This window comes from Bubalus kerabau, chromosome 3, assembly GCF_029407905.1.
Source record: "Bubalus kerabau isolate K-KA32 ecotype Philippines breed swamp buffalo chromosome 3, PCC_UOA_SB_1v2, whole genome shotgun sequence".
Taxonomy (NCBI): Eukaryota; Metazoa; Chordata; class Mammalia; order Artiodactyla; family Bovidae; genus Bubalus; species Bubalus kerabau.
Window position 1 is genome coordinate 16,360,960 of NC_073626.1, and position 72,089 is coordinate 16,433,048.

Here is a 72,089-nt window from a genome sequence, read left to right on the forward strand (position 1 = left end):
GTCTCATGATGGAGTGAAACAGGTAGATTAACATCTGGATACCCATTTTAAATTTAGTTTTGGCTTATATTGACAGTGATTTGTGATGAATAACTAGGCCTCCTTTGATCTTATTTTTCCTCATCTGTAAAATAATTCTTATTGTCATCAACACTAATTATAAAATCATTTAAAATAGTCCCAGTTTAGCACAAAGATGTTCTTAGAAACTGTCTGCTAGTTCACATGGCCATAGGGCCTTTGTAGATGGACTAAGAATCTTAAGGGGAGATTATCATGGGTTATCTGGGGCGATGGGAGATAAAATCACAAAGATCCTTATGAGTAAAAAAAGTAGGGACGTAGGAGATGTGATAGAAGAAAGCAATGGCACCCCACTCTAGTACTCTTGCCTGGAAGATCCCATGGACGGAGGAGCCTGGTGGGCTGCAGTCCACGGGGTCGCGAAGAGTTGGACACTACTGAGTGACTTCACTTTCACTTTTCACTTTCATGCTTTGGAGAAGGAAATGGAAATCCACTCCAGTGTTCTTGCCTGGAGAATCCCAGGGATGGGGGAGCCTGGTGGGCTGCCGTCTATGGGGTCGCACAGAGTTGGACATGACTGAAGCGACTTAGCAGCAGTATCAGGAGGTGTGGTGACAGAGGCAAAGTGAGTGGCGCGGCATGAGAAAGATCTGACCGTATACTGCTTGCTGGATTTGAGGGTGGAAGGGGCCATGAGCCAAGGAACACAGGCAACTTCTAGAAGCTGGAAAAGGCAAGGAAATAGCTTCTTCTCTAGAGTTTCCAGAAAAAATAAAGCCCTGCCAACACCTTGATTTTTAACCCAGTGAGACCTGTTTTGAACTACTGGCCTCCAAAAATGTTAATATAATAAATTGGTGTTCTTTCAAGTCATTATATTTGTTGTAATTTGTTATGGCAGAATTAGGAAACTAATACACTACTTCATTAGATTATTATGATGATTTAAAAACTTAATTGATAATGAGAAAGTGCTTTGTAAACTGAGTTCCTATAAATGTTAATTATTATTAATAAAATTAAAATGGGTTCCAACAACTCTAATTAGAAGGATGAGGTCTGTTTCAAACAAAATCTGGATTAGAAATGGGCTAGTGGGTCTTTGCCATTTTCATCAACTTTAATAGGGTTCCTCTCAAAGTGAATTAACAGAACCATTTAAAGCAGCCCCTCTGGGACCAATCTGAAATTAATTTTTCAGCTTGATCTCTGCAACAGTCTCTAAACCATAAATTAAAAGGAAGCAATAATTCTTCTCTGAGGAGTGGAACTGCCTTAGTTAGAAGTCTATTGGTATAGCACACAAATAGCCTTAGAAAAAAACAATCTTTGGTTGAAAACCTTCAAGTAAAAGAAAAAGACTTTAAATATGTCACAGCCCATTGTACTGTAACCCTAATAATAAATTGCTTGTTTTTAAAAAATTTGTAGCCTGCAAATGCATAGAGGAAACATTTTTTGATGGTACTGTGACAGAGGAGCCTGGTGGGCTACAGTCCATGGGGTTGCAAAGAGTAGTACACGACTGAATTACTGAGCACGTGTGCATGCTTCACCATTATTCCAGATACTTTTGTCACATTAAAAATAATTCACTCACATGTCCTCAGATTTTTTTGTCTTTGCTCTTTCAAAAGCATATTGATTGTTGAAATTGAAACAGATTTGTTCACTATAAACATAACCTTGGTTTCAAACAGATTCTGATAAATCTGTCCAGACCAGGACAGAGGGAAAAACATACTAGGAAGAATATGGCTGGGGGACATTGTAAGGCTTTTTACTCTAGGATTTCCCTCTGAACTTTGAGAAAATGTTCCTTGTGATTTAATTCCTATACAGAATTATTTTTATTTAACAATTAAGTAACAAAAACCTTCCTGGAAACTTTGTGCCACTAGACTTCTGGGGATTGTAGTCTGCTGCAAAAACAGAGAGGCTTAAATGATGCTAGGATGAACATGAAATCCTGCCTTCCGGGAGTTGAGTGCCAGGGAAATAAGGCTTTATTTGTAAAGAGTTCTCTTTGAGCCCACACTTGGGTGCAGCAGGGACTTCAGCAGCACAATTTGAAGAGAACAGAAAAGGAGCAGAATTTTGATTCGCTCTAGTTTGGTATGTTAGTATTAATATAACTAAATATGAATTGGGGTTTTGCGTTTGTTCCTCTAGTCCTGGACTGCATCAGCAGCTGCAGAAGTAGACTGGTACCTGCCACTTCCAGGCATTTGACCTTCCTCATCCATGTCCTTGGACACCTTCTCTCTGGAAGAACACAGTTCACGGTGACTGCTGGCTTAGTCCTGTTCTACTGAAAAGCCATCACACCTTCCAGCGCCCAGGAGTAGCATCCCTGTTGCCCTGCAGCAGCTTCCTCTTCTGTAGAGCTGCCCTTTGCATGGAGCCTAGTATGCACCCAGGGAATAGTGCTCTGTGTATTCAGACTTCACCCCACAAAGCCTTTACTTCCCCTTCATACTGTGAAGTGTCCAAGATAGTCCATGTTTGTTCTGTCCCCTTCCTCTTTCTTCTTAAGCCATCGCAGAAGCTTTGCCTCTCCATCATGCCCTGAGTTTGGAGGACATTGCTCCCATGTTTCCATTATTGATGGGGGCTAGTGACAGGGCCGTGCTGTCTGATGCTGCCGTTGTGTCCGCCGACTGACTCTGAACCTGACAAGATCAGATCTCTTAGGCAAGGGTTTTTCACCTACCTAGTCTTCTTCCTTTTTCCAGGTGGCTACTACACACTGACTCAGCTGCTCATTTCGGCCAGCTATTTATTTATGTTCACAAGTACTTTTTATCCTAATTATTCTACATTTCTAGGTCAAGAAATGTGGCTATGCCCACTTACAACAGTGCCCGTCTCACTTTCTAGATTTTGGTATTTGGCTTAGAGTAAAACTCCTGCCAAAAGTTTGTGTTCTGTATAGGGCATCTCTGATGGCTCAGAAAGTAAAGAATCTGCCTGCAGTGTAGGAGACCTGGGTTCGATCCCTGGATCAAGAAGATTCCCTGGAGAAGGGCATGACCACCCACTCCAGTATTCTTGTCTGGAGACTCCCAGGAACAGAGGAGCCTGGTGGGCTGTAGTTCATGGGGTCACAAAGAGTTGTGACTCTTTATGAGTCATGACTGGGTGACTCAGCACACATAGCTGATTCAGGCAGTAACTTCCGTCCATTGAAAGGTCCATTTTCTTACTGTGTCTCTCCCTTTTTTGCCCAGTGTGGGTCTTAGCACTGATTCCACCTTTTACCAGAATCTCTTATATTTCTGCTCCATTGAGCTTCACAACTTCAATATGAGACTGATGATGTAATTTGTTTTATGGATTTTTATGTGAAATAGGAAGGAAGGAAGGGAAAAAAGAAAGGATGGATCACATGACCCTGCCACCTACACCAGTTCAAAGAATAATGGAAATCTCCTGTACTGCTCTTCCTTAGACTTTGGATTCAGTAGTTCTAGGGGGAGGTCAGAGGTTTTGCATTTCTGGTGAACTCCAAGTGACACCTATCTGCTGTTCCTTTGACTACATTTCAAAGGAAATGGCTCTCAATTCGATATGAGTGATTAACCTTTTGATTCTTAAAATTTAAATAAATAATTGATTCTTGTAATTTTTCGGTTCTTGTTGAAATTACAGCAGTAAATTTGCAATCAGTTTTGGAATGCTTAGGAGAATTTGAAATTTGCTGTATTTGTAAGTTTAATTTATTTAAACCTTAAAGATTTGTTCAGAACATGGAAAGATTTTGCTCATTAAGATCATAAATTTGCCCAATCAGTCCTAAGAAGTAGGGCATTTTAATTTATAAATGGAGTTTTAAAATTTGAAGGGGATTTAATGAACTAAGTCTTTAAATGAGACCGGTTGTTTATTTATCTAAGTTTTTAAATGAGAACGTAACATGAGTTTATCAAACACTAATCAAAGTTGCCTCCACAGTTGTCCTAGTTTATGTAACATTTACTAGGTTTGTGAATGGAGGAGAAGATTTGCAGGTTGAATTTAAAGCAAATTATGTTGTTGTTTTTTCTTTTACTTAACAAAAATAAATCTAAAACACAAATAATTCCAAATAGCTTGGCCCTTGTATGAAACTCACCTCGGTGCTACTGACAAGTTGTCCAGTTCTGGCACCTGTCTTTGAAAATGCCTAATTTCCTCTGCGTTGCCAGGGCTGCCTTTTTGATCATTGCCCCACCTTGGGTGGACATCTGAGAGCATTATCTACCATTACTCAGGGCACCCAGCTCACTCCTGAGTAGGTGGGGCTTTGAAATTGATGCCTGGGGGCTCTCCCTTCAGGTCTGTCTGGAAGCTTCCACCACCTGATCTCTCCCTCTCTGCCCATCTTCACCCTCACCCCTCACAGTTTCCCCATAGACTCCTCTTTTAAACTCTTTTCCCTTCCTCCTTCCTCCCACCACATCCCATGCAGGCAGAGACCTACATCCTTTGGTCCTCAGTCCTTTGGCCCAGGTTCAGTTCCATCTGGTTTTCCATTGTGGAGAGAGCAGGGGATTAAGATCCATGAAGACAAGGAATGGGATTGAGGAAGGAAAGACATCTACAAGACATTAAAAATTTAAGCAGATCTTTTATTAAGCTAAACATATTCTTTGACTCTTCTCTGTGAATTGAGTTGCATCACAAAAATAATCCCCTTCCAAGCTTGATATTGACCTTGATTTCAAATCAGGGAGCCTGAGTAGAGACCTTGGGAAATAGATGGGGTGGAGTATGTCACCTTGCAGCATCTACGTGGAGAACCCTTATCTTGCATTCGAATAGAATCAGTCATGATTCTGCCTTACATTTCGTTTCTACATGTCAGTTGCTGTGTCCTCTGACCTATCCCTCCCTATCAAGAAGATCTCTTGATTAAGCCTGTTTTTGAGACTGTGTTTTTTTTTAAGAACAGTTTAAGATTCACAGAAAATTTAGAATACACAGAGATTCTCCATATACCCCCTGCCCCCACATATGCCCAGCCTCCTCTGTTATTAACATCCCCCACACTTGGTGAACCTGTCCATCATTATCACTCAGAGTTCATAGTTTAGGGTTCACTCTTGATAGTGTGCATTTTATAGGTTTGGACCAGTGTATGATGGAACATATACTTTATTATGGTATCATGTAGGGTATTTTCACTACCCTGTAAATCGCTTTCCACCCTCTCAAACCCAAGCATTTACTAATCTTCGTACTGTCTCCATAGTTCTGCCTTTTTCAGAATCTCACTGAGTTGGAATCGTATAGTATTGAGCCATTTCAGATTGATTTCTTCCACTTAGTAATATGCATTTAAATTTCCTTTATGTCTTCATGTGACCTTTTAAAGAATATAGCCGAATAGGAGCCTCTTCTTAACCCCAGGCGACTGTGTTCTAAAATCAACATGCTCACTTAAGCCTCATATCTGTGATGCTCACTAAGTTGAGGCCCTCCTCCCCACTTCTTCAGCCTCTGCCTCACTTTCTGGTTTCCTGGTTTGCCTTTCAATTTCCTGCTGGAACCAGAGCTCTGCTCTGGACCTTATAGTGATTAGTGGCTTATCTTTGAAAGCCTCAGCTTGATGGACCATGTCTTGGAAATCCCGAGAGTTGGAGACTCCACATCTGCTTCTACCCAATTAACCTACTAGATTGGAGACATACGATCTGCCTGCTTTGCTCGTAGACTTGTGGTCTTATGTTCCCAGTGCCTGGGCGGTACATCCTGGATGTATGTATCAGCCTTGATTGAAACTCAGAGTCCTTCATCTCCTTGAACTTTATTATTTCAACTGCTGGTTTTACCCCTGGGGGCAAGTCATGCCTCCTGGTTCGTTTCCCCCGCTCTAGGCCCTTGCATCCCCTGCTGTCATCAGTCTTCCTGCTGCCCTGCTTGTGCTCCCAGCATGCAGAGAGCTCACGTGAGTTATAGCCTCGCACATCCGCAGTTCAATTATAATTGATGTTCACAGGCATGTCCCTAAGTTACTACAGGAGCTAAAGGTGCCTTCTAAATCATCAAGGAAAGGATAAATTATGTTCGGTAGAATTTTATCGTTCCCACATTTTCATTCTTTAAAACCTGAGAATTCACATAGGAAATATGGTTAGCTCTGTATTAATCAGATCCATCAACAGTCCATTCCTGAATAGCTTGAAATTTACAACCTTAGGAAAGATCTAGGTGATTGAATATTTAATTCCTTATCCAGGTATTTGACATCATGTACACAAATTTCAGGCAGAGTGTAGTATAGAGGGAAGGTCATTTCTAGCACAGGAGCCCTCAGATCCTTGGCCTTTCACGCCAGCCATCTCTACTGCCCGTTCTCTGGTTTCAGTCATTGACCTCTAAATGACCTTCAGTCATTGACTGCCTTATGAGTCAGTTCCTTTCATTTTTTGAAGAGGTCAGCACATGGTTCATCATCGTCTCTCTCAAGTGTTGTCTCCTTGATAATCCTGAGAAATAAAATATTTACCTTGTGGCAGCCAGAAGTGCTCACTAAATATTCCATGTGTTACCTTACACTTGGTACAGGCAGTGGGGCATATGACTGGTTTTATCTGATGACACGATGAGTGGAAATATGAGTGTCACCTCTGAGCTGAAGCATTTAAGAGCTAATGTGCCATCTCCATTTTCCTCTCTTCTCTTTTGGCAGAAGAGGGAAAAGTCCTTTTAGTGATGACAGATGTCTCAGATTGAGATGCAGAGTCAAAACGGGAAAGCTGTTCGGCTCTCTCAAGTCACTCAGTGGAGGGAGCAGCCTTGGAGAGTCCTTGAAATACAGTTTTGCATGCAATCTTAATGTGCAAATTTGTTACCACTGGAACACTGGGATTACTTGTTATTGCAGTGTAGCCTCGCCTCTGCATGTAGCTGATGCTTTCAGGACGCGGAACTCTCAATTCCTTGACCTCTTTTCCTCCACTGATCTTGGTTCTCATCTTAGCTCAGCCATCTATTCCCTTGCTTATATCCTGGTTGCCACCAATAATTGCATCCTCACATAAGCTAAATCTTAAGTATCATACTCTCCAAACACAATCCTGTGTATTTCCAACTTATTTGTTTTGCTATCCCAACTCCAGTAAGGCCTCAAGACCCTAGTTTCTGTAATTCCTCAACCCACGTGGATCCTCATTTCCTTCATTCCTTAGTCTTTATTCCATAGGTCCAGCACTGTAACAATTCCTGTGGACATGCTCTCAGTTACTTTGTCCTTTCTCCCTTCTTAGCACTTAGCGTTCAACCCAGGTTAAATGTGACTTTCTTGAAACCCAGTCGTGTTTGTGTGTACAGACAAGTGGATATAGTTAGAGAAAAATATGAATAGTTCTCACTGGATTATAATTACTATTTACTTATTCCTGTCCCATTTCCTGGGCTTCCCAGGGGCTCAGTGGTAAAGAATCTGCCTGCCAATGCAGGAGATGCACTTTCAATCCCTGGTTCAGGAAGATCTTCTGGAGGAGGAAATGGCAGTCTACCCCAGTGTCTTTGCCAGGGTAATATCATGGACAGAGGAGCCTAGCAGGGTACAGTCCATGGGGTTTCAAAGAATCGAACAGGACTGAGCTCACACGCCTGCATTCTACTTCCCACGCCCTTTCACTCCCATGATATCTTTGATGAACATGTCATATCTTCTCTCTCCTCTATTTCCCATCACTTCTTCCCCTTTTACATTCTCAGAGGATGAGAATGCTTCTTATTTTATTGCTTAAAATGAGCAATCTGGAAAGCACTTTCACATACTTTCACTACCAAATCTACCAGCTAATTTGCATCTTTGTCCGTCTCTTCTGCTTTCCCAACTGCTACTTAAGATGAAGTATCCTTGATCCTGAAGACCATCCCATTATTACACAATGGATCCTGTTCTCTATTCCTACTCAAGGTTCTTCATTCTGTAGTTGTCTCTCTTTTCCCCTGCACTGTGAAGGTCCTCTTTTTACTAAATCATCAACACAACATGATGCTCTGGTATCTCTTATCTTAGAAGAAGGAACTCCATGTTATATTCCTGAAGTTATCTAACCATTTCTGTGCTCAACTTATAAAGGCAGTGTTCTGCATGTCCTCTTCTCCCACTTCCTCCTGAACTCGCTCCAGAGAAAGTTTTAGAACTTCCAAATGTACAAGTGAGTTTCAAAGAGGCAGAGGAACCAGACCAAATTGCCAACATTCGTTGGGTCATGGAGAAAGCAAGTGAATTTCACAAAGACATCTAATTCTGCTTCATTGACAATGCTAAAACCTTTGACTGTGTGGATCACAACCAACTCTGAAAAATTCTTAAAGAGATGGGAATTCCAGACCACCTTATCTGCCTCCTGAGAAACGTGTGTGCAGGTCAAGAAACAACAGAATGAAACATGAAGCAACTAACTGAATTCAAGTTGGGAAAGGAGTATGTCAAGGCTGTATATTGTCACCCTGCTTATTTAACTTATACGCAGAGCACATCATGCGAAATGCCGGGCTGGATGAATCACAGGTTGGAATCTAGATTTCCTGGAGAAATATCAACAACCTCAGATATGTAGATGATAACCACTCTAATAGCAGAACGTGAAGAGGAACCAAAGAGGTCCTTGATGAGGATAAAAAAGAGTCAAAAGCTGGCTTGAAACTCAACATTCAAAAAATTAGTCATGGCATCTGATCTCATCACTTCATGGTGAATAGAAGGAGAAAAAGTGGAAGCAGTAACAGATTTTGTTTTCTTGGACTCCAAAACCACTGCAGACAGTGAATACAGCCATGAAATTAAAAGACACTTGCTCCTTGAAAGGAGCGCTGTGACAAACTTAGCATATTAAAAGCAGAGCCATCACTTTGCTGACAAAGGTGTGTGTAGTCAAAGCTATGGTTTTTCCCATACTTAATGTATGGATGTGAAAGTTGACCCATGAAGAAGGCCGAGCAACAAAGAATTGATGCTTTTGAATTGTGCTGCTGGAGAAGACTCTCGAGAATCCCTTGGACCACAAGGAGATCAAACTAGTCAATCCTAAAGGAAATCAAGCCTGAATATTCACTGGGAGGACTGATGCTGAAGCCTCAATGGCCACCTGATGCGAACAGTCCACTCATTGGAGAAGACCATGATGCTGGGAAAGATTGAAAGGGAAAAAGAGAAAGGGGTGGCAGAAGATGAAATGGTTAGATAGCATCACTGACTCAGTGGACATGAATTTGAGCAAACTTTGCAAGATAGTGGAGGACAGAGGAGCCTGGGGTGCTACAGTCCATGAGGTCACAAAGAGTCAGATACAACTTAGTGAGTGAACAACAGCGAATTAGTTCTTGTCAATATCTCTCCCAACCTCCACATTACCAAGTCCAAAGACCAACTTTCCGTTTTCATCTTAATCTATCATTTGACATAGACATGTCATCCACATTGAAATGCTCTTTCTCTTGCATTCCCAAACATCACTTTCTTCGTTCCTTCTATGTCACTTTCATTCCCTTCTTATCTTATAGACCTTGTGTCATGTTGTCATGACATGGGGGCTTCAAATAAAATTTACACACTGACTATTCTGTCTCCATCCCAAACCTGATATTCAAACTCCAGTGAAAAAAGTGAAGTCGCTCAGTCATGTTTGACTCTTTGTGATCCCATGGACTGTAGCCTACCAGACTCCTCCATCCATGGGATTTTCCAGGCAAGAGTACTGGAGTGGACTGCCATTTCCTTCTCCAGGGGATCTTCCTGACCCAGGAATCGAACTTGGGTCCCCTGCATTGTGGGCAGGTGCTTTATCATCTAAGCCACCAGGGAAGCCTCCTTCAAACTCCAGAGTAGATGCACAGCTATGGACAAAGTTCACTTAACACAAAATACTACAGTCCATGGGGTCACAAAGAGTTGGACACGACTGAGCGATGAACACACAGCACAAGTACTGCTGGAAACTATTTTGCTTTTCATTCCCTAAATTGAAGTTCAGGAAGACAGCTGTTACCATGCAAGATATAAAGTGAGTCCCTGAAATATTTCAGTTTTTCTATTTGAATTTTTAAAGCATTTGAATATGCTAAGAGATGGAGAGAGATCAATTGTACTCGTGTTTGTGTGTGCTAAGTCACTTCAGTCATGTCTGACTCTTATAGACCTTATGGACTGCAGCCTGCCAGGCTCCTCTCTCCATGGAATTCTCCAAGCAAGAATCCAGGAGTGGATTGCCATGTCCTCCTCCAGGGGATCTTCCAACCCAAGGATCAAACCCATGTCTTGTACATTTCCTGCACTGGCAGATGGGTTCTATACCACTAGTGCCACCTGGGAAGCCCCGTTTATACCCATAATTAATTACGAAAGTTAAGATTGAGCTTAGGTGAAAACATTTCATTTCTTACGTCAGAGATTAAGTTAAAAGATTAAGTTAACTTTTTATATGCTAAATGCTAAATGCCTTTTATATGCTAAATGCTAAATGCCTTTTCATTTCTCTCTCTGCACATAGATATGGTTCTCATAATTCTTTCTCTGTTTTTGCCAGACTTTCCCCACAGCTCTAGAGGAATGCGGACAAAGAATGTAAAATACATGAGTCAGTAATTTTGAGACAGATTACAATTTAAGTAATCCAATTATTAAGGCTGGATACAGTACAGTAGGCTTAAAACTTAGGCTACATTCAATATAAATTTTGAGAAATTTATATTGCTGCCTACTCTCCAATATTTAAATTTTATTTATTGACTTTCCATTGAGAAACTTGTCTGATCAGAGAAAATCATTCAAAATTGTAACTGCCCCCAAAATTGAGGAATATGGTCGATAATTGTCCAGAATCTTGGAGGTATTAATACTGACCAGATTTAGATGGGCTCTTGCAACATAGTGGGAGGAACCCTGGCTAGAAATACTAGTACTTGCCACCAAGGAGTTGTTTTGAATGAGTCACTTCTATATGGGCTTCTGCTGCCTCATACAAAAAATAATGTGGAATTAGTGGTTTGTAAGGGTCCTTTTCGGAGAAGGCGATGGCACTCCACTCCAGTACTCTCGCATGGAGAATCCCACAGACAGAGGAGCCTGATAGGCTGCAGCCCATGGGGTCGCAAAGAGTCGGACACGACTGAGCGACTTCCCTTTCACTTTTCACTTTCATGCACTGGAGAAGGAAATAGCAACCCACTCCAGTGTTCTTGCTTGGAGAATCCCAGGGACGGGGGAGCCTGGGGGGCTGCAGTCTATTGGGTCACACACAGTTGGACATGACTGAAGTGACTTAGCAGCAGCAGCAAGGGTCCTTTTAGGTAATTACATCTTTGTTGTTGTTATTTAGTTGCTCAATCACATTCAACTCTTTGCAACTCCATGGACTGTAGCCTGCCAAGCTCCTCTGTCCATGGAATTTCCTAGGCAAGAACGCTGGAGTGGGTTGCTATTTCCTACTTCAGGGGATCTTCCTGACCCAGGGATCAAACCGAGTCTCCTGCATTAGTAGGTGGATTCTTTACCACTGAGCCACCTGGGAAGCCCAGGTACGTCTCACAAACTGTCTTTTTTCCCCTATATCTTTTCATAGATGAATGGGATTGAATGGGAACTTACGCCTTCTTTTTTTCGCAGGCTTGTGCCTGTGACTTCCCCTACTTTTTTTTTTAATGTAAACTTTTGTATTAGGTATTGGGGTGTAGCTGATTTACAGTGTTGTGGTAACTTCAGGTGAACAGCGAAGGGAGTCAGCCATACAAATACATGTATCCATTCTCCCCCAAACTCCCCTCCCATCCAGGCTGATAGAAGGCAAACCCTGTTCTTATGTTCTCTGCAGGGGAGTCCACTTTTTCTCTGTCTAGTATCCCTCTGGTTTTCTTAGGGTGTACATACATTGTTTTGAAAAATTCTTCCCCTCCCTCCCCAGTCCTGCAGTTCCCTTGGTTCTTCCTTGTGCTTAAATAATCCATCTCCTTTTTCATAATGATTATGAAATCAAGCTGCTCCAACCTTAAGAGACTTTTCTCCTGATTATGCATGATTGGTCCCAGAGACACGCATGTGACCAAACTGGGCCATCAACATTTTTCCTATAATTGTTCAAACTAAAGATGGGGGAAAAAGGCATTTCCTTACTAGTGATGAAGGGAAATAGGAAGCAGGTGGCTTCACATTCTATTGTCTCTTGCTACGTGGAGAAAGTTGGTCCGAGAGGGTGATATGACACAATGAGAAGCCAAGGCAAGAGATGAAAGAGATGGCCTTGGTGGTTTTCGAGGCTGTGGCCAGCTGAATCACCCAGCTTCCTGCAGTTACATGAGCCTTCCAATAAATTCCAGTTTTTGCTCAAGTTAGTTTGAGTTTAGGTGTCTGTCTGTTGCAACCAAGATGAATTACTGACTTAATTTTATACCCAATCAGATGTGAAAATATGTGGTTGGAGAAGCAGCCACTTCTTTCTTCTTCCTTTTCTCTACTCTCCCACACACCTTTTTAAGCTATCAAAATAATTGAGGGCATATACAAGGATTCTGGTATGAATTAGTATCAATCACATTAAGAAATGGCTTACTATTATTCTTATTCATTCTGAGCCTTCTGTCCCTTCTGCTGGTAATAGTCCTTGGCTCCCTGGCCCCAGGAATGAGGACTTGACCCAGGATGCCATAGTTGTGTTATTTTATGGCTCTGGGCACAGTGATACCAAGATATGAACACATAAGCAAAACCAGATCAGTGAGGGTATTTTTCTGGATTTTTTCAAATTGGACCTGAAAAGATGCCATTAGACTTTCGGGCCACAGAATTGCTATCATGTGAGTCTGATGTGTCCTTGGCTATGTTTTCCAAAGAAAGGATTGAAAAACTATCTTCAGGGGGAGAGAGTTAAGCCAATTGGCAGAGAAAGACAGAAATGTTGGAAAGGAAGACTCTTGATGCTGTTGTGCCTCTGGTCCCAGTTATTGCCAGCTAGAGCCCCATCATCAGAGTGGGGTTCTTGAGAAGCAGATGCTGAGGTGGGTTTTGACACACTGGCTGTTTTTAGGAATCAATGGCTGTAGATCGTACCTTGTGGGGAGGGGATCATGTTATCTTGCGGGAGAGGAGTTTTTGCATTGTTTCAGTGAAGGGGAGAATGCCAGCTCTTAATAGGGGTATGTGGGCCACATTTGTAGGCTCCAAAATTGCAGAGGCCTCTGGGGTTCAAGAATTGGGGTGGACCTTTTCTCAGGTGATCCCCATCCCGAGTGACAAGGTCACATTGTCACAACCAGGTCCTGATCTTTTATATTATGGACTGTATCAGCTGGGTATCCTCCTCTAGAGTTTTGTTGTCTTGACTTTAAGCCAGAATCTAGTCCAGTTTTTTTCTTCCTTCTGTTGGTGGAAATGATCTCTTAGTGAGGGACTTCAGAGGCCCTCTGGCTTTCACACTTGGTTTCCATCATCTGTTAATTACCTGTATCTTTACTAACAACTTCTAGAAGAGTTTCAAAGGCGGTCGCAGGATCAGCAGCATCAGTATAACCTTGGAATGTGTTAAAAAAATATAAATTCTTTAGGCCCATGAAGACCTTCTTAATCAGAAAAGTTGTACTAGAACTCCGAAAACTATGTATTACCAAGAAAGTTATTTTGCTTCATGGTAGTTTGGGAATCACGGTTTTAGAATGTCGGTATAACTTAGCAGTAGCCATTGGAAAACACTGTGCCTTTGGTTACAAGGTCCTAACAACTCTGAAATACTGATGCATCATACCAACTAGTATGTTCCCTTCTACAGATATGCCATTCCTGTTCAACACTTCTGCAACTTTTATTATTTTTTTTTTAAGTTTATGGTGTTATTTATGGCTGCCCTGGGTCTTCATTGCTGCATGTGTACTTTCTCTGGTTGTGTCAGATGGGAGCTGCTCTCTAGTTACAAGGCGTATGCTTTCCACTGCAATGGCTTCTCTGTTGCAGAGCACAGGCAGGCTCAGTAGTTGTGGCACTGGGCTTAGTTGCCCGTGGCATGTGGGATCTTCCTGGACCTGGTATCAAACCTGTGACTCCTGCTTTGACAGGAGTGTTCTTAAGCACTGGACCAGCAGGGAAGTCCTCACTGTGACTTTTAATACCATGTGCCTAGAGCTGTCTGGGCTGTGTCTGCCCAGTGACTGAGTCCTTTTTTGCTAAAGGCCAGTTTAAGTTAGAATTCTGTCACTTGACACTGAATGGATTCCGACCATTATACCCGAAACGCCTAAGTATACCTATGGGGGATGTATTTTTATCAACATTATTAACAATAATACTTTTGCATCACCTAATCATGTCACATTGCTTCTTAAAAAGTGCTTTCATATGTTACTTCATGTGATCATAACAGTAAAGCTGTGAGAAGAAGGGCCAAGCTGGTTCTATTATAGCTGCTTGGGGCGCTCTCTCTCTGGATCATATTTAGTTTTTCTTCTTTTATGATATAAAACATAATGTGTAGTAAGGTAGAAACTTCAGGTTGTTCGCTGTAGTGTAGGACGCGCTCATTCTTTTATTGCCTTTAATTGAAACTTGCTCCCGTCATCTCAGGAGGACGGAAAAGATAAAGACCTGTCCTCTGACTTCCTCAGAGGCCCTTTCTGCAGAATGTGCTGTCACCAGGATGACACAACCTGTCCACAAAGCATATGACAGTGTTCAATGACAATATTCCTCACATTCTCCCTGGGTGCACGTGCAGCCACCAAGTGACACACTTGATGCTATCATTTTGGCAGCGCTCACATTCAATACCAATCACTGCTCTCAGCTAACTGCAATTTATATCAGTTGTGAAGACAGATGAACAGGTTTTTCCATTGCATGGTTCCTGTATTTTGCATCCCTGGTCTTGGCCTCTAGGTCTTTACAGCTGAAATTGATAGTCTTTACTCCTGTAAATATTTTCTTTGTAGGTATTTCAATGGATTGACCAGAAAACGTTTGTTTAAACGTGTGATGTGAGACTCATACTGTTAGATATTATGGCAGAGAATAGAAATATATAAAGTATATGAGAAACAGTCTACAAACCACACTCTCCTTAAGTGGGTCTCTGAGGTCATTTTCTTTAGTTTCTGAGTCCTGTGCAAGTCAGTAATTGAGGTGACACTCTCAGGAGGACCTTGCAAGGGAGTGGGGGAAGTGGGATAGGACAGGGCGAGAAGCTAAGCAAAAAGTATGGTTTCAGAAAACATCTAGCCATAGATTGTTCTCTTTGCAGGACCCTGGGGAGGGAGTCATACCAAGAGTTGTCCTGGACAGAGGCAAGGGGACCAGGCTGTTTCACCCCTTGCACTAGGCAGTCATTGGCCCATGAGCTGTCTCTGGGGAAAGGGGCATAACACCCCAGACACCTTCTGTGGAGTCAACTCCCCATCAGCCACAGTCTTCTGGAGAGGTTTGCAGGTATGAACCTTTAGGGCCAACACCTGAAGCAGCTAGGGGGTGGGTGCATGACGTGGTAAAGGGGAATCAGAGCAACGACAGCACCTTATGCATAAAAATAATGACCTGTAAATCTAAAATGATAATGATGTTAATAATAGTGAATAATCATATCACATTTCATGTATGTCAGACACCATTCTGAATGTTTCACACCTGTTGACTCATTTAATCCTCCCAAGAGCCCTATGAGGTAGGTAGTAGTATTTTCCCCATTTTAAAGATGAGCCAATTGTGGGTGGTTGTGATCTCAGAAATTATGTGGGAAGTGAGGGCAAGCAAAAGCCAGGCACATGGAAAATGTAGTCCAGGCAATGTGTCTATGGGTAAAGAATGGGATAGTCCTGGTGTCTGCCCAGAAGATGATGATCCAGACAGATGGGGTTTCGACACAGGCAAAGGTTGAGAAGTACACTGTTATAATGAGGCTATGGATGATAACTTTCTGCTATTTATGAACCTCACTTGCTAACAATCTAATCAGATTTCCATAATAACCTGGATAGAGAAAAAGTTTGGGTTTTAGAGAAGTAAAAATTAATAATTAGTGTTTCTGATAAACCCAGTGGCACTCAGGAGAGGTGCCCCAGTTGGATCTCCAGACCTGTCCTTTACTGTCCAGGTGGGAATGTTTTCACCTGTTATAACTATAAGTAGAAAGAATTAAGTATGTTTGAAGAGTGTGTGGACTGAATTGTATCTGCAAAATTCTAGTGTTGAAACCCTGACCCTCACTGTGACTGTATTTAGGGATAGTGCCTTTAAAAAAGATAATTAAGATGAAGTGAGGTCATAAGAGCAGACCCTAATCCAATATGACTGGTATTCTGATCGGAAGAAGAAGGCACATCAGGGATGCACATGCAGAGAAAATGCCATGTGAAGACCACAGCAAGAAGTATCTATATGCAAGCCAAGGAGAGAGGCCTCAGCCAGAAACCAAGGCTGCCAGCCCAATAATCTAGAAATTCCAATTGCCAGAACCATGAGAAAATAAATTGTGCTGTTTAAGCCACCCAGTCTGTGGTATTTTGTTACGGCAACCCCAGCTGACCAACACAAAGACCACTGTTAGAGCTAGTGCCTGAAACAGTCACCACTAAGCACATGATCACACACCTTTGAATTTCAGAATATAGATAATCGGTACATATAGTTCAATCTAATGCACTGACTGTATTAGTTTTCTAGGGCTGCCATAATAACGTACTACAGACTAATAACGACAGAAATTAATTTTCTCACTATTCCAGACATTAGATGTTTGAGATCAAGGTAAGGTTGCTTTCTCCTGAAGCCTTCTTCCTTGGGTGTAGACACAGGGCCAACTTCTCTCTGTGTTTTCATGTGGTCTTCTCTCGCTGTGTATCCTATTCTCCTCCTCTTATAAGAACCCCAATCATATCGGATTAGGGTCCACCCTATAGACCTCACTTTAATTACTTCTTTAAAGATCTTATCTCTGAATACATCGTGAGGTAATGAGGATTTGGCCTTCAATATATATGAACTGGGGGAGGGACACAATTTATACAAACTCAAAGTGCTTTCTATATGTAATATGTCTCCTGAGAAAATTAGCTGCAGATGTTTTCTTTTGTAATCCTTGTCTTGCTTTGTACCAAATGACTACCAAGAAATCGATAACTGATTGGATCAGTGGCTGAATCAGAGACAGTCCTGAAGAGGGCTGCCTGTTGTGAGACCTCTCCTTAATAACACAGATTGCAGTTGAGCAGGGAAATCAACCCAAACATACCCTTTCTTTTGATGTGTTTGAATTCATAGCCTACAAAGAGATGGAAGTTAAGAACAGAGGGTAAAGCAGAGACAGAGAGATGCCGCATCAGGAAGGGTAGAGTAATGGAGCTGGGAGCCATGGATGGCCCTCTGTGCTGAAATTTGCCTCTTTGCCCTCAGGTGTTCTCCCTGGCCTTCCCCTGCCCTGATCTGTATCACTATCTTCAGTTATGTTAAGCTAGTGGAAGGCACTACTGAGAGGTCTGACTGCAGGAGGAAGGGAGAAAAACGTTTCCCCACTCTTCTTATCTTGGTTAATGTCTCAGGCAGAGGCTGTATTACCTTCACAATTCCAGTTCTTCCTGAAAATATCTTCTTCAAGAGTCCCAGCTTCCATTAGGCAGGCCTGCCATGGCTCCATTTCCCCCGGTGGCCACTCTTGGTGGATTCTGTAACACCATAGCCTCTCCCTTTGTTTCTTCAGCCCTCAGTGATAGCAGATTATTGCTGTTCTCATGAATTTTGCCTTCCCTGTTGGACTCTTTATCACCTTTGTTATTTGTGAAACCAGTTACTCTGTTAAATTCTTTCTACTTGAAGTACCTAGCATAATTTCTCTTTTCCTGATTAGACCACCGTTCCATCTTTTCTAAGGAGATGAATTCTGAAGTTGCTGTCAAGGTGCCATCTGTTTTATCCTAAACAGTTATGAATAGCATTCTGTTTCCCGCTTTGGTGTACATTGTGCTAATAGTTTTGGAGGTTCTTTCCACCCCATAGAACTTTACAATGTATCCATTATTTGAAATAGATTGAGCAGATTTCTGATTCTTGCAGCCTGAAGGAGTCCAGCATAACTTAGGCAATGATCTATAGAGAATCAGCAATTTTATAAAAAAGGCAGATTGTTAAAGTGTCACAAAAAGGTTTAGGATAAGGGTCGCTGTCTTAATAGCAGTCTTTTTATCATTTGCATGGGTGTTTTTCCTGCTTACCCATTTACCAGCTAGAATTCTTAGACTGGGCCCCAACGGGAAAAGCAGACGCTGATGAGAATGTGGACCTATTTCTTAGCTACTATAGCATTTAAGATTATTCCCCTTTCATTTCTCAAACAGTAGAGATGTTCAAGGTTATTTTTAATTATCCATATTCCTATTAAACTCTCAGAGTTAGTCTTATAATATTATTGCAGCAGAACCATGAAAAATTCTTGAATAACTTGATCTATTGAAAGAGGGCATAGGCAACCTGGGGCCAAGGCAATTGTAATGTTTTAAAAGCCCCATAGTTGACTCTGATACACATTCAGTGCTGAGAAACACTAGTATAGGTTGGTAGAATTCTAGTATATGTTAAAATCTACTTGTTGTTGTTCAGTTGCCCAGTTGTATCTAACTCTTTGCGACCTCATGGACTGCAGTACACCAGGCCTCTCTGTCCCTTACCATCTCCCCAAGTTTGCCCAAGTTCATGTCCATTGCATTGGTGAAGCCATCCAGCCATCTCATCCTCTGATGCCTTCTTCTCCTTCTGCCCTCAATCTTTCCCTATCAGGGACTTTTCCAATGAGTCGGCTGTTCACATCAGATGACCAAAATACTGGAACTTCAGCTTCAGCATCAGTGCTTCCAATGAGTATCCGGGGTTGCTTTCCTTTAAGATTGACTGGTTTGATCTCCTTGGTGTCAAAACTAGTATATGTTAGTAAATGTCTTTCAACATTTTTTATTTTTTTCCCTCCAAGAGTCATCTTGGCTGTGTGGGAGATTTTCATGCTCTAAGTTTACACATGATATTAGAAGCATATTTGGAGAAATAAATGTGATTTGGCATTGTTTCAAATTAAGTTCATGTGAAGACAGTGCTTCAAATTGAACCCACATAAAGGGATTTAACGTGTTCCATGGGATATTGGATAGAGCATAACACATAAATCTTAGACCAAAGTCCAGGCCAAGAAGAAGATGGTCATGTCACAGTCCCAGGCTGCCATGTGTCAGAGACATGAGTCCTGAGTTTTCCAAGCAGTTGCAGCATTGACACTTAGAAAACATCCCCATTACATCAAATGATAGGAGTTTCCTGTAGTCGCCTGGAGTATTGCTCGCTGACAGGTTTTAAAGCGATGCTTTGTAACACAGCTCTGCTGGGAGGAGCTGGGGCAGCCCAAGCCATGTGCTGTACATCATGGTGCGTGGAGTGACCAACATGTAACTGAACAGAAGAACTACTTTCAATGCAGCCAGAGCTGTCTGATGGGAGAAGATGGATGAGTAGGAAGAACTAACAAATCTTCCCATGCTTGGGGTGGACAAGGGGAAGAGCACTGATTCACTGGAAAAGAGCATTAGGTTTGATTCTTCATGGTGGAGGGAGACCAGCTTGGGTTGATCTTCTCTTAGTTGCAGACCAGTGTGGCAAACCGGGATAATGATGGGAGTTCTGGGTAGAATTTTACTAACATAGAAGATCTGAGTGCTTCCTGGAGACAGCACATTCTGAGGGAATGAGAGAATCAAGAAGTAGGAGGAACAAGAAATTCACCCCCCACGCCCCTGTTTGCATTACCAGGTGATGATGGCTCTGGGTGGGTTTTTCCACATCAAGTCAGATTAGTGGCATCTCTGGGGGAAGGAACACCCAAGGGATGGTAGAACTGGAGATTCCAAATGGACAGAAGAGAGAGCTGTGCCAGGAGAGTGAGCCTGAGCATTTTCACAAAGACGCTGGATGCCTGTTGCCTTAGCATGGTCAGTTTTGTTTATGTCCTTCTGATTTTTCAACTGATGCTTCTTTCTTACAAAAGGAAAAATGCAAAAATCATGAAGTAGGTCTGTGTATGTTCCTCAAATGATAACTGATTCCAATGACCTATTTAATGTTATTTCAATATTAATGCCATCATTGTGATTAAATAGAAAATATCTTACTATATAGTATAGAATAGTTACTTGTGCAGTTACTTTATTAACATTTTCTATTTATGGTGAAAACTAGTAAGATAAATCATTTCAGTTGGATGAGGAAAATAAGGGAAAAACTGTAGTTTTTTTTTTTTTCCTTGAACTTTAATACTTTCCATGAAAGGACCTCAAGGCATGTGCTTCTTTGAGATAAAATACATTTTACATCACTGTCTTTCCCCTCACATCATGGGTCTCTGCCTTCACCCCATCGGATGTTGGCTCAGCGGCATGTCTTATCTCTTCCTAACATGCATCCTGCCATGCTATATTTCTTAAATGAATGGAAACTTTGTTTAAACAGAGGAGAAATATAATGATCACCTCACCTGTTTAAAATGGCTGCATGAGTATGCTTTGGTCATTGTCATTAAAAATGTATTTGCTTGGCAAGTTCTACAGCTGTATGAATTACTCTGTAAGAATTCCCCACAATAGTTACTAGGAGATGGAAATAGAGTTAAATGACTACTTCCACACGTATTTTAAAATTAAAGGCAGCAGTTTAATAAAACGAAAAAGAGATACATTTTGGAGTTAGAGCTTCATTCTGATTCTCGGTTTCCCATTTACTTTTTGTGTGACCTTGGGCAAGACGTATGACCTTGTTAAGGCCTCCAGTGCTTCATCTGTAAAATGAGAACAAAATCCATTTCATTAAGTTATATTGAGAAAGAGATGCTACATGAAAACAGCCGACAGAATACTTGGCATAGAACAGAAACATAAACATAATTGTTTGCTTTTTAGGGCTTCCATTGTCACTGTTTTTAATTCTACTTGAGAACTCATTGGTAAAACTATGTTATATAGATGTTTAAAACTGCTTTTGTTATTGTCTTCCAAGAGTGAGTCAAATTTGCATTTTCTTAAGAGAAAAGAGAAAGTTCAGTGAGGATACAGCTGTTAGGTTAGGGCTAATCATCTTAGCATTTGCCTTTTTGATCATTTTGCATTATTTTTCCATTTTACTTTTAAAACTTCCAAATGTTATCAAAATGAGCACTTTCTAGTTCCATAGAAGCTGTTCAAATTTTATATTCTCCAAAGGACTAAATCGGTGGCAACATTTTGAATACTCGGAAAAACAGCTTTTGACAAGTTCAGCTGAAAGAGAAACAGACATAAGTAATGAGCATTAAAAAAAAAAAAAAAAAACACAAAAAAACCTTACAGGGATATGAATTCAAGTTGCTTGATTTTTTTCGGAATGACTAGGTTACGGTTTTACAGGACCCACATAAAGAACCCTTTCTATGGAGGAAAATAATGATATCACTGTGGCTGGCAAGGTCAGCTGGGACATTGGCTAGGTAGCAGAAAATACATTTCTTGGCTTCATTTCCTTCCAAACAAGGGCATATTCCATATTTTGCACAAAAAAATCTATCAGTTCATAGCTGTAAAAAGAAACAAGGTTTAGAAAGAGTGTGATGCTGTAAAAGGAAATGAGTTTTGGAGTCTGATGTACTCAGCTGAGGTCATATGACAGCTGGACACATTTGAGAAAGTCATGTATCCATCTGTACCTCAATGTTTGAAAAAATGGGGACAGTGCCATCCAATCTGCTGGCTGGTTGTGAGAATTTAAATGAGATAATGCATGTGAAAGTGCCTGGAATATATAAGACTGTTAGTAAGAGTCACTGGGTACTTTGGCCACCTCATGCAAAGAGTTGACTCATTGGAAAAGACTCTGATGCTGGGAGGGATAGGGGGCAGGAGGAGAAGGGGACGACAGAGGATGAGATGGCTGGATGGCATCACCGACTCGATGGACATGAGTCTGAGTGAACTCCGGGAGATGGTGATGGACAGGGAGGCCTGGCGTGCTACAATTCACAGGGTCGCAAAGAGGTGGACACGACTGAGCGACTGAACTGAACTGAACTGAAGAGTCACTGGATTTATTTTGTTTGTTTTTTACTAATGATATTCTAATTTAATGGTTAAAACAAACCAAACCTAAGAGGCCAAGAAAATTTGGAAATCTCAGAATTTTCATGAAGAAACCTTTTAAGAACTTCTGTAAAATAATATCATGAACATATGGAGTAGATTTCCAACTCGAACACACTGTGGCCTCAGAATTAAGATTAAGATGATTGACTTTTACCTACCCTGGAAACTGTGACAGGAGTTCCACGCATCTGAGCTCTCACAAACCTAAGTTTGCCAAGACTGAGGAGGCACGAAGCATTCATTGAAGAAATATATCTGCTTCCAAGCCTTCAGAATTCATCTGATTTAAAGTTCAGGGTAACATGTACAACTCACCTACTGTGAGAATGACCATGGAGATTTCTTAATACTGTGGCCATTTTAATTTTTTTTCTTCTTTCCTCCATTTACATTTCTGGTGGTGCTTCTCAGAGATTAAATCACTAGCTCAACCAAAGCATTTTCTCCAGTATTTTCTCTTACTCATTAGCTCATTCCCAAAGTTACGCTACAGTTGGATGAGGTTCAGTTGCTTCTGAGAGACTTGTTGTTTGACGTTTAGATTCCATTCACATGACTTTATCCTTCATAACTCATAGATGATCATTTATAATAAATACTGTCAGGAGCATGTTATGTGAAAAGTCATATTTAAGAGGCTCCACTCTTAAGGCAAGACCTATTAAGCTGTAGTAAGACATCGAAGTTACAAGGAAACTGATTGTCTCTCTGAATTATGCTCAATCTCTTTCTCAGTCTCTCTGATGAGGCCTCTCATCTTAATGTGTTTGTATAATAGAATTAGAGATTTGGAAAAGGTCAGCACTGAGATGTGAGAGTTAGACTACAAAGAAAGCTGAGCACCGAAGAATTGATGCTTTTGAACTGTGGTGTTGGAGAAGACTCTTGAGAGTCCCTTGGACTGCAAGGAGATCCAACCAGTCCATCCTAAAGGAAATCAGTCCTGAATATTCATTGGAAGGACTGATGCTGAAGCTGAAACTCCAACACTTTGGCCACCTGATACCAAGAACTGACTTGCTGGAAAAGACCCTGATGCTGAGAAAGATTGAAGGCAGGAGAAGGGGATGACAGAGGATGAGATGGTTGGATGGCATCACTGACTCAATGGACATGAGTTTGAGTAAATTCCGGGAGTTAGTGATGGACAGGGAGCCCTGGCGTGGTGTAGCCATGGGGTTGCAAAGAGTTGGACACGACTGAGTGACTGAACTGAACTGAGAGTTCATTAGTCCAACTTCCTACTTGTACTGGAAGATAACTGACACAAATGTTTAATGGTTTTTGTTTTCAAAACATGGAAGATAATGAGATTGTGTTGATGTATAAAGCGATACTTCAGGCCAAGGCCAAATCTAAGAATAGGAAGCAAAGTTGCTTCTGTGCCCATTGAAGGCTGGGGAATAGAGAAAAAACTTATTTAGTGGAAAACGTCACTCAAAGCTTCAGATTACACATCTGTAAAATAGTGATGTTAGTAGTCTGTCTACGGGTTTTGTAAAGATTATGTGAAGCAACTCATGCAAAATACTTAGTCCAGTGCCAGACACCCACTAAGAACTGTGTTTTCTCTCTCTTTCTATATATATATAGTTGTGTGTGTATATATATACACATACGTATAGTGGCATAGTATACATGACATAAAAGCTACCACTTTATTTTTAAGTAGTTCAGTTGTATTAAATATATTGACACTGCTGTGCAGCCAGCAATGCCATTTATCTCCAGAACTCTTTTCCTCTTGCAAAACTGAAACTTTGTACCATTTATAATAATACCTCATTCCCCCTGTCCCCCAGCCCTTGGAAACTACAGCTGTACTTTATCTCTCAATGAATTTGAATTAGCCACTTTAGCTAGCTCATCTAAGTAGAATCATACAGTGTCTGTCCTTTGAGGATTGCCTGATTTTATTTGGTATAATGTCCTCAAGGTCCATCTATTTGCAGCATGTACTGAATTTCTCTCTCTTTTAGGTTGAACAAGATTCCATTGCATGTCTATGCCACATCTAGTTCATTTATCTGTTGATGGACACTCAGGTTGCTCTCATATTTTGGCTATTGTGAACAATACTGCTCTGGACAGCAGTATTTTCAAGATGTGAGGCCCTGTTTTCAATTAGTTCCATTTTATATCTGGAAGTGGAATTGTCAGAATGCTGTGAGTTGAGAAGTGAAAAGGGGTAGGAATGTCATGTCAGCACGGAGAAGGCTTGCAGAAGGAGAAGGAGAAAGAGAAAGAACACAGAAATCTAGCAGTAGAACTCACGTGATTGTGGACAGGTCTAGATCTGCACTGTCCTCTACAGTGGTGATAATGCCATTTGAGATGTGGCTGGTGCCACTGAGGAACTGAGTTTTTAAATTTTTATTTAGTCTTAATTAATTTAAATAATTGCTTGTGTCTATGGCACCCCACTCCAGTACTCTTGCCTGGAAAATCCCATAGACTGAGAAGCCTGGTAGGCTACGGTCCATGGGGTCGCAAAGAGTCGGACACGACTGAGCGACTTCACTTCAGGGGCAACCATAGAAGACAGAGCAGAGAGCATGCAATCTACAGAAAAAGAGGTCACTGAGGGGTATTGAGGACGGTTTTTATTTCTGTTTTTCTCAAGATATTAGAGACTTAGAGGATTATAAAAATGATGAGCATTAGGCAGAAGAGCTTTTGAAGTTGAAGCACAGGAATAGGAAAGTAATCAATAAAGTTTCTGAGAGGAGGTAAGGTTGATAAGATCTAGAGCAGGAGGGATTCTTCAGCCTTTCACAGTACACAAGATTATTATGATTCTATGGGAGGAGAGAGGAGGAGTATGATGGGGTTGGCAATTGTCAGGAGTGTAGGCTGGTGGCAGGAAGCTGAGTGGGTTTCCAACAGACAGATTCCATTTTCTTCCCAGGATGGGAATTGAGGTCATCTACTGCGAGGGAGTGAAAGACTAGTAAGCTAGAGATTGCAGGAGTTGAGAAGATTTAAAACAGCTTTTGGAGAAGACAGAATGCTGATGATGGAAACTTGTGAAGTTTGTTGAGCAGTCCTTATTTTTCTGATGGGGAAGCCAGACTTAGGAAGGTGTGCATGTCGCTTAGTTTCTTTAAGTCCAGAAAACAGTGGAGCCTTGAATCTTTCTGAGTCCACAGATTCAGTTCTTACACTGCCAGTAAATTAACCTGCCTGTGCCAAGCTCCAGTGCCTTATATGTGCCTCTTCTGATACTTTTCACCTCCATCTTTTATGGTATTTATTCATGCAAAGGCTCTGTTTCTCTTAGTAAATTCCAGGTGTGCAGAATCCATCGTCTTAAAACATCCTAGCCTCTCCACAGTGCCCAGCACAACTCCACACACACAAAGGAGGCTCAGTAAATATTTGTTGAGTGGTGCATAGCTGGATAAAGGAAGGCAAGATGCATGAGGTGGAAGAAAAGGCCCTTTCTCATACCCGGGTTCACCTTCCCCATTCTTATGCATGACTGACTCCGTTTATGCTCTGCATTTCTGGCTTAGACATAGCTGGAGCCTCTCCCCATTATCATGATGGTTTGGAGAGACATACTTGAAAATCAAGCCAAGCGATGCAGTGTGATAAAGAAGGGCTGTTATTTTTCTGAGATTTTTTTTCCTTTTTAAAAAATTATTTAATTAATTTATTTTGGAGTCCAGACATAGCAGGAAAGCTGACACTTGGGAGGTTCCCTTTCCCCAATATAACTGACATCACAGAGTTCATGCCCTTATCTTTCATTCTCAAGGTTATAAACAAACATTGAGATTGGCCAGAGCCCTGACCTTGTGGGTGACTAAGCCCCCTTGGAGTTAAAATCTAACTAAGATTTCCCCCTGGGACTCCAATTCTATCATATTGTGCTATATTTACCGATGATGTTACACTTTATCTTAGCAAATATTTAATTTGTTGAGAGAAAACATGTCATGAATGTATTACTCATAAGTTTCCCTGTTTCCCAAAGATTCTGGCAAGTGGCAGAGCTGGGATTTCTGGGGTCCTATTCATACAGCTGAAACAAAGCCAAGGGCCAAACCTTAGTGAATTCAAAGGAGAAGAGATGGATGTTGTACCGAGGCTGGCAGCGCTTGCTGAATGATTTGATGTGGCCAGTTGATCAGTAGGCATTTCCCATGCAATGGTTAGCTTAACTCTGAAATCAAATGGTTTTAGAAATAAGTATCTAAGAACCAAGAAAATGTATCTGACTCAACTGAAAATATGGGAAGCTCACTTTTATTTTCCCAATTCCATTGTCCTCTGTTCAATTAAATATACATGTCACTGACCATGGATAAATCTAAACATTGATGGGATTTTGCATCACCAGTATTTATGCTTATGCCAGAGCTTCTGAACTGAAACACCTCTGAGACAATAAAATACCTGTTGGCATTGATGGTTTTGAGATTATTGAAACATATACTATTTTAGAAAATCAAAATATGCTATTTTAAAGAAGAGTTTTTATTTTTTTTTCCGATAAGCACCCTTAAAACCTCGTTATTTGTACTGCGAGCTGAAACCTGACCATAGAAGCTGTTTTCTTGATTTCCCAAGTGACCTCATAAAGGGTTTGGACTAACTTTCTCTTAATTCCAAAATCCAACGAAAATAAATTTTATCCAGATGTTGGGCTTGGAGATTCGTGTTACATTACAAACATAACTGAATATTTGTTTTTGGAAAAATTTACTACTGTATATCATTTAAAGTAAAGGTTATATGTGTTTTTTTTTTCATTCTTGTCACAGCTTCTTATTCTTTTAGCCTCTGAAGCCACTATCCCATCCTGAGTATCTGACGTTTCTGTGTTTGTCGACAGTGCACATGATTAAAATGATATTTTCATATTTCAATGTAGTTGGAGCTCCTTAAAGTAGAGGGTTGTAAGTGCAAAAAAAAAAAAAAAAAAGATATGCAGCTCCCTAATGGCTTATTACCATCACATTTGCAATTCAGATCAGCTCTAAATTGACTGAAATTTTTAAACACATAGCAGGCAGTTTAAACTAATGATTGTCTGGAGGTTCACATCTGACATGAACTAAGCTTCTTTTCAAAACAAATTGCAAATAATTCCTCCCTTAGAGTCAAAATGTCACTTTTAAAACTCCATGTTATTGCTAGATTTTTGTCAGTTACATACAAAAAAAAATCTGCTTTTATAGTGTGTTCTACCTTTGAAAGGACTGAGTGACACCATTTCCCTATTAAAAAAAATAATACAACACCACGTATCTATATATATGGCTCTCCATCAGTTTCACTAGGAATCACCTCCCCCCCTTTCCCCCTCTTCCCCTTCAAAAATCCTAATTGTAAAGTAAAACACCCTTGGGGCAGTGGTAGGCCCGGTTGCTAAGCAACCCTCAGCAGGTAGCGGGATTCAGCTGCAGATGTCCTGATTCTTTCCTAAGAACCTTCTTATTACTGTTTGTGTTAATCTTTAACCAGGCTTTTAAACCACAGCCTTTCTCTCCGGTCTCTTGTTGTTAGATTGCACAGGCCTCCTCAAATGTTGTCCCAGAGGTAATGGTATTAAGGGGTGGCTATTGAATGTTTGCAGAGTGATAAGCACTGAAAGGGATTAGAGTTGCATGTTCCAACTAACCTTATTCTACCGTTCTTAAAAAATATCGTGAAAATTGGACCCTAATAGGAACAATGGTTGGTGTTGACACACAGCTCTGAACCTGCTTTCACTCTGAGCTTGTATATATGGTGAGGCCACCTCATGATAATTGTTCTTTTTAAAAGATCCACATTCTCCTACCAAGACCATGTATGGAATTCATTTAGCATTTGTCGATAGCCTTAGACTGAGTCCCAAGTCATTCGGTTTAATTACAGGAGAGCCAGGTACGGATGGGTTGATGGACAAACAGATTTAATAACGAGTTGAGAGAGTCTCCTTCTTTGGAGAAGTGTTTCTGCCTCCACTGGGGGAGGAGGGTCTTCACAGTCCCCAAATTCTGTGACTGGGCTTAAATTTGACCAGTTCTTCAAGGCTGTGTCAGTGTCATGTGAGAAGAGAGGCACATTTAACAGTGTGGAGATCTCTTCATTTCCTCTGTTGTGAGGTTTGGATAAATTTCACAGAAGACCCCCCATAGCTGTTATTGGCCGATAGGAGTAAGCTCATAAAACATGTTAAAATAAGCCTGTTTCTGCATCCTCCTTACACAACACAGGGCAGAGTAAAGACAACACAGTTTCTCCGAGGCCTTTTCACTCCCTTTCAGTAGATTAAAAAAAATCATCACAGATGATTCACTCCCAGGACCTGCATTCTGTGTCATTTAAAAGGAATTCAGGCCTTTTCCCAACATAACATTTGCTTACAGACCTGATCCTATTATGCAACAGAATATGTGCTTATTAACACTGATTAACTGACTTGGAAATTGGAGAAAGGTCAGAGCAAATGTGAGAGATAATATTTTCGTGTTTTCTAGACCTTATTGAAGTTAATCTATATCGATAAAGTCTTCAAATTTTGGATTCAGCACACACACACACATATACAGACAAATAAGATTAGTTTCCTGCTTTCTGAACTCCATTGATATTCTCCTTTGTTTGAAGCTATTTAAAAGATATTTTGATCTTAAGTTAAAAAAAAGAAAAAAAGTATAGCTGCCTCCAAAAGGTTGACAGTTGATTGGTGTCCACCATCTCCTAGGTTGTGTGTGGACTAGTTCATTTTTATTCCTCTTAGTTCAGTTCAGTTCAGTCACTCAGTCGTGTCTGACTCTTTCTGACCCCATGGACTGCAGCATGCCAGGCTTCCCTGCCCATCACCAACTCCCAGATCTTGCTCAAACACATGTCCATCGAGCCAGTGATGGCATTTATTCCTCTAATTCCACCAGCCATCAAACACTAGGAAAATACCTTATATTCCTGATGGGGAGACTGAGACAGGGAGCTTGTTATCCAGTTTTTGGACTGTCATGTTTGAATGACCCATAAGTACCATGATATCAGATAAGTGTTCTCCAATGTATGGTGGCCTGAAGGCTTTCATGAGTTTCATTTTGCGTTTAGAAGACTAGCTCATTTTCTTTCCAAGAAACCTTGGATATACCATTGAGAAATGATAAACCTTCTCTATAATTTTGAATTGTCTTCTATTTAAACTCCAACCTCTGTCTTTTATCTTTCTCTTGCTCTAAGAGAAATTATTTTGTTACATGATGATTGGCCAAGTGGGTCAATTAAATTCTGAATACAGCTGGTGTTGATTATAGTTCTGCTAATGAAAGTATCTTTGTGCAATCCTGAAGGCAACTTATACAAATAAACTGTTTGATGAACCTAGAAGAAAAAATTTTAAATGTCCACTCATAAGCATGTTGATGGATTCCATCCTAATCAATCAAAACTTTGTTTGTCAAACAATAGTTTGTCAGATGCCAGTAGAGGAAAATATTAGTTTAGAAAAGGGCAGTTTGAAGCAGTATGCTCATGCCTAGATTGTAGAGCCATTTTTACAGGATGGGGTTTGGCCTTTGTCTCTGCAGGTAGTGGGAATATAGGCTCCACCCTTTCAATCACTTGCTATCTCCAGGCCGCTACCTGTGTCTATTCAGGGCAGACAGATTCATGGACCTCATGACCACTCCCCATTCATGTCCAGGATCTGTGGCTTCAAAACTATCAGTCTCCATGCCAGAAGTATAACTCTTTTAACTGTGAAGGGTATGCTGTTGGGGTGACCCATTGTAGGCTATATGGTTTTCATTGTTGTTGTTATTGATGCATGAACACACTTTTAATATTTCTAGTCCCCCAATTTCCTTCTTTTTGACTTCTGAATCTAGGTATGAATAAAAAAGGGCTACCCTGGTTGCTCAGATGGTAAAGAGTCAGATATGACTTAATGGCTAAACAGCAACAACAAATGGTTTACAGTAAGTGGTGAAGATTTGTTTAGTCCAGGGCTCCATTGATATTTGGGTATTACTGAATTTTGAGCCCAACAATTCTTTAGGACGAGGGCTGCCCTGTACATTGTGGAATGTTTAGCAGCCTTCCTGGCCTTTACCCTCTGGATGTCTCTCCTCATTTGTGATAAACAAACGTGTCTCTGGGTGTTGCCAAGTACTCCATGGGAGTATACAAAATCACCCCCTGTTGAGAACTACTGGTTTATTCCCTTGCCCCAGTGTGTGGTATAGGCTAGTGCATCAGCCTTCCCTGTAAGCTTGTTAGAGATGCAGAAATTCAAGACCCACCCCAAACCCACTGAATAGAAATCTGTGTTTTAATAAGATCCTTAGGTGATATCATATGAACGTTAATGTGTGGGAAGTGCTGGTATCATCTTGAACAAAAGTCTGGCCTTATTTATCTCTTAAGCTAAGGTAGCACAATTTCAGGAGTGGAAATGTAATCTCAGTGGAATTCTCATCCTGCAAGTTGATGTATATACTGGCAGGTATATTTAGAACACGGTTCATTGAAATATTTAAGGACAATCAAAGGGCACTGACAAACCTAAAAATCTTTCTTTTCTCCCAATAATTATCGTGTTGTTTTCTGTTTTGGCCCACTTCGTACCATATGAATGCAGATTAATGATACTTAGGAAATGTTTGCATCTCCCAAGCTAATCCATAAATAACACCAATAATAATAAATACTGAAATTCATCCTAGTGTTTATTATGTGCTAAGTGCTCTATCAGGGTCTTTAATCCTCCCAACAACTCTGTGAGGCATTAACCTTGTTTGACTGATGAAGCTAAGAGGGAAATTAAGTGCCTTTGTCCTGATGTCTAATTTCTACAGAGTGGGGGGGGGGGGTCCGTGTTCTTTCCACCCTTTTCTTCTACCTTCTCATCTAAGGAGAGCAAAAACAAGAATGAATATTTTCTCCAGCTTATTATGCCTAAACAGCATCCATGCAGATACTCAGCCCCAGGAATAACAGGGGGAAAGAATCGTTTTGTTTTTTTTTAAAGCCCCTTTTGTTCTATCTTCTCAGGCAGCGTTCTCATTATACCTTGAGAATGTCTGGTTGTTGCCAACAGCTTGAGGTGAAGCATCCGCTCACCCTTCCCTCCCCTTGCCCTGAGAGAATTAGCGTCCAGCAACAATAAAGCCCTGTGGTACCCTGTAAGAAGCGTTCTTGGAAAGGACCGTTTTGTCTCTTGTTTTTGAGATCTGCCCACTGATTGCTAGGACGGGGTACTATGGACTGATTCTGTAGCCCAAGGGTTTGATGAGTAGACACAAGCAGAGAAAGAAAACTAAATGTGGCACTCACATGATTTAATCGAAAACTAATACTTCAGTAATTCTTTATTTTTCCTTCATTAGAGAAACCCTCTGCTCTTACTTCTGATCCTTTCTTTGGCTGAACTTCTGCTGTATCACCAGCCTATTTTTTAATTCAACCTATATTCTATCAGATGGTATTCCCAGCTTCCTTTTATCACCATGGTGACACCATACGCTTATGCCTTTATTAAAAATTTATCTTAAATAGATCTTCTAGGAACTAGTCTTTTAGGCAGTGACAGTTTTTCAGTTTCAAATCCACCATAATGTCCAGATACTGGGAATTTGTGTGCAAATATTATTCCACTATTACTGTAAAGGGAAATAAAGCAAAATGTTTAAAATTAGATAGCTACTATTCCTGCTGGATGCTTATGCATGGAAAAAGACATTTTATATGCATTCCCTTCTTACTTTCCAAGTGCACTTGGCACACAGTCTTTTTAAAGAAGAACTTTATGTAACCTTGAATTAGCTTATATGATCATCTACATTTGGTCAATTTTTAACTTTTAAACTTAATGTCAACTTTCCAGAAATATGTCCTATGAGAAAAATCGGAAATGCTGATGAAGATTAACATGTATATAAACAGCTTAAAATTACTTCTATATCCAGTAATGAGAGAAGAAATAATAATATAGTAATTTATACTTTTGATATAGTATATTATATACTATATAGTAACTGGTATGGTACAGTATCATATTATTGCTATACTACAAATTGCTCGACTGTAGTAATGACTGAATAATAAGCATTTCCTAAGAAAAATATTGCAAATAATTTTAGTAATGAGGAAAGGTTTATAATGCAGTAATTGAGAATATACTAAATTTATTTGTGACACTGCTTTTGTCTTTATAGCTATGTCTATACCTCTTTAGTTAATTAAACATCTTTAGTTATATGTCTATTTATAAAATTGAAAAAATGCCAAATACTAATAATGGCTATACCTGGTTGGTGAGTTTATGGGTGGTTTTTATCTTTTTAAAGCTTTTCTCTGTTTTCTGTAGTTTTTTTTCATGAACAGGAAATACTTTTGAAATCAGAAAGAAAAAAGTGAATATTTAAATATGAAATTAAATTAATTTAATTCTACCTAGATTGTAGTAATATGATTAAGAGGTCCTTGGGATTTTGCATATTTTTCTTGTATTTAAAGAGTTTACTGTTACAGAAACTACTCTTAACCTGATACTTTTGTTTTAAAAGAGGATTTCAAAACAGTTATTCCAAATGAAGGACAGAGACTATTGTCTTCACCACAGATAATGAAAAATGAGTTACAAGGAGATAGGAACAAAATCAGGGGACATTGTCCTCAGTGTATATAAATTAAATAGCTATTTTTCCAAAAGGTCATATCTGGAGTTTGCAGATGGGCTTGACAAAAGAAAAGATTGCCTGAATATTTTTCATTGTACTTAAACAAAAATATTTAAGCAAAATGTAAAAAGATGATTTTTATAAAGAATATGATTAATGGGTGTTTTACGAGGGAAATACTCAGAGGATGGTGCTGGATACTAAGAAAAAAGCACAGGATTTGATCACAGCAAACATGGGATTCTCGATTTAACTGCCTTTACCAAGATGTGGATAAATAATTTCATCTTTCTTGGCCTCCATTTCTTCACTTATAATATAGAAGCAATCTAAAATCCCTTAGAGTTGAGAGTGTGCTGTATTCTACTGTTTTACATATCCTTATGGCAGAGATCAAGTTATGGGAGTTTATATTTCTGAAACTTGGGTCAAGGTCCTGGCTGATCCTCAACAAGAACAACTGTGTGGGCATCTCTTGTTGATGATAGGAATTCTTTGGTGGTCAGTCAGATTTGTTGTTCTCACCAACTAAATGAAGCCAAGCAACAAGGAAAGTAAGTCCAAGCACACAAAATCTCTTCTTGGTTTCCACGAAAACAGTGCTTTTTCGTTTGGAACAGTCTTTCCACATGTGGAAGTGTTTCATCTTTCATAAAGTGCTTAATGTAAACTTGTGACTAGAAACAGCAAACAGTGATAATAGCTGTTCTCTTTTATGAATCCAAGTGTCTGTTAAATATATCTAACATATACTTGTGTATGTGAATGTGTGTATTAAAAAGACATTTAAGTAATTGATAATAATAGATAATGTATTAGTTTTTTAAAACAGCTTTATTGAAGTATAATTGATATGCAACAAATGGTACATATTTTAAGCATACAAGTTGCTGTTCTGATGTGTGTATGTGTATGTGGTGTATGCCCTCACCAAAACCCATAACATCACCCTCAAAAGTTTCCTTGTCTCTTTTTGTAATTTCTCCACAAACTCATATGTGGTATGAAGGATAGGTCAGAAGTTTTTTTTTTTTTAAGGTTTCCATTTTTTATCATTGTGTATATCCAATTCTTCTAGCACTATTGAAAAACTTCCCTTTCTTCCCCTTGCAACTGTTAAAAGTAAATTGCCCACATATGTTTGGGGGTATTTTGATTTATTTATTAATATTTGGCCATGCCACTAGCAAGATCTTAGTTTTCCACCCAGGGATTGAACTCTGGCCAAGGCAGTGAAAGAACCGAGTCCTAGCCATTAGACTACCAGGGAGCTCCTGTGGGTTTATTTTTGAAGTAGCTATTTTGTTTCACTGATATAGTTCTTTGTTTGCTAATACCACACAGTCTGGATTGCTGCAGTTTTATAATGAGTCTTGAATTTAGCTAATAAAATTTTAGGTGTTTTGAATTTTCATATGAATCTTAGAAATAGCTTGTCAATTTCTCCAAGAAAACCTGCTGAGATTTTTATTGGGACTGCATTGAATCTCTCAATCGATTTATAGAGAATTGCTATCTTAAATTGTCTTTCCTGATTTATGATCACAGTATATCACTTCATTTACTTAGGTTTTTTTAAATTTTCTCTCTGCAGAGTTCTGTAGTTTTCATTGTATAGGCCAAGTACACATTTTGTCATGTTTATACTTTAATATTTTGTATTTTTGACTCTGATGCAAATGATATTCTTTCAATTTCAACTGATTATTCATTACTAAGCTATAAAAATACTCTTAATATTTAAGTATTGATCTAGGATCTCATGACTGTGTTACACTCAATTTTTAGTTTTAGTAGATTTGGGGAGTAGATTTCATAAGGTTTTCTTTGTGGGTGATTGTGTCATTTGCAAATATTGACACTTTAAGTTCTTTGTTTCCAATCTGGATGATTTTCATTTTGTTTTTCTTGTCTTATTACATTGACTTAGCACTTCAGTAAAATAATGAGTAGATGTGGTAAAAACAGACATAATTTCTTTGTTCAAGATTTTAACAGAAAAAGCACTTAGTATTCTACCACTAAGTAGGATATTACTGAACTGAGGATATTAAGTGTACATTTTTGTAGATGTCCATTATCTTGTTGAAAAAGTTTCCTTTTCAGAAATGCTACTTTCCTGAAAGTTTTTTTTTTTTAGGGATGGATTTGGATTTTGCTAAAAAATTGTTCCATCTATTTATAATTGTGTGTGGGTGTGTGTTTAAATCAGCTAAAGCTTCCCTGGTGGTTCAGTCGGTAGAGTCTGCCTGCAATGCAGGAGACTCGGGTTGGATTGCTGGGTCTGGAAGATCTCCTGGAGAAGGGAATGGCAACCCACTCTAGTATTCTTGCCTGGAGAATTCCACGGACAGAGGAACCTGATGGGCTACATGGGATCGCAAAGAGTTGGATACGACTGAGTGACTTACACGTCACTTTACATGGTGAATGATATTGACTGATTTTCAGTGTGAAACCAGACTGGTATTCCTGGGATAAATCTCATTTGGTTATAATGCATTATATTTTTAAAATTATATATCACTGGATTTGATTTGCGAATTTTTTTTTTTTTTTTGCACCTGTGTTCATGAGGGATGCTGCTCTGTAGTTATTTTTCTTGTGTTTGTCTAATTTGGGATTTAGAGTAATGCTATTACAGAATGAACTGGGAGGTACTACCTTCTCTTCACTTAGTGGTGGTGACTCAAATGGTAAAGAACCCTGCTGCCAATGTAGAAGGCAGAGGGGATGCAGGTTCGATCCCTGGGTCAGGAATATCCCCTGGTGGAGGAAATGGCAACCTATTCCAGTATTCTTGGCTGAAAATACCATGGACAGAGGAGCCTCGTGGGCTGTATAGTCCATGGAGTTGAGCCCTTGATAAGAATAATACCTTCAAATTTCTAGAAGTTGTGTAGAATTTCTTTCTTTCTTCAGTGTTTGATTGAATTGACCAATGAAATGACAGGTGGTAACTAGGCTTATCATCATGATCATTTCATAATGTATGATAATATCAAATATAAAAAATAACTACTGTGTTGTATATCAGACATTAATATAATATTATATGTTAGTTATAAATTAGTAAAGAAAGAATTGACCAATAAAGCCATCTGTGTGCTTAGTCACTCAGTCGTGCCTGACTCTTTGACACCCCATGGACTGTAGCCCACCAGGCTCCTCTGTCCATGGGGATTCTCCAGATAAGAATACTGGAGTGGTTGCCATGTCCTTCTCCAGGGGATATTCCCAACCCAGCGATCAAACCCAGGTCTCCCACACTGCAGGCAGATTCTTTACCATCTGAGCCACCAGGGAAGCCCCAAAAGCCATCTATACATAGAGATTTTTTGGTGGGAAGATTTTAAATTACAAATGCAACTTCTTAATAAATAGTGTTAGATTATCTGTATCCTCTTGAGTAAGCTTTAGTAGTTTATGTCTTTGAAGGGATTTGTCATTTTCATCTAGTTGTCAGATTTATAGGCATAAAGTTTACAACATTCCTTTATTAGCTATTTTAGTTATCAGTTTATTACCTCTCAGCTCCAGATCCACTCTTTACCTGCTCTGTGATCTGTTGTCTAGTTGGTAAATCATTACCAACTCTTTTGCTACCCCATGAACTGCAGTCCACCAGGCTCCTGTGTCCATGGGATTTCCCAGGCAACAATACTGGAGTCAGTTGTCATTTCCTTCTCTAAGGGATCTTCCTGACCCAGAGATCAAACCTGCGTGTCCTGAGATTCTTGACCACTGAGCCCACCTGGGAAGCCCCTGCTCTGTTATAATGGAGCTTTAAGCCTGTCTCCCTTGCAGCAAGCAGGATAATAAGCTTTGTCAGTAGAAGGCACTGGAGAACATTATAGAGGAGGGACTTGTCTTCCTTCTTTCTGGTGGGAGTCAGTATTCTATGTATATTCTCAAGTTAGTGGTTTTGAGCAAAAAACATTGGCACCTGGGTTGAAGGATGACTGAATAGAGCCATGAAGATAAAGGCATCTGGAGAGAGACACATAATTGATCTCTGCAGACCCATTTGTTTATATTTGTTTGTGTTACAGGGTGGTAATGTAGAGGGGAGAGGATGGAATCCTTAGAGAGCATTTGCTTATATTCTGGAGCAAAGGTTTCTCTAAAGAGGAGCATGGCAGGTATGCCAACAGTCCTCTGTAAGCTCTAAGTTTCATAATGTTGGAGTGCCCATCCTGTGGTGCAAAACTCATTTTTATGCCTAGGGTACATGGGCTCTGCCACATCACACCCTATTCTCATTGGGAACGATTTCCACATGTGGCAACAGAATGTGTGACATTCTCCTGTGTCCCCCTGTGGGAGAACTGAGTCGTGAGGAAGGGACACACACTGCTGTGTATGTGAAAGTACTGTTCCCTGAAAGAGAGATTTTATGTAAATGCATATGCATTTATGCATGCACGTACACATATATCTACAACTATACCTGTGACAAGCTTACTCGTTAGGTTATGGATCTCATTGCAGATCTTTCCAGTTTCAGGCTTAGTTCCAGCTTTGCTGCTGTTCTGCCACTTCTTTGCCCCAGCTGCATGGCTGTCAGCAGGGCACTGACGCATCCCGAGCGCTCAGTCCCTCTGTGAGCTCACCGCCCTGGCCACAGCACTCACTGGGGCCCAGCTGACTCGGACACCACATGCTCAGGTGTTGCTCTGTCCTTCTGGTCAACAGACTTCCCATACTCCAGTCCTCTGCACAATATCCCACGGCCCTGACCCATCTGCACCCTGTCGGATTGTTTCTCGCAGTCCTCCTGTCACTGACGCTGTTACTCCTGGCTGATACCACACCACAGCGAGTGTGCTCCAGTCACCTTGACTCTTTCTGTGCTGTGTGGTTTCACCTGCAGCTGGGAGAGGTTTTTAATTTACCTTCTTTTTTTTCTGCATGCTCTGCACCTGTGGACCAGTTCAGGTATAGCCAATGCAGTGAACTTCCCTGTTATGTGGTGGGCTGCAAGACCAACTTTTCTAATAAGGTCTTACTTCAACCTTGAGAAGGGCACCCCTTCCAATTGCATTCCTCTTTGAGTACTCTCCCTCAAGTTTATATTATCCTTTAGAGCTTTGTTTATATCTTTATTATTACTCTTCATTATAGTTCACTATTTTATGGGCTTTCCTGGTGGCTCAGACCATAAAGAATAGGCCTGCAATGCAGGAGACCCGGGTTCAATCCCTTGGTTGGGAAGATCACCTGGAAAAGGGAACCGCTACCCACTCCAGTATTCTTGCCTGGAAAATTCCACGGAGGAGCCTGGCAGGCTACAGTCTGTGGGGTCACAAAGAGTCTGACACGACTGACCAACACACACACGCACACACATTCCTTTTTATAGTTAATGCAGACTTTACTGATAGAAGACTCTTATGAAATCAGTTGTATCATGCCATGCATTCATACAACATAGAGTGACCTCTTGCACTATAGGGGGGAGAACTCACAAACTCACTAGTTAAGTATTCTTTATATCAAACCTTCTCTGCTCAAATCATCATGTGTTTTATGTTGCCTGATGAGATTCTTACTGATACATTACTTAAGAGAACAAATTTGTATTCAGTATACAGTAAACTGCACATATTTAAACTGTACAATTTGCTGTTTGATACGTGTGTATACCTATAATATACTATCAGGATAATGTATATGTTACCTCTAGATGTTTCTTTATGTCAAATATTATTTTGGTACCTTGGGATCAGTTTATGGGATTCATGGTCACTTTCATGCATAGTTAAATCACTGCTGGTCATCCTGGTTTAGGAATGGTTTCTGGAATTATTTCTGCTGAAATCTGCTTTCACTAGCATCTGGATAGGAAGGATCAGGGCCAAATGAACATATCCTGGGGTGCTGAGTGTGGACTATGTGGCTAATGGAGGAGAAATAAGGTTTATATTAAATAAATATTTAGATTTAGGACTTCGGCTGTTAACTCACATGAACAAGGCTTGAGAGAGTTTTTCCAAGTTATCAACAAAAACTTCTATTTCAATTTGCTAATAATGCATCAAGAAGCTAAAAATCATTGAAAAACTATCAATAGTGAAAGAAAATAAATTTTGGCTAACTATGCTCAATGAGACTGAATTAGTTATTTAGCATCTTTGCAAAAGGGACAAAGAGGTTGAAGCTAAAATTGTAGGCATAACTTATTGTAGAGGTGGGTCTGTCAGGTTATGAATAGAAATGTTTGCTCTCCTTTGGTTTATAATGTTTGTGGTATGTCAGTTTTTCTATGTTGAAATCTGTTGCCGTTTATTTTTATCCCAAATAAATACTCAATCTTATATCCATAATTTGGTTTTATCCTTTTAGTGGAATCTCCTGAAAATGCTTGGAGTCCCACAACCTGGATTTGCCCATGTCTCCAGCATAGTGTTTCCTTAAACATGTGAAAATATACATAAAACACTGACTCTCACCAGGAAGTAGGAAAAGACAAGTCCCTCCTTTGTAATGTCCTCCAGTACCTTCTGTTCACAAAGCTAATGATCATGCTTGCTGCTAAGGAGAAATATTTAAAGCTCCATTCTCAGAGAGTGGGCAAAGAAGAGTGGATTTGGAATTGACAGCCAATAAATTGCCCAGTGTATGGAGATTTTTTTATGGTAACAGAGACTCTTTAGGGATTTTGAAAATATTGATGATGATGATGATGATGACAACAATGGCAGTGATTGATGGAGGTGGTAGTGATAATTAATGGCTATTTCATTTATTCTTACAGACTGAGCTAAATCCCCTAACTACTTTTCCAGATTTTTCCAGCATATCAGTATTTCTTTTTCATTCTCAAATTTGCACCACCTACGGTTTAAACTTCATCTTGGTCTATCCTACTAAAGATTGAGAACACTTGGTCAGCATTTATCATCTATTTCTTTAGGTGGTCAGTGTCTGTTGATAATTTGTCAGCCCCAAATCAGAGCACACAGTTTTTTCTAGTTTATATATTTCTAATATTATATAACATGGTGTTTGATGCCTTATACAAGTCTCCAGCTAATTTGTATTTATTTGTGTACTTAAGTAATTGCTTTTATTGTAAAAAAAAAAAAGACAATTGAGTGTATATTTTGAGTAAATAAATTTCACATGCAAATAAAAGTATATGAAAATTGTACTGGAAAATTAAGGACAGTTTAGAAATGCTCTTGTGTAACATGTATTATGCTAAGTGGAGTAAGTCAGGGAAAAAAAGACAAAGATGATATCACTTATATGTGAAATCAGAAAACTGTAAAAAATTACTGAATATAGCAAAAAGAAAAAAAAAAACACAGACTCACTGATGTAGAGAACAAATTTATGTTTACCTGTGGGGAAACGGAAGTTGGAAGAGGTATAAACTATTATGCATAAAATAAGCTATAAGGATATGTTGTATAACACAGGAGATATAGCCAGGATATTTATAATAACTAAATGGAAAATAACCTCTAAGAATTGTGAATCACTATATTGTACAATTGTAACTCATATAATATTGTACATCAACAACAATAAAATAAATAAAAAAAGAAAAAAAGAAAAAAAAAAAAGAATGATTCAACGTAGCATAAAGAAAATTATAACTATTCTTTTATTATATTTTATTTACTTCTGTGGCAAACGTGTTGGTTTTCAGATGTATATATTTTGCTTTTATTCTTCATGTGTATCTTCCTAGTTTGAATCGATGGCATTCCTTCCTTTCTTAGTTTGTCATTTTTTTCACAGTTAGGTTGCTCAAGACAAAGAGCTCTTTGATAATGGGCGGGACAAAGGGTTAAAGGATGGTTTAGAACTAATTCAAGAAAGAACAATCTGATCCCACTTGGAGAAGGACAGAGACACTGAATCAGATGGGGCCGGGGAGCCTGGGGAGGAAATTGTGAGTACTTGCTCTTGATTGAGTATCATTATCCTCCTGTGGTCTAGGAAGACGATTGTTATAATTAGCAACAAATGTCTCGGGCAACTATAATTTACCTTTCCCTGTAACGACTGATAGTTTACCTTTTTCAGTGCTTTCTTTTGCCTACCCACCATGCCCTTCTGCCCACCCTTCCATAACAATCAAATGCAGAATATTATATATTTGTCTTATAGTGTTGGATCTCAGTGTATATTAACAGTGATAATGTGACTATTAATTGAATGAAAAAGCCATTCAATAACCAGTGACCCCACTTTGGGGCTCTCTTAAAATTTCTACAGGGGGAAACTAGAAACCACAGGATCACATAGTAAGCATGCCAGAGACACCTTAGAGATATCTTAGGACTATTTCTTATTAATCCTTTTTCTAAGTGTAGTATTACATTTAGAAAGGAATATTATTTACTGTACTGCATAGTGTCTTTTAAGTGAATTTTAATATTCTTTAGATTTTATTTATAGTGTACTATTTAATCTCATTTGAATTTATTGCAGTAATTCAGTAGAAGTACATGTAACTCGAGTTTTAAAAATAGAATGTAAACACAATACTTTATACAACATCATAGAATTAATTGTGAAGAGTATTTAACTAGTATATACCTGTACTAGTTATTTGTTACATGATAATCAGAATTGTTGACCTGCCTTTAAATGAAAGTAGCTCAAGTCCTCTTTTTAAAGTGTCCCATTATTTTGGAATTTGCACTAAATCTATTTAAATAGGCCCCTTTGCAGATTTTAAATAACATAGAATATCATATTAAGAATAGTAATTAAGTGAAAAAAAGTCTTCGAAATAAATAACTGATAAATCATCCGGCAAAGATGAATATTCCTAAAACTGAGGAGAGTTGAGAATAATATAATGATGTTTTTATCATTATCATATGTGTGGCTGCTGCTCTGGCATTTCCGTCTTTTACGACCACAATTTTAGAATGCATGGTCAGCATTTCTCATCTACGTGTCTACTCTGTATCCTTATGACTTGAATTAATTCTGTGTCTTCCCTGAGACTGTTCTAGAATGCCATTCACACGTTCTTTTAACCATATGTGATGGCCTTTGCTCAGTGTTCATTCTCTATAGCATCTCTGTAGATGTTCATGTTTTAGATCACAGTGAGTTTTCCTGAAACAATGTCTTTTGTGGCTTTGATTCTGGGTTGTCTTCTGTCATCTGGGTTGCTCCTTTTTTCACTATTTTTGTCCACTCCCCTAAATGCACTTATTTTGCTCATTTCTAGAACACCTGCTCTTTTCCTCCTCCTTTGGGAAATATTTTCTTAAATCTCATTTCTCTGAGGACAAAACTTTGAAAACTAATGTTTTTCCATCTCTGGACTTGTTTTCTTGAATATCCTAGAGTCAAGGAAAGTGAGAATAAGATAAAGTAAGTAGTTTTTTTGGTTAAGATCATAAAACTATCTAGTTAGAGACCTAGAACTATGGAATTCATTTGAAAGATGAATCGTCTGTTAGTAAAACCAAAACAAAACTGGAGCTTGATTTTTTAGTTTTTGCTTTTTTAATACTTATTTTATTTTATTTTAATACTTATTTTTTTTTACTCTTTGTTTATTTGTAAAGGTGGTCCTTGTGTTGTTGCATAGCTTTTTGCTAAAGGTTAATAACATATGTACTATATCCAACAGTCTTCAAGTAATTAATTCAGGTCCTAAGCAAAAGGTGCATAGTTTTTGAGACGATGGGAAAATTCAGTTGCTGTTTATACTCAAAGTTATATTAATGGTGCTGGAGCAAGTCCATTATTTTAACACCATTTGCCAATTTTGATGACAGTGATTACAGTAAAATATGACAGTAAATTTTATTTTTAAAGGGCTTTTAAGCTGTATACTTAAGAGTGCCTGTATCTCAAATGACATTCAAGGTGTCCCTTCCTTTGTATGTGGTTGATAATTTCACTTTCTCAGGCCTGTATTTGCATAAGGTTCATTCTACTGACTACTGGGATCACAAAGACCAAATTTACTGCTTGTGTTCAAGTTGTCCTAGGACTACCCGAAAAAGTCTTGATTTTTTAAAACCATGTTGTTCTTGTATAAGCTTAGGATTTAACACAAACAAGCAATGAGGAAAATGTAGAAAACTTCTGTGTCAACGTCCTAAACTAGAGCACAAATTTTTGTGTACTAGATAAAATGTGATAGAAGGCAATGCACCTGATTTTTTATATACGATTGTGGAATTAGTCTCATCTTAAAATCATACCGAAGAATTGATGCTTTTGAACTGTGGTGTTGGAGAAGACTCTTGAGAGTCCCTTGGACTGCAAGGAGATCCAACCAGTCCATTCTGAAGGAGATCAGCCCTGGGATTTCTTTGGAAGGAATGATGCTAAAGCTGAAACTCCAGTACTTTGGCCACCTCATGCGAAGAGTTGACTCATTGGAAAAGACTCTGATGCTGGGAGGGACTGGGGGCAGGAGGAGAAGGGGACGACAGAGGATGAGATGGCTGGATGGCATCATTGACTCGATGGAGGTGAGTCTCAGTGAACTCCGGGAGTTGGTGATGGACAGGGAGGCCTGGCGTGCTGCAATTCATGGGGTTGCAAAGAGTTGGACATGACTGAGCGACTGAACTGAACTGAAAATCATACCTGGCTGTTCTTGTTACCATGAAAAAAAGCAAAGAATATTTTGCTGCCTAAAGCTTGGTTTTACTAATGAAATTATTTCTATGCCACCTCTTAGCTGTTAGAAGGCCTAAAGAGACCCCACACTTGCTTCTTAGAAGTTCAAGCATATTTGGTTAAACAGATTAATTTTCTCTCCCAATTTAATTCTGTTCATTTGCATTTGCTTTTTATTCTCTACCAATTTCTGTCTTTACCAAAATGTTTGTATAGTGATTGTTCAGCACATTTTTAATTTGAAGGACAGTTTCACCCAAATTTTTTTCTCTTATTACCTCATCTTCTGAATTGAAAATATCTACATATCTGCATATGTCATTCAACATACTTGAAAACTGTATTTGACAGTAAAGAAAATGGTATACCAAGTGTTTGATGGAAGTAAAAAATAAAATCTTAAAGTGATGGAGCATATGTAACTAGACAAAACCATTATATGTTATTCAATATTTGTTATAAAAACATTGAAATAGAAAATTGATGCTGCTATCAACACTTAAAAATATGGCTATATTGGAAATTTGGGGATTGAAATTTAAGGAATTTGTTTGAATATTTTTATTTAAACTATTCCTGTTAAACTTTTGTGAAATCTTCTATTCACACTCTTCCTATTCAAACTGTGAGTAAATTGGAGTACTTGAGTTACAAAATATTGTAAGACTTTAAAAAAAATCAGCATATTCATATTTTTGTTAAATTCATCCTACTGTGTTCTGGTGACTGCCAAAACATTTAATAAGGTTATGACAAATCTATTGAGAACTTTGAAATGTATGTAATAGTTGAATAAAATTACTTCTGCATGATATAGTGTAAAATAATGAAGATATTAAAAGTAAATACTTTCACAAATGATTCAAATTCTATAACAAATGATTTAGGAAGTCCCATAACATGAGACTAATTTATATATGTACTAACATTTTTTAATTTAGTTCCAACTCACAATTAGACTTTTCACAAATAGTTTTAGATAAAACAACAGTAGCAGCAGCCCCTCCTTCCTCAAAACTCTCAACACCTTAAGAGAAATCAATTTAATTTTACTTTTAAACTTCTAAGGATATTTGGGAATGATGCCCACATAACTAATTCTATTCCAAACTAATAATAGACAAGTCCATTTTGGGGCTTGTCTGGTAGCTCAGCTGGTAAAGAATCCACCTGCAATGCAGGAGACCCCGGTTTGATTCCTGGGTTGGGAAGATCCCTTGAAAAGTGTTAGGCTCCCCATGCCAGTATTCTTGGGCTTCCCTGGTGGTTCAGACAGTGAATAATCTCCCTGCAATGCAGCACACCTGGGTTTGATTCTTGGGTTGGGAAGGTTCCCTGGAGGAGGGCATAGCAACCCACTTCAGTATTCTTGCCTGGAGAATCCCTATGGATAGAGGAGCCTGGTGGGCTGCAGTTCATGGGGTTGCAAACAGTCAGACATGACTGAGCAACTAAGCACATGGTTTATTTATTTTCTCCTCCTCCAAATGTTAGACTAATTATATGGTTAAATATGGTTTAGTCATCTGATTAAAAATGTACACCAGCTTTGTTTTTTTTTTCAATAAAACAGGTATTCAATCCCGTATTTTTCCTGAAGACGAAACAGGTTTTGACAAGTCCATTATACTACTGTAGACTTAAAGGAGACTTTGAACACAAGAAAATAAAACATAAGACTCAGAATAAATTAAAAATGATTTAAACTTTTAAAGTTAAAGATAAACAATGATAAGGTTATTAAATGAGTGTTATAGAAATCTCTACACTGCCTTAAGTATTAATCGACCAAAAATCAGCACTAAACTTTTCAACAAATGACTGAAAAATTGTAACCTGAAAAATTCCATGGTTCACAGAGTTCATGCGTTTTAAAAATAGACCTATTGTTTAAGAGGTACAATTATTTTGTATACTAATCCCAGAAAGAAATTTCTTGCAAGGTTTCTCATTAAGAGGATAATGTAAGCAACATCCTGCGTGAGATTCCTAGAGAAGAGTTCAGAAGTTCTATTTTTTTAAGAATTATATGCTAAATATTGAATATTTATTATATTTCATCTAAGTTAATATATAAATATAATAAACCATGTAAATACATTAAATGTATGTAATATTCTCTTAGAGTATTATAACAAAGCAGAGAGATAACCTTATTTTCTGTAAGAGTGCATAGTGTAAGTACCGTGAACGCAGTGGCTTTAGTAGACACCTAGCCATGCTGTTTGTTGCCAGGCAGAAGGTTTAGGTGCACCACTCCAAAACAAAAGTCGATAACTTGGCAAGTTATCCACGTGCGTGCATATGTGCTCAGTCATTCAGTAGTGTCCCATGCTTTGTGACCCCATGGACTGCAGCCCGCCAGGCTCCTCTGTCCACAAAATTTTCCAGGCAAGAATACTGGAATGGGTTGCCAGTTCCTCCTCCAGTGGATCTTTGTGGCCCAGGGATGGAACCTACATTTCCTGTGGCTCCTGCATTGGCAGGCGGATTATTTACTGCTGAGCCACCTGGGAAGCCCAAGCTATACATTCAACTGCCTTATAATTTATGATCTTATGTGGTAAGTTCACTCATTTAGTTCTCCTGGCGTGTATTTTGTAAACAGTGCTCTACAGAGCAGCCTGCTATTCAAGATTATCTACTCTAAGGGTACTTTCCTGATACTTAAAAAAAAAAAATATGACCAAGGAGTGGGTGTGATGCTGGGAAAGATTGAAGGCAGAAGGAGAAGAGGGTGACAGAGGATGAGATGATTGGATGGCATCACTAATTCAGTGGACATGAACTTGGGCAAACTCTGGGAGATATTGAGGAACAAGGATGCTTGGCATGCTGCAGTCCATGAGGTGGCGAAGAGTTGGACACGACTTAGCAACTGAACAACAACAACCTTCATTTTCAGGCTAACTCTTTTTGCAACCATCTACTCTTTCATTCTTGCCTGGGTAATCCCATGGACAGAGGGGCCTAGGAGGCTATAGTCCATGGGGTTGCAAAGAGTCGGACACTACTGAGCATACACTTACAACCTTCTGCTGCAGAACTTTGGGGAACTTTTGGTCCCTTCATCTGCATATGCAAAATTACATCCCTAGGAATATCTTACATCTTCTCAGAGGAAGAGAAAGCCTTTCTGTGCACCCTCCATACTGTTGGGCAGGCACACAACTCTTCTAAAGTGAAGTGAAAGTTGCTCAGTTGTGTTCGATTCTTTGTGACCCCATGGACTTTACAGCCCATGGAATTCTCCAGGCCAGAATACTGGAGTGGGTAGCCTTTGCCTTCTTCAGCAGATCTTCACGATCCAGGAATCGAACCAGGGTCCCCTGCATTGTAGGTGGATTCTTTACCAACTGAGCTATCATGGAAGCCCAACTCTTCTAAAAGTCCATCCCAATTTAGGTATAAGTTTCCAAGCTAAGACAAAGCATGGGACACTTGTGCCTCAGGTCCATGTTAAGGAATATCACCTTAAGGTCCCTGCTGCACCAATTTTATGAAAAACTCACTTGAACAAAAGTATGTTTGTAAACACACACACACATCACTGTGAGAGTATGTGGTCCAGCTGAGAACTGCATTAATTGACTTCTTTATTGCTGTTGTCCCCTCGTATAATTGCTTTTATTGAGTTACTTCTTTAGTGTAATGCCCCAGCCTACAGTGAGTAATTTTATAAGGAAACAGTCTTATGAAACATAATGCTACATCTAGTGTAAGAATGTTGGGTTTGTTTCATCACCCAGCGCCATCTTTATGAGGACCCATGGGAGAAGAGTTTCTTGGATTTCAAAACTAGGAATGCCTGCCCTGAGTCACATGTGCCCTCCTCATTCATGTTGTTAATAAGGTACTTGACGGGGCCACTTCTGAATCCTGAACTTCCTGGCTCTGTCCCCCAAGGCCTGCCCTGGCACTGGATTCTAGAAAAGCTAGGGTCAACATATGGCCTTCTTCTAGTGAAGATCCAGATCCACAGGAAGCTTATGTATTTGTTTCAGTCCTGGTATCCACTAATTTCTTCTAGTATTGTTTTCTCTTGGTTTCATTTTTTTATCCTCTTAGTTGAGATTTTATTTTTTCTTAATATATAGATTTTGAAAGCTACCTTAAATTTATGGAAGTGAGGGTGAGAGTTTGCAGAACAGTTAAGGCCTTAACCTTTCATTCTTCTGTGTCCTTTGAGTCCAGTGATTCCTGTGTTCTTTAAGCTGACCCCCTGTGTAGTCAGACTGAACTCCAGATTTGCTCACTGTTCCCTCTATAGGGTTTTTCTCTATTGATAAAATGATATTATACCACCTTCCCCATGGAGGACATGAAGCATGGTTGGTGTGGCATGTCACTTGTGCTATGTTCTTTAAGCATATAAATTTTCATATAAAGTTTAATGCTTCTTGGAAGTATTGAATTTGGTGAGCTCAATGTTTTTGATGACTCATATTGTTACTCAGTTTCTTGGGTGATTTAATAAAAGATCTGAACTCTTCTCTGAAATGAACACGCTCAATTAAAAAAAAGAAATGTTTACATAATTATCTTGATAGGAGTTGACGGTAAAGCAGAAATTCTGAGAAATGCTAGTAAATATTGTCAGTAAACTCATTCCTCCATTGTCTGAAAATACTTAAATGGCACAGCAGACATTCAGTATATCCTGTGATTCACTTTACCATTTGCATTTTTTGAATAACTAAGAAGAATGTAGGAAAATTGTTTTTGATTATGTTATCATTTATTCACTCATCCACTTAATTCCTGTTATCAGTAACTACTCTGTACCCTACACTATTCTCAGTATTGAAGATACAGTGAAGAAAATTAAAAATCCCTGCCCTTGTAGAACTTATATTCTGTTAATAGCTAGGGAAGACAGATAATAAACACACTAATAAATTCATAAATAACCAAAAGAGATAACCTCAGATGATTTTGGATACTATGAAAAAAAAGAAGTGGCTAAGTGTGGTGATGACTTTAGTTAGAGGAATCAGGACAGGACAATGACCTTTGATAGGAGACCCGAACATTGAGAGAGAATCAGCCACACAAAGATCAGGGAAAGAATCCTCCAAGCAAAGAGAACAGCTAGTGCAAAGGATCTGAGATGAGAAAAGGGTTGCACGCTCTGGGTCCAGGGAGAAGGCCGGCGTGCTTTGAGCTGCCTGTGGTAGACCAGGAGGATGAGGGGCCAGCAGGGAGTGGGTCACTTGGGGTTGTTAACTATTCATGTCTAGTTGTCCTGTCTTAGTCTCAGTTTCCAGAAGCAAATGGGGAGGATGAAGGCTCCTTCACAGGCTTGTTTGTGAAGATTTTGTGTGTTAATCACTGGTAAATGCTCAGGAGAATGCCTGGCACTTGGTAAGAACTATATGTGTTGCTTACTATTCTTATGCATATATGCATGGTACAGTTTTCCTCTAGCTAACAATTTATTGTCCTGATAGACTTTTAAAACAAGTATAGGTCTTAGTAATCATATCCAGTCTTGATGTTTTACAGATCATACTTTAGCTCAAAGAGGTCAAATGGCCACGCAAACTCCCACAACTAGTGAGTAAATGTTTACATGAGAATCTTGGTCTCTTGACTCTCCAGCCAAGAGCTTTCTCTGTTAGATTGTGTTGGCCTTTAGTTTTCAACCTAGTGGGCATAGAATTTGCCTTATAGGATTATATTTAGAAATGTATAGTTAAACCTGACTTTCTTTGTATAGAGATCAAGATAGTTACCTGAATTTATAAGTTAATGACTTACTGATAATTGAAAGATATTTGGAAATAATTCAAATTTCACATGATTGTAACAAATTAGCTGCAGATTTAAATATCCCATTTGTAGCTTTAGCATTTACACTTTTTTGAGTAAGATGGATCTATGAAAATAGTTTCATTTCATTCATTCATCTCAGCAACTCCTCTGTGCCTGTACCCAATACAAAGTGCCTCCCCTCATAGAATCTGTACTTATAGAAGCAAATAGTAAACACGTGAATAAACTAACACATGACTAAAAAGGCAGTTTCAGAGAAGTCCCCAAGATACTTTAAAATGAGGAGATCAAGCAGTCAGTGATTTGTTATTATGATAGATAAGAATTTTGTCACTAAAATTGGAAAGCCTAATCGCACTTTTAACCCATTAAAAAAATTTTTTTTTGAGCACTGCTTACCAGTAAACACATTAATGGTTTATGTAAATTCAAATGCAATTATGTACATGGTGTTACTGAACAGTGGCATTTAAATTAATATGTAGCATAGTCTTTGTTAAAGCATCAATTTATAGGGCTACATTTATTTTACCCAAAATGTATGATTTGGTGGCTTGCAATAATTTTAAATTTTAACTTGTCTCTTTTTACAACTCTATAAGTTTTCCTAGGCATAGGAGAATTAGTTTTGGGGACATTTTTTTCCCCTTTGCTTGCCTTTTTATAGGAGATCCATTACCTGGGAAAGGTTTTGTTCTGAAAGTTCATTTGTAAACCATTTTGAATTCATTTGTCATAGGAGCAGGCTTAACATGGTGGTTAGTTTTAAATGCCAGTTCACAGAAATTTATTCCCCATTTTTGAAGCTGAATGGCTGTAGTTGTGATGCTTCCGTGAGTTCTGACCCAGTTTGGTTTGGAAGTAAGCAGGGGAGAGGCGTACTTTTCTCCTTCTCTGAGCTCGGACCTTGGACCTAGTCCATCCCTTAAAGCTGAGAAGCTCTCCCCTTTGCATCTTACTCACTTACTTTCTGCACTCCTGCCTCCTATGGCACCCTTCTCTTTAGGCTCTTATAAAATTAAAAGGATTTTTTTTCCCAGTAAGAATACGTGTTCCTTACTCTGTTTTCCATTTCATTTGGAGTCATAAAAAATTGATAATCGGGTACACAAAATGAATATTTGATTTTCAAAATACCAAGCATATATTTCACACTGTTGAAATGATTTCTTTTAACGTTTGTTCAGATACCTGCTTTTAGGAGCTAAGAACTTATATTCTCAATGTTACCTCCTTTTGATCCCTAACAGCACTCACCATTCAGTTAGAGCTGCAGTTCACTCATCCTCAGATGTTCACGGAATGTCCTTGTTTCTTGCTTTGAGATGGTGTGTTTGCTGTTTAGTCGCTAGGTTGTGTCCAACCAGCACTTGCAATGCCGTGGACTGTGGCCTGCCAGGCTCCTGTGTCCATGGAATTTCCCAGCAGGAATATCGGAGTGGGTTGCCATTTTCTTGGGGATCCTCCTGACCCAGGGGATTGAACCTGCATCTCCTACATTGCGGGTGGATTCTTTACCGCTGAGCCACCGGGGAAGCCATGAGATGGTATATAGGATTTGAAATTTTAAGAGATTTCACTGAAGGCAAGCTTAGTTCTGTAAGGAAAGGCTGAAAAATTATAGCAGTATTATTCGATTAGTTTGGGTCCGCCCTGCTGTTGGCATCTGCTTTGTTTTCTATATTGTGTTTGTGCGCTGTGCTGTCAATTTAGAGAAATAGGCTACATGGACTTCTAGCCGAAGCAGAAACCAAGTGGTGAGTGTTTCCTGCTCGACTCTAAAGACAGTGCATAGGTCTGTTGCCCGCCAAAAATAGATGTAGTTTATAGTGTGTTCAACTCCATGGCTTATATTTTTTCATTTCCTCTTCCCAGATGAATAAATCGGGAGGAAAGAGAAAAAATTACCCCCATAAAAAGTACATTTCCCTCTCTATGTTCAATTATGGAGGGACATCTATAAACACAGGCATAGAGCCCAGAGGAAAGGAGATATTTTCGAAATGTTGTCTGAGAGTCACTTTAGCTTCCAAATAAAAATTGTTTGAAAATACATTTAGGACATCTAAGCAGAAATATTGACATATGGTATGTGATATTTGGCTGAGTTCGTGGATGATATATGGGCCTGCCTGAAGGAGCTTTGCTGGTAATTGTATAACCTAGGAAGAGACTGATTGTCAGAAACACAGACATTCGAGGATCTGTGGAAACTTAATGGTCATGTAGGAGAATGTATTTGGTGATTGAAGGAGTGTAACTTATACAGAATAGAAATAAAATTAATGAGACTTTTTAGAAATAGCTGAACTATTCAGTTTCTGTTTTTGCAAATTCCAAAAAGATGCTATTTGCTAGGTCTTCAGAAACCACAGCAGAAATGTGCCCTTTGTCAATATCTACTGTTGAATTCTGCCTTTCAGGCTGTTTAGGGTATGGCACTTATTTGTCCATTGCAGTTTTGCCTCTTAAAGCACAAGTCATATATGCTTGTAGCGTATTTAAAGTTATACAACCAATAGATTTATGAGAGACAGCAAGGATTGCAACAGTTCATGCTCAAACCTGTATGTACTTGAGAAGTAAAGTGTCAAAGAGATAGTACAGTTTATTGGAATGTACATTTAGTTAAACTTAGGAAACTTGGTTTCTACTTTTGCTATGGAGTTTTATGAGTTTAGATAAGTGACATAACCACTCTTGGATTTATTTATATATCTCTAAAATATTACATATATATATTTATGTGTATATATATAAAACAGAAAGATATATATATCTAAAATATTAAAAATTTTAATATTAGATTTAATATTTAATATTTAAATTTAAATATTAATTTTAATATTAAAATATTAAAAAGAGACATTACTTTGCCAACAAAGGTCTGTCTACTCAAAGCTTTTGCCATGGAGTTTTATGAGTTTAGATAAGTGACATAACCACTCTTGGATTTATTTATATATCTCTAAAATATTACATATATATATGTATGTATATATATATATAAAACAGAAAGATATATATATATCTCTCTAAAATATTAAAAAGCAGAGACATTACTTTGCCAACAAAGGTCTGTCTACTCAAAGCTTTGGTTTTTCCAGTAGTCATGTATGGATGTCAGAGTTGAACTATAAAGAAAGCTGAGCACTGAAGAATTGATACTTTTGAACTGTGGTGTTGGAGAAGACTCTAGAGAGTCCCTTGGACTGCAAGGAGATCCAACCTGTCCATCCTATAGGAAATCAGTCCTGGATGTTCATTGGAAGGACTGATGCTAAAGCTGAAACTCCGATATTTTGGCCACCTAATGTGAAGAACTGACTCATTTGAAAAGACCCTGATGCTGGGAATGATTGAAGGTGGGAAGAGAAGGGGATGACAGAGGATGAGATGGTTGGATGGCATCACTGACTCAATGGACATGAGTTTGAGTAAGCTCTGGAAGTTGGTGATGGACAGGGATGCCTGGTGTGCTGCAGTCCATGGGGTCACAAAGAGTCAGATATGACTGAACAACTGAACTGAACTGAAAATGTGAGGAGAGTCTAGTTGATTTCCAAGGTTTCTCCCTTTTCTATCAAATGAATCCCACTGGGATTAAAAAACTTGGAATAAAAAACCCATTTTCCATGACAAGAGTAATGGCTGAAATATCTATAAAATTATATAAAAAGTATCTAAATCAATGATGTGTTTCTTTTTTTTCAGTTTTATGGAAATATAATTAGCAAATATAATTGCAAGATATTTAAAATGTACATGATGATTTAAATAGCTATACATTATGAAAGGATTCCTCCTATCAAGTTAGTTAAGACATTTATCACCTCACTTATTTACTACTTAAAAATCTTTTTTGGTGAGAACATTTGTTTTACACTCTTTTGACAAATGTCAATAATGCATTACAAACCATCATCACTATGTTATACATTAGATCCTCAGACCTTATTCATCTTAGAGGTTAAAGTTTATACTCTTTTACTAAATTCTTTCTTTTGTAAATGATTTTTTTGCATTTATTTTTATGCGATCTGAGACATATTCTTATATTTATGGTTTTGAATTCAGGAAAAAAGATGTCCCCCTCCTGTTGTAAACACTTTAGTGATAGGTCCTTGAGGAACCATCTTTATCTAGCAACTCCATAACCACCTATATCATTGTTCAAAAACAAGATGATTTACACAGGTAAGGAAAATAGAGAGCTTAATGAACTTAAGCAGTTATTGGAAGTTGTACTAGAGTAAAGGATAACTGAAAAGGAATAGCAAAACCTGTTGGAGACAGGCAAGAACAGGGAGTGATGAACACATTTAGGTCCACAGGACAAAGGAAGAGAGAGGACATTGCAGTCTCTAGAGAGACTTGTATATAGCTGCAGCTGAAGGTGAGGGCCTCTGATCAGGGCTCTGGTCTTCAGTGAAGAAACTTGGCCACTTCCCAGCAGAAGAGGAGTCAGAGGAAAGAATCAAATCCACTAATCTCTTTCTCCACTGACTCCAGTCTCTTGGTAGTGTCTCCCATTGGCCAAACTCCAGTAGAAGTCAGAGGCCAAGGGAGCCAGAGGGATGCAGTCTGGTCTGGTCAATCTCCAAAGGTTCATAACATGAAAGAAAATGATCAAGAGTGGTTCTAGAGGCGCAAAAAAAGAATAACAGATAACCCATCATTTCTACGTGATAGAAATGTCCTCTTTATCCTGTAAATGTAGTTATATTTGATTTTGATAGACTTTTAGAATGACCCTTGTCATGATTAACTTTAATGGAAAAGGTCAATTTCTGATTTGGTTTTGACTTAGGTATTTGTCAATATATTGCTGTTGTGATAATATTATTACTGGGACCCCAACTGACTGTATCGCTGATTTACTTACACCCTTTGAAGAGACAGTATGTGACCAGACTTAGGAAGGAAGGGACTAGAAACATATCACGATGTGTTTTTATATATTGTTGGATCCAGTTCAGGTCATATGCACATTCCGTTCTGAATGAGTATGCTTTCTGTTTCAACAAACTGTAAGTCTTGTATCTCTTCATTATTTCTCTTTACAAATGGATGTATATAATGATACCCATACTATATTTTACTTATAGGCCATTGCTCTGCTTTTGTTAGGACCTGAGATTTAAACCCTTAAAAAAAAAAATCTATTGTAGAGTTTGAATTATATTGCAGTATCTGAATTGATGGAATAATAAAATGACTGCCGGGGTCCAGCCCCAGCTGATCCTGGGTATTCGAAGCGGGGACGGCGTCGGCGAGGATCAGGATACAATAGCTTCAATTAGATATTAATTAGAGATGTAAAGAGTAATAGAATGAGGATAGCTCAGTAGGAAAATTCAGTGGAGAAAAGAGGCTGAGTAGCTTGGTTTACGCGGGAGACCAATAAAACTTCAAGACAAGAAGTTTGCACCACTTACGTAGGCCGCAGGCGTCCTTGCGTTCTCCCGAAGGAGAGGAGACACTGAGGCCTCCCCGGTCAGATCTTAGAAGCCCAGGCATAATTAGCAAGCATGGCGGGTTCCGTGCTCCAGATGGAGACTCAGCCAGAATTTGAGAGAGAGAGCGACATGGGGAGACCAAGTTTCAGTGAACAAGGCCCGCACTTTATTTTCCAAAGTAGTTTTTATACCTTAAGTTGTGCATAGAGGATAATGGGGGAAGGGGTGGAGTCATGCAAGGACAGCAGTTCCTGGTCCTAATTGAAGCCAGGCTTTCAAACTTATCATATGCAAAAGTTCAGGTGAATTACATCATCTTCTGGCCAGGAGGCCTGTTAACATTTTAAGAAACTTATTTTTCTTTAAAGGTGATTATTCCAAAGTTAGGCACCAGCCTCCAAAAAAGCATTGGATAAAGCTGGATTCCTATAGGGCAAAGGTGAGGTGGGCTCAATCAAGAAAAGAATTAACTCAAGGGTCCAAGCTTACAAACATTGAGGCTACTACTTACATTTCTATACACCCATTATATCAATCAATACACTGCCAAGGACACAGTAGGTAAGGGGAATGGAGACTTAGCAGCAAACATTGGCCCAATAAGTGAAAAACCCTTCACCAATACAATTTCTAATCAATCTTTTAACTACTCAAAGGAATCTGTGTTTAGACCGTTTAGAACATCTCCTGCCTCTCACAGTTGGGAGGCTCTGAACAATCACATGTGGCCGGAAAAACCTATTCAGGCAGGCTAGAGGATATCCAAAGGAGTTTGTAGGTTAAACACTGTCACACCCAGGAATTATTAACTGGAGCTGTAAGCTAACTCTTTTTTCAGAGAGAGGTAGTGGGGGACAGACCCCCGTAAAGTCAGAGGTGTAGGTGAAAGCACAAAGCAGAAAGTAGGCAGACTCTGCTTTTGGGGGTAGATGCTCGAGAATTTCCAAGGGGACTCCTGAGGCTCGATCCCACCTTTGCGTATGCTGAGCCTCCTTCCTCATGACCTTTGTCATGGGCGGAGTTCCTCACGCTGGCTCCCAGCAGTGATAGAATTGGAGTTGAGCTATTCCAGATCCTGAAAGATGATGCTGTGGAAAGTGCTGCTCTCAATATGCAATATGCACTCAATATGCAATATGCCGGCTCCCGGCAAATGACTAATGACGATTACTTATTTGAACTTACAGAATTTTATATATGCATATGAAGAGAGATATTCACATATAATTTTATTCTCAGCCCCTTGTGGTATTCTGAGAGCTTTGGTTTAAATTATATGTAAAAGAAATTATTTTATTATGACAGTTAAACAACTGTGGTTGTTATAATTATGTGTGGGCATACTGAATCCATTAGTCCAGGGGCCGTAAAATCGCATATCCTCATCCCTTTGAGAAGAGAATAATAGCATTTCTATGACTCTTTATCTCACTCATTTAATTTATACTTTGTGTATATTTTTAAAATATCACAATATATTAGAATAGCAATGCATATATAATATTTTTGCATTATACAATTTGAGTCACTGACAATGTGTTGAAAAATGAAAATAATTTGGAAATTAATTCTTTTGGAAACAGAAAATTATCAAAATTTGCTGCATAAAATGTTACTTAATTTGGGAGTAGTGTAGTTTAGAAAGTAGTTTGTTAGTTGCTCAGTCATGTCTGACTCTTTGCTATCTCATGGACTATAGCCCCCTAGGCTGCTCTGTCCATGGAATTCTTCAGGCAAAAATACTGGAGTGGGTAGCCATTCCCTTCTCCAGGGGATCTTCCCAAGCCAGGGATCAAACCCTGGTCTCCTGCACTGCAGGCAGACTCTGTATCATGTGAGCCACCAGTGAAGCCCAATTTACCCCCAAATTATTTATGAAATCATTTCAACTGAAGAGAGGGAAAAATGTTCAAAATAATCATGTTTGCATGAGTTTGCATAAATCCTTAGAGATGGAAATATTTTTGAAGTTGGGCAGAAGAGCAAGAGATTGGATTGTACAGGGTAAACCTTGAATGTGGAACGTAAGAGAGCAAGTTTGCTGCCGTCAGTGGGTTCCTCCTCGTTTTTTAAAATCACCTTTTCTTCACCTTTACTCCCTATATCACCTCCTCTGCTTTACTATTTCTTTTCCCATAGTACAGATACAGATCACCTGTTAACATACTATACAGTGTACTGGAGCCATGTTTTTTGTGGGTTATCTGTCTTCCCCAGCTAGAATATAAGTTCCATGAGGACCAATGTCTGCCTGCCTTGTTTACTGATGTACACCAAGCACCTATAAGCGTGCTTGAGTCAAGTGGGAAGTAAGAAAATATTTGTTACATGACCAATGGCAGAGTACTTTGGGCTTCCCTGGTGACTCAGATGGTAAAAAATCCACCTGCAGTGCGGGAGACCTGGGTTCGATCCTTGGGTTGGAAAGTTCCCCTGGAGGAGGGCATGGCAACTACTCCAGTTTTCTTGCCTGGAGAATCCCCAGGAACAGAGGAACCTGGAGAGCTACAGTCCATGGGGTTGCAAAGAGTTGGACATGACTGAGCAGCTAAGTACAGCATAGCACAGCAGGGTACTTTAGTGACTGAACAACAGTAGCAGTTTCAGAATTTAGTGGTTTTTATTAGCTATTGTAACTAAACTGTTCTGCAGTTAATGATGCAAGGTTAAGGCACTTTTCTGTTTTCTTTATCAGCATAAACATAAAGTACATTTGGAGATAAGGTTTTAGACACAATATGCTAGCTAGAATGTACCTTTGGAAAAAAACCATATAATGTTAGTTGAGTTGCTTTTTTTATCCAAAAATAAGTATATTCCTTTAAGAAAAGTTTCCAAAAAAAAAAAAAAAAAGAAAAGTTTCCATATATAGGTATGTGTACATTTGTTTATACATACATGTATATAAACCAATACATGTTTTAGATATAAAACATAGTGCTTGTATGATCATCATACATCTATAACATATATAATGTTATATGAGTTTCAGGTGTACAGTGTAATTATTTGATATGTGTATATATTGCAGAATGATCACCACAGTAAGTCTGGTTAACATCTGTCACAATATAGTTACAAGATTTTTTCTTGCGATGAGAATTTTAAGATCTCTTAGCAACATTCAAAAATGCAATAAGTATATTCATTTTTCAATTTAGTGCAGTTAACTGTGGGACAAGTCATTCCGAGTCTTAGCATCAAAGAATCATGTTTGAATAGTCGAATTGAATAAGATTTCTCAATTCTAATTCATAGAGAGCTTTCTTGAAAAATCCACCCCTGATTAGGCCCACCTGGCTCCCATCACACTTGGTATGGTGTGCAGGCAGAGATCTGTCTTTAAAGCATATGTTTCTTTTCCACTTGTCTGTGCATTTCTTCCTCGTCTGTCTTCCTTGTGTTTATTATCAAAATAGGTTATAATTATGGCAGAAGACGTCTAAGTAGCTAGAGTTTCATCTGCTGCCTACTCGGCATTTTGGAAAGAGGCTCGGAAGGAGTTCTTCCAATATTAGAGTTTTACTTTCAGGAGATTAGAAAGATTTTCAGTTTCAATAGTCCATCAATATGAATATTATCTTAGGACTGAACACTTTAAATTATTTGATTAGTGATTAGCTGACCTGCTGAGAGTAAAACAATGAAGGGATAGTAAACAAGGGTGGATTCAGGTGAAAGGAATGAGAAATTCTTGGAGGAAGTAGACACATGTTTAAGGAGGGCATTAATGTTTTGTTTAGGATTTGGGTCAGGCTGGCTCTGTAAAGGAATGGGTTGTTTTCATTTTATTCCCATTCATCCTGTATGCTTTACAATGTATGTCTTATTTAAGTGTTGAAAGGGACCAGTGACTTACTGCTTGTTATCACTGGGTATCGTGCTTTGGTTCTGGTATCTGATAGAGTCTAGCAGAGACTTGAGTGTACTTATTTCTGTGATTTGCTACAGTGACTTAACATTTTTTGATGATTTCTGGTACAAAGTGAATGAAATACAGGAAAATAAAGTTCAGATGCTTTTGGACAAAGCCTTACTTTATCTCCTCCCTTGTCTCTGACCTTCTAGCCATTTATTTACTCATCTAGTCCCATGTTCTTGGATGCCTTTTGACTCTTAATGTCTGCCTCATTCTGTCTGTGTGGTTAAGGCCTATTTCTTTTCATGTGTCTTTCCTATCCTTTGCTTCTTTCAGCTTGGCAGAGCCCTCTTTGATTTTCCTTTAGTGTCATAATATTCCCAGCTGTTTCTGGGCCGCTGCTTTTTCTCTACCAGTCTCAACACCCACAGCCTGTCAGTAGTGGTTAATGTTTCTTTTTGTCAATTCTGGACATACTGCTCTCTTGCACTAAAATGTCCTGGTTTCCTGCTGCCTTGCAAAATAATCGCAAACTCTCCAATTTGGCATAAATGATCCTCCCTAATGCATAAATAATCCTTATGGGATTCTCTCCAGTGTAACCCTACAATAATGTATGTAGCACATCATGGCAGCATAATCATGAGAGATGTATGTGTGTTAAAAAAATGAATGTTTCTTGTGTTTTTGTCAGAATTGATTATCACTGATACCTTATAATGCTATATATATACTAATATCTCAGCTCCTTTGCTCCCTAATGTAGTAGATATGTAGTAGATGGACAGGTTTCTCTGTCCATCACCATCTCCTGGATCTTCCTCAAACTCATGTCCATCGAGTCGGTGATGCCATCCAACCATCCCATCCTCTGTCATCCCCTTCTCCTCCTGCTTGCAATCTTTCCCAGCATCAGGGTCTTTTCCAGTGACTCAGTTCTTCGCATCAGGTGGCCAAAGTATTGGAGTTTCAGCTTCAGCATCAGTCCTTCCAATGAATATTCAGGACTGATTTCCTTTAGGATGGACTGGTTTGATTTCCTTGCTGTCCAGGGGACTCTCAAGAGTCTCCTCCAACACCACAGTTCAAAAGCATCGGTTCTTTGGTACTCAGCTTTCTTTATGGTCCAACTCTCACATCCATACATGACTACTGGAAAAACCATAGCTTTGACTAGACGGACCTTTGCTGGCAAAGTAATGTCTCTGCTTTTCAATATGCTGTCTAGGTTGGTCATAATTTTTCCTCCAAGGAGCAAGTGTCTTTTAATTTCATGGCTGCAGTCACCATCTGCAGTGATTTTGGAGCCCCCCCAAAATAAAGTCTGCCACTTTTTCCATCTATTTGCCATGAAGTGACGGGAACAGATGTCATGATCTTAGTTTTTTGAATGTTGGGTTTTAAGCTAGCTTTTTCACTCTCCTCTTTCACTTTCATCAAGAGGCTCTTTAGTTCCTCTTCACTTTCTGCCATAAGGGTGGTGTCATCTGCATATCTGAGGTTATTGATATTTCTCCTGACAATCTTGATTCCAGCTTGTGCTTCATCCAGTCCAGCATTTTGTATGATGTACTCTGCATACAAGTTAAATAAGCAAGGTGACAATACAAAACATTGATATACTCCTTTCCCAATTTGGAAAAAGTCCTTTGTTTGGTTTTAACTGTTGCTTCTTGACCTGTATAAGATTTCTCAGGAGGCAGATAAGATGGTCTGGTATTCCCATATCTTTAAGAATTTCCCACAGTTTGTTGTGGTCCACACAGTCAAAGGCTTTAGCAGAGTCAGTGAAGCAGAATTGATGTTTTTTTTTTGGAATTTTCTTGCTTTTTCCATGATCAAGTAGATGTTGGCAATTTGATATCTGCGTTTCTCTGCCCTTTCTAAATCCAGCTTGAGCATCTGGAAGTTCTTGCTTCACGTACTGTTGAAGCCTGGCTTGGAGAATTTGGAGCATTACTTTGCTAGTGTGTGTGAGCTGAGTGCAATTGTGTGGTAGCTTGAGCATTCTTTGGCACCGCCTTTCTTTGGGATTGGAATGAAAACTGACCTTTTCCAGTCCTGTGGTCTGCCATATCATATAGTAATTTTTGTGTTTATGTCATTCTTTTCTTTTGCACAACTTGAGAGCCATCTTCTGGAAAATAGAGATTTTTTAAAAGCTCAGTTAAGTCCTTGTTGTCTCGATGACACGTGATTTACTAATCTAATTGGTCACTGAACTTTAGGGTTTTTCACTTGTTTGTTTCTGTTCAATAACCACTGCTACTGTTCTTGCTATAGCAGGACGGTTTCTTCAAGTGCAATCTTACTTTAAATCTGTAAAAGAGGGAAAAATCGATGCACTCTGGATAGCAGGGGAATGATTGTTAAATCCACCCCCAATATCCTCTTTTCAGCTACTCCTTGCTGTCTCTACAGAACACCTATGACTCTGCTCAGTATTGTCTGAAACCTCTAGTATTCCGTTTATACGTCATGGTCAAGCAGGGAGACACCTTTCAATATCACCACCTGTGTTGTTGATCCAGAGTCTTAAATTTATACTTGGAATAAGCATTATAAGAGACGAATACATGAAGATGTGTGGGCTATTGGTGAGTGTATGTTTCCTACAATTGCTTTGTTCCCCTTTATTGCCAAATTTATCCTCTAATAAATACCATCTTCTTTGCTAGAAATACCTAGACATTGAAGGAAAGAAAGTTAAGAGGGTCACACAGTGAAATTAGATATTTTCAGCAAAAAATGATTTGGAAAAAAAGTGCATACAGGTCTTTCCCATGATCTTCTGCAAGAAAGATGGCATTTGGCATGCATGCAGGAGCAAAAGGAGAGATTAATAGATTTTTGAGGCAGAATATTCTGTCATGTTCTGAAAGGTTTGGGTCATCACAGCTAGAGGCAGGAGCAGGACTCAGGCAAAGATAACCCTGGCTTTGAGGGAAGAGATTGGTTTTGCTGGACAGTGTTCCTGTATATGTGTGAACGGTGTGTATTTATGACAGCAGGAAATTTCCCTAGATTCTGTGCTGAAGAGGTAACAGATTTTGTTCATCCCTAGAACTATGTCAATTCAATTAGTAGCAACAAAAGAATATTCCTAATACAAAGGACAGTTTCAGAAAAAGAGGAGAAAAGAGAAAATGGAGGTAAAAGGAGAATTTGAGATGATATTTGCTCTTAGGGTATAAAAGTTAAATCATATATATATGCTGCTGCTGCTAAGTCATTTCAGTCGTGTCCAACTCTGTGCGACCCCATAGATGGCAGCCCATCAGGCTCCTCCGTCTCTAGGATTCTCCAGGCAAGAGTCCTGGAGTGGGTTGCCATTTCCTACTCCAACGCATGCATGCTAAGTCGCTTCACTTGTGTTCGACTCTGTGCGACCATTCCTAGGATTCTTCAGGCAAGAATACTGGAGTGGGCTGCCATGTCCTTCTCCAATATATATATGGGACTTCCCTGGTGGCTCAGACGGTAAAGCGTGTGTCTACAATGCAAGAGACCTAGGTTCCATCCCTGGGTCGGGAAGATCCGCTGGAGAAGGAAATGGCAATCCACTCCAGTACTATTGCCTGGAAAATCCCATGGACAGAGGAGCCTGGTAGGCTACAGTCCATGGGGTCACAAAGAGTCGGACATGACTGAACGACTTCACTTTCCTTTCTTTTACTATATACAGTATTCTAATATTAATAGCATTTCAACCTTCAAAACCCAATTCTTTTATTCGTTTTCCCTCTTCTGCTTTTCCTTCCTGTCTTTCTCTTTCCTTCCTCTTCATTCCCCTTTCCCTTCCACCTTTTTATTTCCCATTGTCTTGTTTACTAGAAATTCCTGCTAAAGCCATAAAGATACTGCAAAACCAGCCCAGCAACACTACGGACTTCTCAGGAGAGCTAGTCAAGAGATTGGCCCTCATCACAGTTTGTCTGGAGGCAGTTGAATAAGGTGAGCAACCCTGATTTAGTCATGTCTTTGTAGCCTTTATTGAGACTTAGTATGTTTGGAGGGTTTTGTTATTCAGGGACCTATAGGGGATGTTTGTAAGGCCAAATAATTATTTACAAAGATAGTTACTATTAAAGAAGGAAAGAATGGTATCTCACTCCTCAGTTAAATGTATCTTTATGGATCCAACTTTCTGGTCTACTCTATGTCTGTGTGACCAGAGAATTGTCCAGAGACCTCAGGAAGGGGGTCAGATACACACCAGTATTTCTACCATTCAGTTGTTTGGAGTGTTTATGATACATGGGTTTCCTGCGGGTCAGCTAGTGGGTAGCTGACTTCAGGCTAATTAATTTTCTCCAGAAGGTGCTTGCAGAGCAGGGGAGACAGGCTGTGGTGACTACTGCAGGTGGGGAGCTGTGGGGGCCAGAACATTTCCCCTGATTTAGAAAGAACAAATGAAGTCGGATATCTCCAACTTGTGAATGTCCAGGAAAATCACAAGGGTGCCCCACAAGTGAGACATTTGTCAGTCAGGGGGAATTCCAGGTCAGTCCTTCTTGACCACCAAAGGGCTCCGACAGCACCGTGTAAATCAGTGATGTCAGAACTTTCCCATCTTGTCACCCTCTACCCCCTTCCAACCTGGCCCGAGGAATGAAGATCCAGAGAGGGAGAGAGAAGGAACGTTGCAGAAATGGACACATCTGCACTTCCTGGTAGGTTCCCTGGACCTCAGCAGGGGAGAGGGAAACATTGAATAGGCTGAATATGACATGGAGCTGACACCTGACTGACCTGGACTTGTGAAACCCAGAGTGATAGAATGTATGGAATGGCTGCAAGGTGATGCAGGAAATGAGGATCAGTGGAGTGTGGGTGACGACAGCCACTGGAGGAGGAAGAGCCAGTTCACCTTTGTATCTGCTATGGTCTCAGCCTTTGTGTCCCCCAGAAATTTCATATGATGAAATCCTGATTCCCATGGTTATGGCATCCATAGGTGGTGCCTTTGTGAGGTGATGGAGTTGTAAGGATGAAGCCTCTTCAATGAGATGAGTGCTTTTATATATAAGAGACGCACAGAGCTCCTGAGCCCTCCGCCGTGTGAGGATACCATAAGAATTGTGTGACCAGAAAGGACCCTGCATGACCACGCTGTGGAAACCCATTTCCATTGTTTTTAAGCCTATGATATTTTGTTATAGCAACCCAGAAGAACTAAGACAGCATCCTAACAATCTTTAGACAGTTCAGTAAACCTCATGCTATTTATAGAAAGGTGCGAAGCACTTATATTTTCTGGTGTAACACTGTGATAGTTGGCTGACAGTTTGTGGCTGGCTTTCATAAAGAATCCTGAGAATTCAGTCTTCTTGGTAGCATGACCAGAATGATGAACAATTGTCTAATTCTTTGATTCTAATAACTTGACCCAGAATAATTGTCTGTGATTCTTGAGTAATCTCTTGATGGTCTTCTTTGTAATGCCAGCTTCTGCTATTTGTGACTAATTTTAATAAGAGCTTCATTCTCTCAATTGTAGGAGTGAATTTTCTTTTGATTTTCTATTAAACGAAGATAAGAAATGTTGACAAATTGCCTTCTTAGATTTTGACATCTCTAGAGAGTCTGTGTTTATTTTTTTAAGAGGAGACCCATTTCACAAAGCATGCATTAAAAAGCTGTAAAGCTCAAAGAAGCTTGCTATGGGATAGATCATTATAGCCATCTCAGAGCTGAATGGGATGGATGTGGATTTAGCACTTGTCATGGAGGAGTTGGCACGCCAGGAGTTTGGTGTACATGTCAATTTTTCGTGAATCCCTGCGCAGGCAGTGGACCAGGTTAAAAAATGCAGAATGACACCTATCTTCATTGCTCGATGGCAGGGATGGGAGGCCTCACCAGATAGTGTTAGCTCAGGCCATCTTCCTCTTGACTGTAAGAATAACCTGAATACCCAAAAGATAATGACTTCTTATGTGTTTTATTAGTATTTGCTTATCTTTGTTCCTTCTAATTATCAAATTAAGATTTGGGGAAGACACACTAATATAAAACTCTCTAGATATGGATTTTGGAGCCAGCCTATAAGAAACCTATTAGGAATCTAAAAAGTAGAAACATAACTCAAGTTTAGTTTTAACTTTCTCTTTTCTTCCTTCCCACTCTCATCCTTTGATTTGAGGAGAACAGAGAAAGAAGACAAGTGGAACTTCAATAGCAGATGTCCTGGGATACTTTGAAGAAAATGCTGATCTTGGAAATTCTGTTCTCTAGTTCTCTTACTCTTGAAAATATTTTAACCACCAGTGCCCAGGAAGAGGCAAGATTTTGGTGGAACTGTGTGCAATGCAGGGAAGGCTGCACATGTCAAAAACTGCAGTGAAATTCTGATTCATTTACAGGACAATCTATCACTATGAATGACTAGGCTCCTGCTTTATGTAGTAGCAGTCTAGAATATAGGAGTCATGAACTTTTTCTTACAAAATGAGGTATTTCAAAACTTCTTCCACATTACAGAGGTCACCTCTTTCATTCATGAGCAAAGCAAGAAAGTCCTCTGCAGGATGCTCACCTAGCTGAATACCCTCTCTATGAATGCTTGAAGTTCTTTTACTTTTTTTCAAATTCTCTCTGGCGCTTGATAGGATAGCATCTGAGACTTCTTTCATACTCCGCAGGTTCGTGACTAGATGATACAGAGGTTCATTCCAGGAGTACAGTAACATGAGTAGCCACCTAATAAGGCCTTTGTTCTAAGCAACCATAAGAAACAGTCTCATTAAAATAATCATAATTCAGTGGTTTTGGTAACATGTTATGTTTGCTCAGAGCAGTTGACCTAAAGAACTCCTGGTTATTCCAATGTGTATGCAGAGATTTTTGAAGGTAGTAAAAGTTGCAGAAGTATAAAACGTAACCTATTAGTTCACACTTCGCTGAATTAGTGGAAACAGTGTCAGACTTTGTTTTTCTGGGCTCCAAAATCACTGCAGATGGTGACTGCAGCCATGAAATTAAAAGACGCTTACTCCTTGGAAGGAAACTTATGACCAACCTAGATAGCATATTGAAAAGCAGAGACATTACTTTGCCAACAAAGGTCCATCTAGTCAAGGCTATGGTTTTTCCAGTGGCCATTTATGGGTGTGAGAGTTGGACTGTGAAGAAAGCTGAGAGCCAAAGAATTGATGCCTTTGAACTGTGGTGTTGGAGAAGACTGTTGGGAGTCCCTTGGACTGCAAGGAGATCCAACCAGTCCATTCTGAAGATCAGCCCTGGGATTTCTTTGGAAGGAACGATGCTAAAGCTGAAACTCCAGTACTTTGGCCACCTCATTCGAAGAGTTGACTCACTGGAAAAGACTCTGATGCTGGGAGGGATTGGGGGCAGGAGGAGAAGGGGACGACAGAGGATGAGATGGCTGGATGGCATCACTGACTGGATGGACGTGAGTCTGAGTGAACTCCGGGAGTTGGTGATGGACAGGGAGGCCTGGCGTGCTGTGATTCGTGGGGTCGCCGAGTCGGACACGACTGAGAGACTGAACTGAACTAAACTGAGGTTATTTTAGTAACTAATTCTTCTGATGCGTTCTAATTTATAACACGAAGAATTTTATTTTTTCCTCTGAAATTCTGTGACCACTCAGTGAGTTCTTTTATGTTGTCTATTTGCATGAGAGAATCTAAGTATTTTATGGCAAGTCAGTATGTGCCTGCAGTGCCTGACCCAGGAAAGAGGGATTCCACCTGTGCCCACATCATTGACACCCAGTGATTCATTCGTATTAATGAATCAGATGAGTCCTTCGTATTGATTTTTGATCGGTAATTTGTTTTATGATATTACAACAAAGAGACAAGGAAGAAGATATGACATTCTTAAACAGGCTTCTCTCCTCAGCTGATCCCACATCAGCCCCCTGCTGACATCAGAAGAGTCTGTTTTGTTGACAAGTGTCCGGGCAGAAAATGGCACAGCGTTGTCTTTAGTAACAGCATCAGTGGGATTCACAATGGGGGTCCCCCCTAGTTCACTACTACTAGCAGAATTGAGCCTGAAAATCCCAGGGGCTGAAGATCTCTAGTTAATATGCTTGATTTCTTTACAGCCATGAACTGTTGTACTGGTAAAGAACAGAGAACTGAATAGAATTAAATACAGTAATGCACATAAAGTGCTGAGTAAAATGTAAGGCCATGTAGTAACTCTCAATAAACTTTAAATTTAAGCTTATTGAACAATCCCTCCTCCTCTTTCTCTTTAACCTTTTTCCTTTACTTGATCACCCTCATTATTAATGAGCTTAACAGGGGAAAATAATGCTGGTATCATTAAGAAAGTTGTAGAGAGAGAAGATAGTATTTTAAGGGGGGATGCATGTGAAAATATTTTGAATAATGTTAAGACAAAGGATAATGCAGGAAATCAGAAAGGAGAGATTATAACGGTGAAAATTTGGAGCTGCCATAAATGATTGAGGCTTGATATGTAAACTGCATTGTCCTCAGAACAGAGACAATTGTTGTGGCCATGAGAAGCAAAGCAATGTTTTATAGGCCTTGTGGGGGAGACTTACAACTTCAGAATAAAAGGTGACAGAGGAGTCGTTGAGAATGATGAATGAAGGAGGTGTCAGAGAAGTAGAAGCAGAATCAGGAGAGCCTTGAAAAGGAGACGCGGTGGCTCGGGTGGTGCAATATAGGACTCCCACGTAGGACTCACTAGTAACAGGGAGTCCTCAAAACTGGGTGTGTTTCTTACATATTCATGAATTTTGTGATCTTATATTTTACACATGGAAGTTCCATTCATTTCATGTTTTGATACAGTGTAATAGCTGCAATCCTGTGTCTAATGCATTGGTTGAACTAAAGTTGTCTGCATGGACAATTTATGGATCTGTTATTTATGTTGCTACTACAGATCTTTAGTCATCCCTTGATTTCACTCATGCTTCAACAACTGCATAATGTAATTTCTCTTCAATTGCTGACGGTTCTTGGACCTTTCTCTGCATGTACAATTACCATTACCTCTAATAATCTGATTCTTGGTTACACCAGTATAGTGTCTCATGTGATCCAGTGAAAAACCCAGGGGTAAAAGACTCACGTGCATGTGTTGGACTTGTTCTTTTTCTTCAGGAGCATGGAGGGAAGTGGTGTGGCAGCTGTTGGTGGTGTTGATATAGTACTATCTGCCCTGGGCATACTGTTCATCCTGAAAGTGATCAGGTAATTAGTTAGGGTTGTTGGGCATTCATTATATGAACCCATTAACAGAACATTAACATGTTTGATAGATGTGTAATTTTTTTAATGGGGGGGGTCACAAAATTTGAAAGTCATTCTTTTCCTACTTTTTCTCTACATTGTCTCTATAAAAAATGATTTTACATCTGACTTTTCTAAGTTCAACCTCTCTGTTTTATTATTATCTTTTTTTTTTAATTTAGTATTTGAACCAACTATAGTACATATGTACCAATATTTGGTGCTTCCCAGGTGATGGTAGTGGTAAATAACATTCCTGCCAACGCAGGAGATATAAGAAGACTCAGGTTTGATCCCTAGGTGAGGAGAATCCCCTGCAAGAGGGTACAGCAGCCTACTCCAGTATTGTTGCCTGTCTATGGACAGAGGAGCCTGTTAGGCTATAGTCAGTAGGATTGCAAAGAGTTGGACACAACTGAAGTGACTTAGGATGCATGCATGCACCTATATTTAACCACTTAATCTCTTGTTTACTGTGGGTTGGAGCCAATATATTCCTTTATAAGAAGTTATACAATTATAACTCTGACTTATCTCTGAATTCGCACACCAAAAAGCTTAGTGTTCTTCCCAGGTGCAGAATACAATGTTGTTTAGGTGACAAAATGGTACGGCAGAAAAACATGGCATAAAGTTGTAGGAAACACTAAGCATGGACTGAGAATAAGAGTAGAAAAATCTAGCTAACACATTGACAGAGAAAAACTAATAGTGAAAGTTATGAACATTTAAAAAGATTACTTGAAATAGTTGGAAAAAACATGGACAGTCAAAAATGAAGGATGAAACAAAAACTAGTGAGTAAAGCAGCCATGAAATTAAAAGACGCTTACTCCTTGGAAGGAAAGTTATGACCAACCTAGATAGCATATTCAAAAGCAGAGAATTATTTGCCAGCAAAGGTCCATCTAGTCAAGGCTATGGTTTTTCCACTGGTCATGTATGGATGTGAGAGTTGGACTATAAAGAAAGCTGAGCGCTGAAGAATTGATGCTTTTGAACTGTGATGCTGGAGAAGACTCTTGAGAGTCCCTTGGACTGCAAGGAGATCCAACCAGTCCATCCTAAAGGAGATCAGTCCTGGGTATTCACTGGAAGGACTTGAAGCTGAAACTCCAATACTTTGGCCTCCTGATGTGAAGAGCTGACTCATTTGAAAAGACCCTGATGCTGGGAAAGATTGAGGGCAGGAGGAGAAGGGAACGACAGAGGATGATGGTTGGATGGAATCACCAACTCAATGGATATGAGTTTGAGTGAACTCCGGGAGTTGGTGATGGACAGGGAGGCCTGGTGTGCTGCGATTCATGGGGTCACAAAGAGTCGGACACGACTGAATGACTGAAGTGAACTGAAAAAGAACTATATGAATTTAATAGAAACCTTAACACCGTTTTTTTATTAGTTGTCTGCTCTTCTGTGTGCTCCTTGATTGACCTAAAAGAATTAACATATAACTTTCAAATACCTTCATCAGAAAGAGAATAATTGTTTACAGTTGTAAACCCCCCTTCTATTGTAGCTCTAAACCTATTCCCTGCAAATCTTAATTTCTGTTGTTTATTCTACTGAGTCTATTGTATTCTTTTATGGCATTCCTAGCTGAAAAATACAAAATCATTTATTTTGGAAATTTAGAAAAGGAAATGAATGAAAGGAAATTGAAAAAGCTATTGCACTCCTTTGGAGTCTTTGAGATTTCACAAAACTGATCCTTTCTTCGATTTCCACATCTTACGAGCTGACGGCTTCTTTGACCTAGAGAGGTGTTATTTGAAGTCTGGCTGATGCAGCCTTCTTGTTTAAAGGATAGTATAGTCTAGTCACTTACGCGAAGCTTCCTTCTGGGAGTCTGGCAGGCTACAGTCCATGGGGTCATAAGAGTTGGACACAACTTAGCAACTAAACCACCACCACCACAGTACTTACAAACTCATTGAACATTTTCGAGGAAAGGTTATAGATGTAGTGGGACAGGATGGTGGCATGGGTAAACAAGTCTTTAAGGAAGTTCAGGCAGAGGTCATCACCGTGAGGACAGAGGGATGTGCAGAAGTTGCCTTGGCACAAGAGCAGATTTGACATGACCAGCAGCAGGAGCAGGCGGGACCCTGCTTAAAACATGAGCCATTCTGAGATGATCTAGTCACCTGAGGTTATCAAACCCATCCTGTGGAGGGAAGCCTTCTCTTTCCCTGTTGCTCTGAGCAGGAGTTGGTGCTGTAGTAGCTGGGGTGGGGAAGAAGCAGCGCCTTCTGTGTAAATTTAGATGGATGATGATATTTGCACAGATAGATAGTTGGAGAATAGGTTACTCCCTGCATTTTTATATTGCTCCCAGAAGTGCTTCTGTGCTGTGCAAACATTTGGAACTTAATTCTGAGCCAGAATGTTTAGGCCATTCTTTTAAGACAATTTAATGTTGGGACTCTGCAGACTCTGAGCAGCGAGGCCCTCTAGGAGTTTGTAATTTTTTCACTCTACATTGACGAATGCTTGCATTTTAGACACTGAAATGACAAGAAAAGTCTAGTTGATCTGTGTGGTTTACTGTCACACTGGTAAGAGTAAACACACAACTGACTGATCGCTGCTATTGAGTACAAAGAGAAGACTAAGAGAAAAAGGATTCTGTACCTTGGATCTGCTAACTTACCTTAATAACCCCATGCATGTCTTTGATACTTTCCCAAAAGCTTTAAAACATTTTAAAATTTGTGTTTCACGGTAACCCTTAGGATGAGATAGCCTTAATCTTCACTATTATCATCAAATTATATTAAGATGCGATGACTTGGAGAGGGCAAGTGATTTTCCCCAGGTCCCATTATTAGCAGATGCAGGTCACTGGGCACCAGCACACTCATGTGTTCACTTCCTGATGTCACATCACATATGCCTGTGGCCCTTGGTCTGCATGTGTGTAACCAGGACCACATCCGGAGCTGTGATGACTCTGCTTAAAGAGAAAAATACTTGTCTTTGGCTGCAAAACAGCAGTGACCCTAGAACATTGGTTTTATCCACTCGTTCTGCTCTGTCTATAAAACACTCACTGCTACAGTCTTTGACAATTATCAGTGTGGGGGCCTGGTTCTCCTGGCTAGCCTTTCTTCTAGGCACCTTGGCAGCTCTTCTACTTGTATGCATCTTTAATCTTCTTGTTAAGTTTGTTTCTTTGAGAAAATAGCAAATAAATCTCCAGATGGTAATACAAGAATATTACCTGGTCAGCACCCAAGACAATGTCATCAGCTCTGCGAACAAGGCCTGCCCTTTCCTGACCTTGACTTTTTAGGGACAAAATTTACCCGTCTGGTCGGGAGTACATCCTGACAACCCATGGGGCTTAGTTTTTGAAGCCTCTCCAAACATCTCCTCTTTGACAGTAGAACTAGACCTTCATGCTTCCATGATGTATTGTAATATTTCAGAAATTATTCCTAGCCCTACCTTTGGCCAACAGAAGCATAAATCATAGACTCTTGCAAGCATGATTTTAATATTACTTTTCCTGTCTGTCCTTTGTAAGGAAGCAGAATTTAAGAATGAAGTAAGCAAGAATTTAGTTTGGACAAGAGAACTGATAAAATAGAGATTTTACCCTCCTGAATGAGATCTGAACATGATTATTTTTCCAGTTTACTAGAAGAGTGGTAATTTAATTAAGGATAAGACATCAGCATTTACTAGATTTTCTCTGCTCTTAGTTCAGAGAGGCATGGTATCTACGAATAAAATGGTTATTTAAAATTAGGTGATGAAAAGAAAAGAAGTGGTTCTCAAAAAGAAGACATATAAGTTGGAGAAATTTGGGACTATCTGTCTCATCAACTAAAGAGCTTATTGTGACAGGCAAGGAGAGTAATAGCTTGTATAACATAGACGTATTTATGTGCATATATTTCTGTGCATACATGTGTTATGCATAAATATATGCTTAATTCCTACATGGAGCTTTGGACCTTATCAAAATTAGATTTTATAAGAGGCAGTAAATATAGCAGAATATCCTAATTCCTAATGTAATCAATTATTTATTGGTAGATGACTATATGATTTTTTTTTCTATTGAAATGTTATTTCTGTGTTCGCTTTGGTAGCACATATATTAAAAAATTGCAATAATACAGAGAAGGTTAGCATGGCCCCTGCCCAAGTATGACATACAAATTTGTGAAGTCTTCCATATTTTTCTGTAACAGCTTCGAGGGGTGGGACTGGAAGGAAGGTGGGAAGGAGGTTCAAGAGCGGGGGGACATAGATATACCTATGGCTGATTCATGTTGATGTTTGGCCAAAAGAGGTACAGTATTGTAAAGCAATTACCCTTCAATTAAATATTAATAAATTTAATTATTAAAACTGTTAT

General features: G+C 39.3%; 1 long non-coding RNA gene, 1 other non-coding gene and 1 pseudogene across 2 annotated transcripts; 1 reads left to right on the forward strand and 2 right to left on the reverse strand.

Moving 5' to 3' along the window:
- Positions 1–19,803: 19,803 nt before the first annotated feature.
- On the reverse strand, positions 19,804–54,943 carry LOC129645511 (uncharacterized). The gene is made up of 3 exons (XR_008711413.1): positions 54,596–54,943; positions 26,226–26,305; positions 19,804–20,804 (listed from the first exon to the last, which is right to left on the reverse strand). It is a non-coding gene; the product is annotated as an uncharacterized LOC129645511 (long non-coding RNA).
- A 9,246-nt stretch (positions 54,944–64,189) lies between these two features.
- The window catches only part of LOC129645508 (placental prolactin-related protein 4-like), a 15,624-nt pseudogene continuing 7,724 nt past the window's right edge, over positions 64,190–72,089 (reverse strand).
- LOC129648012 (U6 spliceosomal RNA) lies at positions 71,805–71,913 on the forward strand. Its single transcript, XR_008712619.1, has one exon. It is a non-coding gene; the product is annotated as a U6 spliceosomal RNA (small nuclear RNA).